The sequence below is a fragment of the Balaenoptera borealis genome (genome assembly GCF_965194805.1).
Source record: "Balaenoptera borealis genome assembly, chromosome: 18".
In the NCBI taxonomy this organism is placed as follows: Eukaryota; Metazoa; Chordata; class Mammalia; order Artiodactyla; family Balaenopteridae; genus Balaenoptera; species Balaenoptera borealis.
The window spans coordinates 73,597,846-73,669,934 of record NC_138877.1 but is presented as its reverse complement, the minus strand read 5'-3'; the positions used below and the strand labels follow the sequence as shown (position 1 = coordinate 73,669,934).

Sequence of the window (72,089 nt, the reverse complement as noted above, 5' to 3'; positions counted from 1 at the left end):
TTGGCTATTGTAAATAGTGCTTAATTCATAGATTTTTTTAAACCCTGAAATAGAAAGCTTTTAGACATGAAGTCACTGCAGATAGATATAGGAAATTTCCATTAATATTAGGGAATCAAGACAGGTAATGCATGCCTTTTTTTTTTTTAATTATTGCAAAGTCTGAGAATATGGTTCTTACTAAAGAGAATTAGAACTTTATTCAAGGACAAACTGAATAAAAATTGTGTATATTTTGACACAAAGTTAAGGTGGGGCATAGGAGAAATTATCTTAGTTTGTGTGGGTTTTTTAGTTTAAAAAGGGAAGTTAAATTAGAGATAAACTGGAAAGATTTAATCATTTGTCAGAGAAAAGTGTTTAAAAGAAAGAAAAGACTAAGAAGTAAATCCATGCAGCAAATTATATGTTAAATAGTAGAGATTTTTCAACAAAGATAATGAAAAACTACTCTTTTATTATAAAGAGAGCAAACACAAATAGGTAAACAAAACAAGTATTAGGTAAAGCACAAAGCGCCAATCAGCAGGCTCAACACAAACAATTGTCTAATGCCCTGAACTGTGCAGGTGGGCCCAGTGATAAGGGCTTTCCCAGGTAAACCCAGCTGCCTAGAGTAGGCCAGACCCTTTGTGGGCCCAGCTGCTGGCTTCCGACAGGCCAGCAAAAGTGATTCCAGTCTCTTTGGACAAAGTCAGAACACCCACGATTTAACTGCTGGAACATGAGCCAGGAAATCCGAATCCAGTAAAAAAGAGAATAAGAAACTTAATTCCACTGGGCATTAGATGAAGCTTCTGGAAGATAATGTGTATAAGACATCACTTCCATACCTGGGCTTTGACAACAAGGCATTTTGTTATGTGAATGGACCAGATTTGATCCACGGCTGAGAGCTGAAATAGGCATAACTCAAAAGAAGACAGTGTAATTGATAAATTATTATTTTAAAAGTTCAATATCGCTATTAAAGAAAAGCAAAATAAAATATCCATTCGCTCATTCATTCATTCATTCCTTAAATACATATTTTTGAAAGTCTTCTATTTGCAGGCACTGGGAATAAATAAAGAGACAAAAATCCCTGCCTTCATAAAGCCCATATTTTTGCGGGGGTAATGAAAATTTTACAAAATGAATCGTATGTCATTCGATGTTAGTGTGAAGTGCAAGAGAAAAAAAGGGAGGGATCATCATGGATGGAAGGACGGCAGGAGTAGCAGGTCTAAGACACAAAGAGAAGGCGAAGGCGACATAGGAGCCAAGCCCTGTGATCGTATTTTATTGTATAACGTTGGTGGAAAATGCAACAAACACTGGGCTTTGTGCCTGACTGTCTGTGTATCAGTCCATCCCCTACTGGGTACTGTGTTGTAGTTTCCTTATTTGCAAATTAGGGGTAGTGGTGATGCCAGCCCTTGGACGGGTGTGAGGATTAGGTGAAATAATAAAGAAAAACGATTCTCGATGACTCGTGCAGCAAGCACACAAGGTTAGCTTCCATCCTATCTGTTAGTCAGTTACTGCAGGAACATCTTTTTGAAGGCAATGTTCAATGCTGATGAGGATAGGACAGTGTATCTTGCTAAGGATAGGGCACAGCTGATACAATTAGGGGGGAATGTGTTTTAGTTAGCATGCTTTCAGGTTCATGCAACTTAAACATACAGACCTTTATAAGAACACCTGACAGGGACTCTGGAGTTAGGGCAGGTGTGAGGGCTGGTTTAGTTGGAGGATCAATGATGCGCCACAGTGTGGGTTTCTCCATTGCTTCTTTTTGCAATGGTGTTTTCTTCTCTGGAGGCTTGTAGCATGACAGTGACCCTGTATCCAGGTGTGACACTGTCTGGAATGAGGCTCTTCAGTACAATAGCCACTAGGCACATGCGACTATTTCCATTTAATTTAATCAAATTAAATACAATTTAAAGTTCACTGCATATATTGCTGATAGGATAACAGAATTATGATTATTTTTCAAAGTTTTCTCTGTCTTCTGTTTTTCTTTTTCTGTCCTCCTACTTTTTTCTGTTTTATTAAAATTTTTTCTGATTTATGCTATTTTTGCAGAGAAATAATCATTAAGAAATACACACCCACACACACATATGTACATATGTATTAGATACAGCTAGCTAGCTAGGTATATATATATATATATATATATATATATATATATACACATACATATACATATACACACACACACACACACACACACCCTATTGAAATATGTCTTCTTGGCTTATATAATATAGAAAAACTATTCTTAATATGAGGAGAAAAAATTGTGTATTTAATATGATTGCAACTGAAAAAAATAGAGGCATAGAATAAAATTGGAATGGAATATATAGAAATTTTGACAGACAGTGATATATTGTTAGGAAAATTAGAGGTGAAAATTTTTTTCCCTTTCTAGGTTTTATCAATTATATATAATTTTTATCCTGGAAGTTTAAAAAAAGTATTTAAAGGAAACAAATGAGGGAGAAACAAATGTATATTTCAGGAATACGGTGGTTTACAAATCTGGGCTCATATGCAACTATTTTACAATAGGCTCATGTCAGTTCTTTTAGCATGAAAAGAAAAGCAAGGAAGGGTATTACTCCCTTCAATGTTGAACACACCTTGTTAATTATTTTACATGTTATAAAAATATTGGATAGACCATTTTATAATTAAAGACAATACGTTATAAAACAATTATTCTTACTTGCAGTTTTGCATTTTAGCGAGGTACAGATTTACATATAGATCTAAGTTTTTCAAACCGATGTCAGTCAAAGTCTGTAGCTAGCTAGGAAGTGCCTTTGACCTGCAGAAGTGGCCAGTCAAGGCACTGGAGAGAGAAAGAGGGTCTTTGAGACTCTGACCACTCCCTTTACTCAGAGAAGCTGCACTTTGATTTGCTGTCTTTTACAGTGAATTGCTGTGTAAATTTTTAATTAGAAGAAAATCATGTCTCAATAATGCAAGAAATCACTGCTTTAAATAGTGGAAATGTTGTCCAATGATCCCATTTCTGTCCCGCAGGAGAGCAGTTGAGAGAAATATTAGAAGGAACTCTCCGTTTCCCTACATTCAGAGCTGTACACTACCTTTTCTGTTTGCGTACAACCTAAGCCTTCCACCTCTAGTTACTGGATGTACTAAGTACTACCACAGGGCAATCTGCCCCTTAGAACCCAGTGCTGAAGATGCCAGGAACGACTGCACCTGTTCTGGCTCTTTTCAATGACCACGTACAGTGTGGGTGTTCCCTATTGCAGGCATGTGGGATATACAAAGGAAGAATAAAGCATGACTCTTGCAATGAAATAGCTACCCTTGAATCAGAGTAAGGGTGGAAGATACAGGGTGATATAAAATTAGTTGGGATGTTTTAAATGCATGCAGTAGAAATCAAAATCTAAACAATAAAGAACTTTATAAATATCTAACAAAGCATCAGAATTAAGGTAGCTGTCAGGCTGGCTTATTTCGAGGATCAATGATGCACCGGGATGTGTTTTTTTTTCCATTGCTGCTTTTTGCCATCCGTAGTGTGGTCTTTATTTGCAGGCTTGTAGTGTGTCAGTGACCTTATATCCAGGCATGACACTGTCCAGAGCTAAGTTCTTCAATATGGTAGCCACAAGCCATAGGCAACTATTTAAATTGATCAAAATTAAATAAAATTCAAAGTTCAGTTCCTCAGGGGCCATATTTCAAAGCTCAAGAGCCACATGTGGCTAGTCGCCATCATGTTGGACAGATATGGAACGTCTACATCTTTTCAGGGAGTTCTATTGGATAGCACGGAATTTAGCAAAAATGACAATGATTCTCCTGTGGTTCTTTCTTAAGAGGCAGGACATTTTCCTGTAAGCATGCAAGTAATCTTACCCACATGGCTTCTTTGACCAGAATTGATTCCCAAATTTATTTGGATCAAAACCCTGACAAGGCGATGGGATGACTGCTGGACCCGTCAACGAACCGCACACGGAGGACTGAGACAGCATCCCTCCATTCCTGAGTTTGTTTTTCAGGGAAAAGGCTCCAGAAATAGGCAGTGATGGTCTCCTGGGATAAATTCTAGACACATTGCAGCTGACGGGAGGAAAAATTGGCCCAGAGGACGTGCACTGGACCTGCGTGTCTGGGTCGCTGTGGCCTTGGACCTCAGCAGATGTGGCTCTCGGCACAGAGCGTCTCGGGGCCTTTAGCCGCCGGAAAAGCAGAGCTTCGCAGCCTGCGCCTGCGCAGTTCACTCGCCCGTTCTGGCCGCGGCAGACCTCGCCCCTCCCCGGCTCCCCTGCCACCTGGCCAGCCCCTGAGAAGCACCCCTGCACTGGGACCCTGGGGTGCTCTGGGGCGGGTGTCCAAGAAGATTGGGGCTTGCAAGACTCCTTACGGACAAGTCTGGAATGAGGGGCATCTAGCACCCGGGACACCTGGACGATCCTCATGACAAGACTCCCCTGCTGGCCTCCTCGAACTCCCGAGGTCCCACGAGATCCCGCGAGATCCCACGAGGTTTGGCTGTCTTTGTAAAGTCGGCGCCCCAGCGCCTCAGGCCTGGTCCAGGCAGCCCCAGGGCCTCTCCTGTCGGCGGGCGCATCGCCGCACACCCGCTCCTGCCGCTCTTCAGGACCCCCCACTTGCTCGCTCCGCACACACGCAAAGCCACGTAGCGCACCGCCGCTGCGGCGCCCTGTTTGCTTTCCCGGGAAACCCCACGCTCCACCCGTCCGGCCCGGGTCCTGGCCGCGGCCTTGAGCATCCCTCGCGCTGCTGGGAAGAGTGTGGCCGAGTGAACACGGATGCAGGGAGAAGATGGGGCCCTGGTCCCGATGGACTCTGTTAAGAATATGAGGCGCTGGGGGCCAAGCCGAAGCGGCTGAACAACGTTGACTCTTGGTGCTGACTGAACTCCAAGGAAGGCAGATCCCAGAAGTCGAGGACTGTCAGGTGAGGTTTTAATCAAGAAGGTTGATTTGAGCAGAATTTGAAGTTAGAAAAATAAGGCTTAGATCTCTCGAGAGTGAGTGGAAGGATATTTCCAGCACGCTTTCTACTTTTTAAGATCTATATTTAGTTCTTTGTCGTACGTCTACTCTAGTTTTCTAATTAGAATGAAAATTATGACTCAATTTGAAGACAAGACATAAATGAATTCTTAACTGGGGACACTGGCCTTTTCGAATGGCTGTTCTGTGGGAGAGGAGCTGGGCGGGACCCTGGAGTGTCTGCAGGGAAGGTCGTAGACGTATTTTACATCGGAGTCTGTTTGAAAACACTGATGGTAATGATAAACATTGGACTCGTCCTTTTGAGGTATGCTTTTCAATCTAAGTTTCCTATCAAAATCTCACTATAGAGCTTTTTCTTTATTTATTTTTATCTTTTAAATTATTTTTTATTTTTTAAACTTCTTATTTTATATTGGAGTACAGTTGATTAACAATGTTTTGATACTTTCAAGTGTACAGCACAGTGAGTCAGTTATACATATACCTATATCTATTCTTTTTCAAATTCTTTTCCCATTTAGGTTGTTACATAGTATACTGTCTCCCAGAGTAATGGAAATAAAAACAAAAATAAACAAATAGAGCTTTTTAAAAATAAACATTTTTAGATGACTATAAAACAAATTATGAATATTATTATCAGGTTTTACAAAGAGTTCTATTGCTATGTCACTATGTCCAAATAGGCCTGTTGCTTAAGAAAAAAAAAAAATCTTCCTTTGCTTCCCATCGCTTTTTTTCAGAGTCAAGGTAAAGTTCCTTGGAATTGCATCAAGGCCCTCCAGGATCCACCCCATCTACCTCTTCAGTCTTGTTTCTAGCTCCTCCTCTTTCTTTTCTCTGCAGTGAAACTGTAACACATGCAGCTTCTGGAATGGAAGCGCCCCCATTCTTCTTTGCCTAACTCATTGCTGTACCTTTTTAAGACCTAACCCTGGCTTAGTGTCCTCTGGGAAGTTGTGGCGTTGCTATCCTTGTTATTCAATATCTAGTTCTCCTGTAAGCTCTCTTTCTCAAAGAAGAACTTTCCTTTGTTATGTTGTTGAATTCAGGCACCACAAGACCATGTGCCTTTGACCAAGGACTTGTGGGTGGGAGTGATGTATGTCACTTCCCAGCACGAGCTTAAAGAACCAGTGTGTGTGTCTGAGATGCTGGTCCTTGTTTCCAGCGCCAAGGTTGCAGGCAGAGTTCCAGACAGCAGCTGCTCCATCAGCTTTTCCTATCTGATGACCACATGGAACAGAGCCCCCAGGCCCCATTGATGAACATTAGTATGAACAAGAAATGAGCTGTGTTAAATCACTGCCATTTGGGGCTGCTTTGTTACCTCAGTATAACCTAGTCCGTCTTGACCGGTAGAAAAGCATTCCCAGACTCTCCTGGTCTAGGTTTGGTTTCATATTGAGTATCAAATTTTAGCTAGATGGTAAATATTTTGGACTTTGTGGGCCATGCTGTCTCTGTTGCAGCTACTTAACCCCCTGTAGCACAAAAGCAGCCATAGATAAAATGTAAAGGAATGAGTGGGATTGTGTGCTGATAAAACTTTATTTATATGAACAGGCGCTGGGTTGGATTTGGTCCTCAGGCTGTAGTTTGTTGACTGCTGTTTGAATTCATGAGTCTGAAATCAGTAGCAAGAGTCCTTTGGTTTGTATCTTAAGGATCAATTAAATTTTTCTTCTCATGTCTCTATCTCATTTTACATACTAATCTGAATTTGGGGCTATGATTTTTAGTAAGAAAGTCAGGATAGATTTGAACTCAAGAGTATAAGCATTTGTGAAATCATACTTGGGGTTTGGAGAGAGCATTTGAAAAATTAATTCCTAATGAGTAATGAAATAAATGGCATGTATAAGCATGATTTGAAAAGATAAACAGTCTATTAATTATTTTACCTACAACTTCTAAATAACTGATATTAGGAAGAGCCATATGAAATCGCTCTTCTGTAGAGAAATATTGGCAATATCAGATGACATAACCTATTACTAATAATTACACACTGGGATTTTTTAAATTATAGTTTCTGTATGCAAGAACCTAGAGCAACACCAGTTTCTGAGGAGATAGGTAACTTGGTTCATGACTAACCCACACTGGTGTGTACATGATTTTCCTGCGTCCGTGAACTTTAGTGCCAATGTCCTAAAATCTCTAAGAGAAATTAAGCTAGTTCTATTAAAAAAAAAAAAAAAAAACAAGTACACTTTATGTGCTCAGCTCTCTCTTTCTGGTTTGTTTTCACAAGAATGTGTATTTGTGAAGGAACTGTCTGTAAGTACCATGCAGGTGAAAGCTTTCATCCTTTAGGGAGAGTGATGAAAGAAGCGTCTCGAGAGGTTACCAGTGCTACGGCAGGAGGGGGAAACAGGGTGCATTCATACATTCTCTGCACATTTTTCAGCCAAAGGGACTATTTCCTTTTTGGTGATTTCTAAAAATAGAAGTTAAAAAAAAATGGTGAGGCATCTCTGCCATCACAGAAAATTGCAAATCAGGACATAATATAATACAATATAGCTCATATTTTCTGTGGGGCAGAATGTTTATACCATGTTGCTTTCCCAGGGTATTTATAGATTTCCTGAGAATGACTAATTGTTCTCCAAAATTATATTTTTAGTTGCCTTCTCTCCATCCACAGCTCTAGGAAACGTTAGCCTGAAAAAATTGAGGCCTGTTGGTGGACTTCCATCTGTTGTTACTGGTTTCATTACAAAAAACGAGTGTATCTCTAGAAGAAATTTTTTTAGAAAGAAGTCATTTCAGCTCCATGTCAATTGATAGCTTTACAAGGTCCCCGTCATAGTTTATTTTATGTGAGATATACCCTTTCAGAAAAAAAAAATCTCTTGATCTTACAGAAACTGTGCTAGGATATTATATGTATGAGAAGACTCTAAGAAAACAAACCTATGGACCGAAGCTAATGAATTATCTATGGGTTCAAGTTCAGATTTCCTAGGTTTACTTAAGAAGATGAATATATTCAGAGAAATAAATGCCATTACTATTTCTTTGTCTGTTAACAAATGACATTAGCAATAGATTTTATTTTATAAGACATGCACATTGCTTTACCTAGGGTAGCTCAGGAAATATTAATAGTCAGAAATAATGTAAATTCCAGTAATGTATTTATGAAATATATTGATGCTGTCAGTCTTTATTTATTATACTGTGCCATGAAGTCTAGACAGAATAATAGTGCATTCTTTGTAGAGGCATGCGTTTCAAAAATCATTGAATTTGCTGTAATTCCAGGCCCTGGGTCTCATTCATGAATTTTTTACAGTTGGTTTTACATTCCATCTATAGAGAAAAATAATAGTTAGCAGCACTTTTTTCCCAATTCAACTAGAACTTTGCCTTTGGTATGAACAAGTAACCTTTAATTTGACCATTGAGCTATGTCTTCTTCCCTCTTGCCTATTCCACACAATCCAATTTCTCATGCAAATGTCAACAATTTCAAATATTTCCCTCCTAAGAAGATTTCATAATGATACAGCTTGTGTCATTATACAAACATCCATTTTAAAAATTCTAATTCGTTACAGATCCTCTTTTAGCCCCTGAATAAAAGCAGTACCTCTAACCCTGAAGTTTTATTGTTCATTAACTTAAATTTGACCTGCTTTTCTTTTTCAACCTAAAAGCCATAGCTAAATAACCTAAATGTAAGGAAGAACAGAGCTCACTCTTGACAAATCTAAAAGGACCAAATGACAGAGAATGAGGAATCTATTAAATCTTCAAAGATCTAGTTTTCTGCAGCCCGACCTCCTTTGCTCCAGGCGACTCTGCACATTCAGCATCAATCATGCATCCCTCCTCTTAGGCCTGCTTCCTCTCCTGTACCTCCTGAAATGCAGCGTGACGTTTGCTATCGCCATCCCTGGAACTCATTCAATACACACTAGCCCGCAACAGAAGAATCTGTCTTTAAATTATGGACTCTCCAATAGTTTAAACATGTTTATTTCCCCTTCACCTTGCTCTTGGTCGTGTCCACAGGAAATTGATTTTTTACCTGACAGCCATCCATTTATTAAAAAACAGGTGCTTTGAACAAACTTCTTTATCTTCTTTGCTGATGGTCTTGTTTTCTTTGTGCTCTATTTCTGCCCTGATAGTTTTCTGCATGATAAGAAGGTTACCTGCCAAAAGGCAATAGAATAGAATAGACTTGAGTTCCGAGTCCTGGCAGCTACTCTATTTTAGATGATTTTCTTTATCATGCTAACTTTCCCAAAGAAAAGACACAGTAGATATCCATTAAGTGGAATTATTTTGAAGTGTGCTTGTTCACGTGTACAATCAGGACTTCAGCCCTCCATCTCTGGGCAGAGGAAATAACTCTCCATAAAGAAAAGCCCCGTGTTTTGCTGGTAATGTGTGCTCTTGAGGCCGCCTGGCTGCTTTGAATCCTGTCTCCATAATTTACTAGTTTTGGGCTTTGCGCAGGATATTTAATTTCTCTGTCCTCACTTCTCGGCCGCAAAACAGAGATGTAAGTATTACCTTCTTTGTAGTGTTGTGAGGATTAAATAAGTTATTATGTGTGAAAGTCTTAGTTCGGTGCCTGTCATGTAGAAAACACTCCATTAATGACGGCCATTCTCATCTTTGCATCAGCACTCCAAGAATCATTTAATATTTATTCAGTCTTGGATGTTTTGCCCATATGACTGATGCGATGGCATTTTCATTGTATTAACCATTATTTAAGATGGCGCTGAGGGCACGCAACTGTCCAGTGATGTTATTATAGGCGCTGAGTGACACCCAAGAAAAGTCTGAGCAGCGTTGTTCAATAATGTGGAAGAACCTTTGCAGTCAGTTTAAACACCGGGAACTAAACAACCCTGCTCCTTCTGGGGCTGTTTTCCTGGCAAGGCATGTTGTATAGTGCAACAGGTTCACCCACGTGCGGGGGCTCTGACCCTTATCTATACAGTTAAATATAAATGTGAACAGGAGAATATAAAATAACGTAAAGCTATTTTAATTGTGTGTGTGTGTGTGTGTGTGTGTGTGTGTGTGTGATGACAGTATTATGACAAGAAATGAAAAGTTTCTTTTATTCCGTTAGGCCTTCACTTACAGAAATGGGAAAATAAACATTCATAGATCTCATTGAATGTTAGAAAGCATTTAATATTAGAAAGATTTACAGAAGCAAAGGAAGTCATCTTATAAAAAGTACGGGCATCATGTTTTGAGACATGAGCATCTAGAAAGGAACATACTTCAGTGCTGATGCTGGAGCAAGGGAGCTGTGGGGGATGGTCTTTGCCCCTCCCCTGCCTCCCTCCGCCGCCTTCCCACCCGCTTTCACGCAGCCCTGTACCCTCTACACACCGAGAACCTCTTAAATCCTTCCCCACCGAGTCCTCTCTAGGGTGCGCCTCCACCATCTTGAGCGTGGATGACTGCTGCAGTCTCCCCGCTGGTGTGCACATGTATGCTTCTCGCCTACGGCTGGACCAGAGACATCTTTTAAAGCCTGTAGTTGGAGCATGACCCTCCCAAGGTCTTAAGCCCATTGCACACCCAGCAAAGCCCCCAGTCCTCAGCTTGGCTGTGGGTCCCTACATGACCCAGCCCTGCCTCCTCGCCAGCCTCCCCCGGTCCCTCCTCCTCACTCCGTTCTCTAAGCCACATTGGTTTTCTTTAAGCGGGATATGGCCCGCTCTCCACAACATTGACTAGTTAACTCCTTCCTGCCTTAAATCTCGACCTGATCCCCGCTCACTGCTGCTGGCCTTTCCTCCATCCATTCGCCCTCCCCACACACACGCCTGCTGCTGGGCGCCAGACCAAGCCGTGCTTCTTCTTGAAATGTTCATCTCACTTAGGACTGCTGGTTCCCATTCTCCCCGTTAGAGTGTGAGCCCAGAGCTCAGAGCAGGCAGCGCACTTGTCTTACTGCAGAGCCAGCCCCAGATTCAGCAGAGGATCGGACTCGTAATTTTTAACGCTCATTGAATGAATAAACACCAAGAAATTTAGAGAAAGCCTAAGTAATTTCCTAGTACCCAATTACTATATTATGAAATGGCATGTGGAACTAGTTTCAGTTAGGGCCTGGATAATGCCAGACCTACTCAGTTAAGTGAAAGTTTGAAACATCTTCAATTAGATTCCTTGACCATTGGAGGAGAATAGAATGGAATTGTGGAAAACATTGTCACCACGGCTGGAATGCTGGGTTCAAATCCTGTCTGCGCCACTTGGATGTGTCCTTGGGTTAACTGTTGACTTCTCTGTATTGCCTCCGTTTCTTCATCTGTCACATAGTTTGAGGAATAAAGTAGTAAAAGTGTGTAAACCACTTAGAACAGTGCTTCATAGTAAGCATAGTAAGCCTAATACTCAGAGACACCATCATCTACAAGGAAACTGGCTCCTTTTGTCCTTCCTTAAACTGGCTGTTTCTCTAACTTTCCCTTTTACAAACTAAAATATTAAGTTGTATAGAACTCTAAAGTTGTACAAGGTGAAAAAAAAAAAAAAGCCCCGTGTCCTTTCCTCTGTGTAAGTAGCAGATTGGTCTGAACATTTTGGATGTTGGGGTCTGTGTCCACGCAGCTCAGATGCCCTCCAGCCAAGTCAGCTGGACCGAAGGAATTTATATTGGTTTCATGAGCCAGGGTGTCTACACACCATGGGTTTTTCCTTCTCCCTCCTCTCGACTCACTGAGCAGGGTAGAGACAGGCTCTCAGGCACTTCCCAACTGACACGGCAGATTTCCCATCAGGGCAGCAGTCGGTAACCAGTCAAAGAGAGAAACCAAACCTTCTGTTAGGGTGCTTGATAAGCTGCCAGTAGCTGAGAAGTCTTTGCTTTTGCCCAAACAAGAATGTCTGTGTACACCTATCTTCATACATTTTGGTGACAAATTTCTATTCTACCATATTAAGAGCTCCAAATAATTTTTCTTGGGTAGTTGACAGGAGCTTGACAAAAAATCACATTGAATTTCGGGTTCCGGGTTTTCTAAAGAACATGCCTTCATCAAGACCTTCAATATGTTTCAAAAATTAATCAAATGGAATTATTAATTTTTCCTCTTTTACCCACCACAGACTACTTTACAGAGGAGTTAATCCACTGGTATGCTACCAAAGGGAAGACATATTTTCCCAGGTAAATTTGCTCTTGAGAAATAATCAGGCTGCTTTGGATGAATTTTGAAGTCTCTATATTTCAAAGAAATAGCATTTAAAGTACAAAATTATAATTGGCTATTTCTGTCAAACTGAAAAAAGACCCTATCCCTTTCGGTAATTAATTTTAGATATGTAGTGATTCTAAAATTTTTCATCTTTTAAATTAGCTCATATTAGCACATTTTGGTCAATGAGTTTATTTTTCTTTTTGTTCTCAAAGATGCATTAAGAGAAAAAAAGCTTTTAAACAGACTTAATTAACAGCCAGAAATGACGTGATTTATTTTCATGAATTGTACATATGGCTGTAGTTCTTCCCGTGCCATATTTTGAATACATTAAAAATATTTTTTACATTATGATGTTTTATAAAATTATCCCCAACAGCTCTGGGGAAAATAGCTATTATATCCTTAGGAAGATAAAATGATTCTCATTCCTCTGGGAGTTTAACTTTGAAGAGCTTTATAAGCTGTAGGGTATGGGGGCTAAAACCATTTTTCTTTATTTTCTTTTGTGTTTCTTACTAGGCACCATAAAAATGCAGAGAAGAGCAGACATAGGCAGTAATAAAAGTAAAAATGTTGTTTATCTTCCCTGTACTTCAAATGTATACTGACCCATTTTGTCTTAAATAAGCTGGGGAAAACCATTTTTTATATACACATATATATAAAACTATTATATATATTCAATATATATAGTATAGATATTTAACATATTTTTAATATTCATACATATAATATTTATATACTTAATTTACATATGTGATTTTTGTTAAGCTTCTGTCAACTTTCCAAGAAAAATTATTTTGAGCTCTTAATCTGGTGGTATAGAAATTTATCACAGAGGTGTATGAGAAAATAGGTGTGCATAGACATTTTTGTTAGGCAAAATGTATAAACATACATATATATGCAAGCATATTAGATCTAGTAATATATATGTACCTTTAGGATTGCTATATTGGAGGCTAATAAAAGTCTTGCTATTTCCCTGGATTACTGCTACACACATTTTAAAACCAAACAAAGTAGATTTACTAGTGATGACATTTTAAAACAGGAACATTTGGATGATTGGGAAAGTGAACTGATTCTGTGACTCAGCTATTACCATGGCAACTCCAGGGTTCAGAAGGCATCTCTTGGAGTAATCATTGGGATGATTTAGTCCTCCTTTTCTTAGGGAATGTTAAATGGAACCTATTAATAAACTGAAAAATGGGGAGACTTAGATACAATGTTCTGATAAGGTTCAGTATCCCCAAGAGCAGATATCATTAATGGTGTATCCAGCCTTAATCTCCCACGAATAGATGGACTTGTTTCAGGCAGAGTGGAGGCTTGTTTCCCCCTCGTTTCTGGAATGGTGTAATGTTAGCCTTGCCAAAAGTGAAGGAGGATTATTGGTTCCTTTAACCAATTTTACAACTCATTTCTTGTTCATAACTTTTACTAATAAAAGTAAGTATATTCCCCTACCCACCCACCCAAAATATTCCCGTATTAGAAGGTGCAAGCGATAAGCACAAATGTCTCCTTTGGAAGAAGAGGGTAGAGAGACAAACACACACACACACACACACACACACACACACACACACACACACAAACAAAACCAAGATGCTTTGGCAATGCTTCTCTGTCATTTTAGTGAACAAGGACCATAATGACAAATGTTTTGTCTTTATTTATAAATTTGGACACTTTGCTTAAGGAGAATAAAATAAGCTCTTAATCTTTCCCCCTATTTTTTTTTATTGAAGTATAGTTGATTTACAATATTATATTAGTTTCAGGTGTACAGCATGGTGATTCAGTATTTTCATAGATTATACTGCATTAAAAATTAAAACAAAATAATGGCTTTAATTTCCTGTTCTGTACAATATATCCTTGGTGCTTATCTATTGTAGACATACTAGTTTGTATTTCTTAATCACATAACCCTATCTTGCCCTTCCCCACCTTCTCTCACTCCACTGGTAACCACAAGTTGCTGTTCTATATCTGGGAGTCTATTTCTGTTTTGTATATACATTTGTTTGTTTTATTTCTTAGATTCCACGTATAAGTGATCTCTTTCTGTGTTTGTCTTTCTCTGTCTGATTTATTTCCCTTAGCCTAGTGCTCTCTAGGTCCATCCATGTTGTTGTAAATGGCAGAATTTCATTCTTCCGTATGGCAGAATGTACAGACTCGTACTTAGTAGGTCATGGGAACCTGCAGGAGTACCTTTTGACTGCTTCTATTTTCTAACTGAAATAACAATCAGGGAAATCAACGCAGAGTGAGAATGGAGAAGGAGGTTTCAGAAGTTTGAGGAGAGAAGAAAAGGTATGAAGTAGAAATGTGAGAGAGAAAGAGAGTGAAAGCACTAGGAAGACACAGTGTAGTTATGGTTTTCAGGCAGTATTAAGGACTCCTTTAGGGTTAGTGATGGTGAACTTAAGGAGAGACCTATCAACATGAATGTTTGTTTCTCTCCAGTTGTGGTTAGTTCCATAAGTGGTTGTACATGTATAATAATGGGGGAGGCAGAGAGTGAATAAAATCCAGTCCAAAATGTGGTTTTACAAGTACAATGAGTCCCCTACATACGAATGAGTTCCATTCCGAGAGCGCATTCATAAATGCAATTTGTTTGTAAGTCCGACAGAGTTAGCCTAGGTACCCAACTAACACAATCGACCATATAGTACTGTACTGTAATAGGTTTATAATACTTTTCACACTAATAATATAAAACAAACACAAAAAATAAAACATCTTTAATCTTACAGTACAGTACCTTGAAAAGTACAGTGGTACAGTCCAACAGCAGGCATACAGGGGCTGGCATCGAGTGAACAGGCAAGAAGAGTTACTGACTGGAGGAGGGAGAGAAGGTGGGAGATGGTAGAGCTGAAGGATCGTCAGCAATAGGAGACGGAGGGCAAACTGCAATTTCACTCATGCCTGACATTGATGGCACAGGTCTGGTTCCTTGCTGGATTCAATTCTGTCTGCCCTCTTGAAAAAACGATCCAGTGATGTTTGGGTAGTAGCTCTTTTTTTCTCATCATAGAGGACACGGTAGCATGTATAAGAATGAGCGACATCTACCATCTTTTCACATCGCTCCACTCTCTCAATTATTTTCACTTTTGTTTCCATCATTATTGTTTGGTGCTTCTTAGCAGTACCAGCTACATCACTGCTGCTTTTACGCTTGCTTCCGGACATCCTGGGCTTGAAATAAAGATACTGTACTACTGTACTCTATACAGTACTGCACAGTAAAGTACACAAAAGCACAACCACTTGTGGAGGATGCACGCACGTGACAATGTACGCCAGACACACACGAGCTAACTTACGTGACTGGACATGCGAATGCACGTTTGCATCTTTGAAAGTTCGCAGCTTGAAGGTTCATATGTAAGGGACTTACTTGTAACTGCAATGGAGTGAGAGGAGGATAGAGGTTGAGGATACATGGAAGGGAGTGATTATATCCATGGGCCATGGAAATTATTTGAAGAAAAGGAAGAGTGAGGTAGAGAGGGAGAGAGTATAAATATAGAAGAATTAATGAGGTCAAAGGGAACCAGTAGGTGGTGTCTGAAGAGAAGGATCTCTGATCCTTGGTCATGACCAGGTCTATGAAATGGCCGTGGGAGGAATGATGAATTGCATGAGGACAAACTCATTGGAGGAAAGGATTCTCAAGAACTGAGTGGCCAGGTTATTGGAAGGGTCATCTGTACAAGTATTAAAAGCACTAAGAATAATGGCAGGAGGAGAGGGACCAGATAGTAAATGACAACAACAAGATGTAGGAGAAAGAGTCTAGCACCATATTCCAGGCTGGACTTTTAGGGAGGGGAAATTGTCTGTCTGGGAGTGAGGGTGAGAAGCTAGGAGTCCTGTACCTCACCCCAGGCTCAAGTGTGTGCCCGTGGGAGGAGGACAGGGGACACGGAGAGGGCTGCGGAGAGTGCGGGCTCTGGGCTTCTCTCCTCACCAAGTGCTTCATTCCCTCTGTGATCCTTAGTTCCAAGTCATGGAGGATAAACAGTGAAAGGCATTGTGCATTTTTTTTTTTTAGGATAAAATACATCATATTACAATCCTGCAGTTTCTACCCAATTAGTATTTGGCCAATACGATACTACCTGGCTCAAAAGTAATTCTGTGAAAGGCTGTGTGTGAAACAATGGTTCTGCCCCCTTTCCTGCTCCCTTTGTGCTCCTGGTGGGTCTTCTGTGCAGCATGTTTGCCTGGGCTAACCTTTGAACAGCAGCTAGGTCTAGGCAAGGCTGTGACCCCATTGCTTTCCAAAATGCGGAAACTGTTGAGCATGAAGAAATCACATTTAATTTGACTTCTTTCTTCAGTAGTGAACCACACTAAGCCAGAACCCAAATAAACGTTTAATTGGAATTGTTTTCTCATAGAATTCTCTTAGCAGAAAGAGGTAATTATGACTTCACCCAACACACACACACACACACACACACACACACACACACACACACACACACACACCTTATACCGCACACACACACACACACACACACACACTCATATAAAATATTTAAATAATTAAAAAAAACAAAGAAAAATAGGGGCTTTAATTATATACCTTTGAGTCTACTGTGTGGTAGAATGAATCTTGAATTCTGGAATGGAAGTTCAGAAACTTAATCTTCAAAGAAAAATTAAAGTATAATCACTAAATTTTAGTTCTTTTATCAGGAAAGTGTACAAATTGAAACAAGTAAGTAAAGAAGGAAACAAACAAAAAAATTGAGCTTTATTAGACCATAGTCTCCCCCAACATTCTGTTTCTTTAACATTACTGTGATTTTTTTCTTTTTTTTTTTAATAAATTTATTTATTTTTGGCTGCGTTGAGTCTTCGTTGCTGCTCTAGTTGCGGTGAGCGGGGGCTACTCTTCGTTGCGGTGCTCAGGCTTCTCATTGCGGTGGCTTCTCTTGTTGCGGAGCACGGGCTCTAGGCACACGGGCTTCAGTAGTTGTGGCACGTGGGCTCAGTAGTTGTGGCACACGGGCTTAGTTGCTCTGCGGCATGTGGGATCTTCCCAGACCAGGGCTCGAACCTGTGTCCCCTGCATTGGCAGGAGGATTCTTAACCACTGCGCCACCAGGGAAGCCCCAGCATTACTGTGTTTTGATTCAGGGTGTTGCATAGAAAACACAGAAGTTAAACTGCGACAAAATTTAATGAAGGCTATTGCACTGAAGGCTGTCTCCCTTTCTTCTCATATATTTGAAATTCTTTGCAGAATTACAGCTTGTATCAGGAAACAGAATACCTGTCCTGGTCTAGACATGTAGGAAAAATGTGAATATTTACTCAGTAGTCCTTGACTGACAAAAGAAGTACCTAAGTGGAAGGTCAAGCATTTGTGTACATGGTGAAGATGGAAACTTAGATCGGATGATATAGAAGTTAAGCAGTTTGCAGCTCCGACCCTAACGTAGTATATGCTTCCCTACACGCAGGCTGCATTGAACGTGAACTAGGCACTCCTCCAGCAGGAAGTGATCAAGAAAATATGCCTGGTCACTTTGTGCTTATCTATCATGTGTCCTTTGCTCCTCTTAATTGTAGCTCAGGTGAACAAACCTCAAACCCAGATAAGTCTTTTGTTGTTTCCCTGGTCTCACTTGCAAAGCAAATTAAATACACGTGCATACCCTTTGCATATACTAGTAGATTTTGAACATTTTGCTGGCAACTGTCTGATGACTGTTTCGGGTATCCTCAAAGAGTATGACAGTGGCGATTCTCCCCTCATGGCTCTGAACAAAGACATTCTGTCTATGGAATGAGGTTGGAGAATAAATGTCAAGATGCTTTCTCTTTTATGGCAGACAGAAATTGGATCTTAGTTTTCTTCTTTACACCTTATTCTCTATCTAATAAAATTAGTGATATAAACACATTGAAACACTGGATGCGATTCATTTATGTACTTTGTTATGACCCGACCTCACAGGATTTCATTAATACTCCCACGCAGTTGTCATTGGGCAGTCTTCCTTGGCAGATATGTAATAACAGTCTTTTACCATATTTGATTCGTAAGCATGGAATTTTTGTCCTGTATTTATGCTGTTGACTTCTGTGTTAGACAATAAGCAATAATAACGAGGATTGCTCCTTTCAGTTAGCTCTTATAATCATTCATTGGAACTATGGTAATAGTTATAAATTATAAGGACCACATAGCATTTCCTGGTGTAAAACAACAAAGTCACTTAACTGTTTTAACATAGATGTGAACCCTTTCAGCCTACTCAGTTTCATTGAAATGTTAATAATGGCCTTTTCTCATAATAGCTTTTCTTACATCATTCCTTTTGTCTTTCATCCAAACAAACCAAGGTCCAGACATCATGGTATTTTCAGACAACTCTGAAAGAATTTCCCAGGAAAATTGCATGCAGTAAAATTCTGCTTGTGATAGAAAGTATTTAAAGTCTCAGAGAAAATCTCACAGTGCTTAATTCTAGTATAAGCACGAAAAAATCTTGATATTTTATTATCAGTTAAAACAACTCATATCAACAGAAAAGAATCTCATTTCCCACCTCTGTCGCTTAATTTATCATAAAGGAGCAAAAAGAAGTCAAACTACTGAAGCTAATCCCCTGCAGGAAGACATTGTTTTATTGGGTGATTTTCCAAAGAATCCTTGGAAATATGCGATCCTAAAAATCTATGACCTAAGTCTATTAAACAGAATGGGCATTCCTGAAGTTAATTCCAAATTTGCTAATAAATAGATGCATATTTGTCAATAATTGCAAATTCCCAGATCATTAAATATGTTTAATATCCTTAAAGGAGAACAAATAAACAGTGTTTCTCCATTAACTGCTTATATGTTTTTGCTTATGTGAATATTTTAGAGGACAAAAGAAAGATTGTGCAGAGAAAATTTTTTTTGATGAAATTTTTCCCCATCACTGCCAACAGACTGATCTCTTTTTTATGTTCATTTATTTGGCAAAACGCTGATTTAACCGTTGCCAATTTTTTGTTCATGAAGAGCTACAAGATAAAGCTATTCTTTAGTTTTCTCATTTGCAGATGGCATCTCCTGGGTCCTTAGCAAGGCACTGCAATGAATTTCAAAGGCACCTGCCATTATTAGTGTACTGTGGTCCTTAAAATGAAGCAGCCTTCAAAGTTGTAAATATTTTTATCCAAATGTGATGCAGATTCATTATCTAATTGAAACAGTGGTGAAATATTTAACTACAAAAGAAAATACCATGGTTGCAGACATGGTGTTATCTATATAATAGTCTATTTAATCAGTGATGGAAGAAAAATACAACCTGTATAAGAAAGAGCTTTTCAAAGGATAATGGTATAAGGAGGATTAACAGGAAGTGGATTTACTCTCTTACTTCAGAAAACTAAGAGAGTGGACAAAATGCATAAAACAATGCTTTGCAAGACACTTTGCTTCAGGGAAAAAAGGACAGTGATCCCTAAGAGATCAACAATAAATAATACGAGTGCTACAATCCAGGTCATGGCATATGCAGAGGGAACCCAGTTAGAATCCCGTGGAATTCTTGAGTTGGGGAGAAGAAGATGAAGGTAGGTTGACTTTTCAGGACAGTGTTCTAGAGAGATGAGAAAGTAGACTGTAATAAATTAACATTGTGTATTAAAAACACTAAGGTAACCTATTAAGATCATATAAAGTGTCTTATCTATTAATAATTAATAAAAGAAATAGACAGAAAATCAGTGAGGACATAGAAGACCTGAACAATCAAATTAACCTAATTGACACACATGGAACATTCCTCTGGACACCTGCAGAGTTCATATTATTCTCAAATTCACATGTAATGTTTACAAAGATAGACCATATTCAGGACAATAATACAAGTATTAATACATTTAACATACTTCACTTCATGTAAGATATATTCTCTGATGAATATAAAACTAAACTAGAAATAAATAACAGGAAGATCTCTGGAAATGTCCCAATTATTTGGAAAGTAAATAACATACTTCTAAATAATCCATGTGTCAAATGAGAAACCAAAATGAAAATTAGAAAATATTTTGAACAAAATAAAAATGCAGCATATCAGAGTAAGTGGGATGCTACTAAAGCAGTACTTCAGGTGGAACATGTAGCACCTGACCTCCATATTGGGGAAAAAAAAGGCTTCAAATCAGTGATTTGACTCTCCAACTTAAGAAACTAGAAAAAAGATACACAAATTAATCACAAAGTAAATAGAAGAAAGTAATAATCAAATAGTAATCAATACAATAGAAAGTAAAACACAATAGAGAAGACCAATGAGCTAAAGCTGGTTCTTTGAGAAGATCAATAAAATTGATAACTCTCAGGACAGAATGATCTGGAAAAATGTGGTAGAACCAAATTACCAAGTAACGGGAGAGGTGACATCACTATAGATACCATAGATATTAAGAGATAAAAAAGAAAGTTACGAACAACTGCATGCCAAGAAACTTAGAAAACAGTGGACAGATTCCTTGAAAAACACAAACTACCAATATTCACTCAAAAAAAGTGCTTTATAGTGTAGTTAAAAACCTTTCCACAAAGAAAAATTTCAGCCTCAGTGGCTTCACAAGTGATTTCTACCACGTATTTAAAGAATAAATTCTGTTCAAACGTTTATGTTCATTCTGTCCAAACTTTTCCAGAAAGTTTAAAAGGTGGAAACACCCCCCAACATGTTCTATGAGATCAGCTTCATTCTGATATCATAACCAAAGATATTTCCAGAAAAGAAAACAAGAATCATATTACTTAAAGGGAAAGATGCAAATTTCTAAACAAAATTTTAGCAAATCAAACCCAACAATATTCAAAACAGGTAATATACAGTGAAGAAGAGGCATTTATCCTAGAATTAAAGTTCAGTTCAGTTTAATATTTGAAAATTAACTAATGCAGTTTTGCATATTAATAAATATGAATATATTCCTGATAAATACTCTTATCAAAGTTAGAATAGAATTGTCTTGATCTGATAAATGTCATCAAAAACAAGCAAAAAAAACAAACCTACAGTTAACGTAAAGCTCAGTGGTGAGAGACTGAACTTTTTCTTACTAAGATGAACAAAACAAGGATTCCTCTCTCACAACTTCTACTCAGTATTTTTACTGGAGTTCCTAGTCCGTGAAATCAGGAAAGAAAAAAAATCGAGATTAGAAAATTATGACTCTTTATTTATCAAAATTCCAGGCTATTTTTTGGTAGAAGTTGATAAATATTCTAAAATAAATATGGAAATGCAAAGGATCTAAAATAGTCAAAATAACTTGGATAAAGAAGAAAAAAGATGGAGAGCTAACACTATCTGATTGTAAGACTTGTTACAAAGCTGTAGTAATGAAGATGCTGATGTATTGGCATAAAGACAAATAGATCAAGGGACCAGAATGGATGTTCCAGAAATAGACCCTTACACATACTGACAACTGATTTTTTACAAAGCTTCATAAATAATTGAGTGGAGAAAGGATTGCCTTTTAAACAAACAATGTTGAAATAATTGGGTATCCACATGTTAAAAAAAAATGATCTCTGATCAGTACCTTGCCCCATAAAAAATATTAACTCAAAATTTGTCATAAACTTCAACGTGAAACCAAAAACTATAAAACTTCTGGAAAAAAGGCTTTGTAATTTTGGGTTATATGCAGATGGCTTAGAAATTACACCAAAAGAATGCTCAAAAAAATAAATTGGTAAATTGGAATTCATCAAAATTAAAATTTCTGCTCTTCAAAAGATACTAGACAGAAGAAAAGAAACCAAAGTTTAGGAGAAAATATTTACCAATTTATTTATCTAATAAAGAACTTATATCCAAAATAAATAAAGAACTCTAAAAAATGAAAAAAAAACCCCAACCCAATTAAAAATTGGCAAATGATTTGAACATACACTTTACCAAAGAATATATATGGGCAGCAATAAGCACATTAAAAGATACTCAAAATGGTAGCTGCAGTGGGATACAGCTCTACACCTATTTGAATAGGTAAATTTTAAGACACTGGCCATGGAAGTTTTGATTCAGGATGTGGAGGAAAATAGAACTCTCATACACTGCTGGTATGAGTATAAAGTCATGCAGTTATTTTAGGGGCTAGGTTGCCAGTTGCTTAAAATTCTAGGTATTTCCCTGTAGGAAAATATATGTACATACATGCAAAGACTTGTACAGAATTGTTCACAGCAGTTCTTTTTGTAATAGCCCAAGTTTGGAATCATCACAAGTGTTCATCAACAGATGAATAGATACACAAACTATGGTATATCCATGCAACGAAGTACTACTAAGTAATAAAAATGCATAAACTGTTGATACAGGCAACAATGTGGATGAATCTCAAAATAATCCTTCTGAATGAAAGAAGCCAGACCAAAAACTAATGTGCTCTTTGATTCTATTTCTATAAAGTCTTAGGAAATGCAAACTAATATTAGAGAAAGAAACATATCAATGGTCGTCTTGAGATAAAGGAGTCAGGATCAAAAAGGTATAGGAAGGAAGGTTTAAATGGGGCATGAGGAAACTTTTAGGGGTTATGAAATGTTCATTATCTTGATGGGAATGATAATTTTAAGGGATATAAAATGTCAAAATTTATTAAACGGTGCACTTTAAACATGTGAAATTTATTGTATATCAGTTATTCCTTAATAAAGCAGTTAACTAATTTTAAGTACTTTGATGACAATTTTTGGGCTTCATAAACAATTACCAGAATTATGGCTTAAAATCTAATTTTAGCATGTGATGGGATAAAAAGAGAAAATGGTAATTGCTGCAAAGTGTGTGCCAGTGGAAAATTTGTAATTCATTTTTACATAACCACACTTAAGGTTTACCCATAAAATATTTGGTTTAAGAGTACTAACAAAATGCTCTTTTAAAGACCTTTAATCATTCATTCACTTACGCACACACCAAATTATGTGCTTGCTGTCTGAAAGGATGTATGTGAAGACATTATATATCATGTTTGAAAAAAAAATCAGACAAAATTTTGTCTTCATGCCCTCATCTAGAAAAGGGGCCACAAGATAAGGACACTTAACTACATTATTTCAGTAATTAAGTTGAATGATTTTTGTAAAATACGTCACACGGAGCTTGATACACAGCACGTACTCAGTTATAGTAGCACATCATTAATAAAGGAGAGAGAGTGATAAGTCATATGAAAAGGATGAATAAGATATCATGGGAATTTAAAGAGGTAAAAAGTAACAGATTTTTAGCTCTCCCTTCACATATCTCCCTGTCTGTCTTTCTGTCTGTCTCTTTCTCTCCCCTCTCTGGACAGCCCCCTCCCTAGCCCCCATGTGTAGGGGGATTGTGTTGGGGTAAGTGTGAGTGTCCCATCTGGTCCGTGACTGGGGTAACTTTGAGAGCTGATGGAAGGCCGCCCTGCAGCATAAGGCTACAAGTCATATGAAGATGAAGCTGGATAAATGGATGAGAAGAGGAAAAAACCGTTTAGGTCTGAATTCCATATTTTTCCTTAAATATTATTGATTTCGCCTCCGTCTTCAATGTAACCTTTGTTAATAAAGGCAGAGAATGAATTGAAAATGAATAAATTGGCAGTCTTATAGAATACACCAGAAAATGGAGATTTGGAACTTAATTATAGATGACGAGAGAGCCACCTGCTCTTAAAAAAAAAGGAAAACAAAACCAAAAACCAAATAGGTCACTTGAAAAGTTCCCCAGACCAGGTTTTCTCCTAGCCTCCACACCTTTCTTTTCTCAGTGTACTCCCTCCTCTCACCTTGCCAACCCCAATTCATGATACAGGCCATCACCTATAAACTAAGTTACATGGAGAAATTCACATTACTCAGGGAGTTTGGCTCAGGAGTTTGGATAGGGTTTAAAGTTGTATTTTTTTGCTAGTAAATATTTCTAGGCCTGCTACTGTGTACAAAGCACTCTTCTGGGCCCCAGATGGGAAATGAAAAATACTATAAAACAGGCCCCCGGGCTTCCCTGGTGGCGCAGTGGTTGAGAATCTGCCTGCCAATGCAGGGGACACGGGTTCAAGCCCTGGGCTGGGAAGATCCCACATGCTGCGGAGCAACTAGGCCCGTGAGCCACAACTACTGAGCCTGCGCGTCTGGAGCCTGTGCTCCGCAACAAGAGAGGCCGCAATAGTGAGAGGCCCGCGCACCGCGATGAAGAGTGGCCCCCACTTGCTGCAACTAGAGAAAGCCCTCGCACAGAAACGAAGACCCAACACAGCCAAAAATAAATAAATAAATAAATAAAAGACTGATGGAGATTAAGTTTAGTACATACAGCATAATTTACCTAGATTAAATGTCAATAATTGAAGAATATTATTAAAAAAAAAAACAAAACAAAAACAGGCCCCCGACAAAGACTGCATTACCCCAGTATGGTAGAGGGAGATAACAGAACTACATTCTTAAAGGGGTAACATTCAGGGGAGGAAGAAAGAGATGCTGAGTAGAGAAGAGGCTTAGCTCAAGGCTCGGCAGCTCATGACTGCCGAAATTCCTCTTGCGTCTCTCTAGATGCCCTTTCTAAATTTCACATGTTTCAAGTATACAGATAGAGGCACTGTGAGGTACTTGAGAGATGGTGCTTCATGCTTATTATTTTTTTAGAACGCTCTTTGAAAAGGTTCAGTGTTTGAAAATGTTAACAAGTGTTAAACAATGATTGCATATGTTTAATGAATCTCTGCATTGTTCAGTGATGTGAGTAGGCCCTGCGTCCAGTGGACAGAAGATCCCATCTACGTTGTGGGACATGGATGTAGGTCCCGAGAGATGGCCTAGTTGAAGGGCCATGTGAACACGCTTCCTCCCACTTCCTTACTTTTTACTTCTGAGATGAAAACAAGGTGCCCAGACTGTATTTCCTCTCCCATTGGCTCATTCCATCACTGTCTTTTCAATTGAAGTTTCCTGTGTTTTTAAAATCATATCATTGGTCTTCAATTTTATAATGCTCTCTTTGGCCAAATACACACAGCCAAAGGATACTGAGTGGTAAAGCAAAGGCGAGCACTGATACATTCCGTTCAAGTTCATCCACATGTTGACCAGAGCGATAGTTCATAGACTTTAGTGCTGTCATGTCACTTGCCCATTTAAAGCACCCTGTCACACTCCGTCGCAAAGCCTAACTCCTTAGCACGGCTGGGTACATCCTTACCTCCTGACCTTTCTGGCCTTTCCCATAGCCTTCACTGTGGCACCAGTGGCACCCATACTGCATTCCTAACACTTCCAGAAAGGTACCAGGCTCACCCTGCCTTTGCTCAGGCAGATGCCTCACTGCAGCGTGCTTTCACCTCCTTTGTCCCTCTGGCTCACCCCGCATGCCTTCGGGACACGCCCCCTTCTAGTGTCAGCAAATCCTGAGCGCTCCTCCCCGCCGCGATGAGCGCAGTGCTCCTTTGTGCTCCCTTTTCACAGTGTACTGACAGAGTAACGCCTTATATCGGCATCTGTGCCTGGCACACAGCACGCGCTCAGTGTTTACTGGATTGAAGTAAAGTACAGTTGGCCCTTGAACATGGCAGGGGCTAGGCGGGCTGACCCTCCGTGCAGTCAGAGATCCACATATAACTTAGAGTAGGCCCTTTGTAAATGCAGTTCCTCCCGATCTGCAGTTCTGCATCTGCAGATTCAACCAACCTGGGATCCTGTAGTACTGTAGTATTTACTACTGAAAAAAAATCTGCATATAAGTGGACCCAAGCAGTTAAAATCTGTGTTGTTCAAGAATCAAGTGTAAATACTGTCTTAGATAATCAAGTACGAAGCATAGTTTTTAAAATCTAAATAATTCAGTATGATCATCTGTATCAGAAATTGTGGTTAAAAAAAAAATCCTCTCTGAAAAGGCTGATAAAATAGGTAACCTCCAGTATGCAGTTTAAGTAGACACCATAAAATAGAAAGGCAATCTGTGTATGTTCAAAAATTCTTCCGGCTTATCAGAGAGGCATGATTTCTTTTGAAGACCCCAGTGGGAAAGGATGTATATCCAGATGCTCAGAGAATACCCTCTCAAGTCCAGGGCAATTCATCCTCTATAAAAAAGGGATCGTACAACCGTGATGTTGAGGTGGGTACCAGCATCACGTTGCCTCAGTGCTAACTTGTGCCCTTAGTCAAGTTGTCTAGGCTTTCCCTCCAATTTTTAAAATTGTGGTAAAATATACATAATGTAAAAGTTACATCTTAATAAGTTTTAAATGTACAGCTCAGTGGTTTTAAGTACATTCCTTTTGTTGTTCAACCATCACTACCATCCATCTCCAGAACTCTTTTCATCTTGCAAAAATAATACTCTGTACCCATTAAACAATGACCCCTCATTTCCCTTCCTCCTTGGCCCCTGGAAACCACCGTTCTACTCCTTGTCTCTATGACTTTGATGACTCTGAGTACCTCATGTAAGAGGAGTCATACAGTGTTTGTCTTTTTTTTTTTTTTTTAATTCAAGTATAATTTACAGTGTTGTGTTAGTTTCAAGTGTATGGCAAAGTGATTCCATTATACATATATATTCCTCTTCAGATTCTTTTACATATGGGTTATTACAAGATACCGAGTATAGTTCCCTGTGCTAAACAGTAGGTCCTTGTTGTTTAGTATTTGTCTTGTTTTGACTAGCTTATTTTACTTAGCAAAATATCCTCAAGGTTCAGCCAAGTTGCAGCATATTTCAGAATTTCCTTCCTTTTTAAGGCTGAATAATATTCCATTGTATGCATATATCACATTTTGCTTATCCATTTATCCATCAATGGACACTTGGGTGGCTTCCACATTTTAGCCGTTATGAATAATGCTGCTGTGAACACGGATGTGCAAACAATCTAGCCTTTTCAAACCACAGATTCCACACTGTAAAGTGAGAGGAATAATAATACATAAAACATTAAATGAAATGATCTATGTAGAGAAATTAGCACAGCTCTGGCACATCATATAATGTTTAAGTAAAATGTTAACTCTTTATCGAAGTGTTTGCTCTACACTATTTAGCAATGTATACCTTTCCTAGAGCCCCAGGAACTGAATACTAAATGTCAGATAGACAAATCCAGTATCAACAGTGTGTAGTGAGAGCCAACTGTGAGGTCACACCTATGTGTTCACTCAACTGAAATATGTTTGTTTTTTTTAACCTTAATTTTTAGAGTTGTGTCTTTGTATTGTATCCTGTGGAGCCATAATAGGCCAAATGGTGAAGCGGTCTGGAGAATTATGACTTTACACATCTGATCATTTGAGTGCTTGACATCATCTATCTTTCCACTTATCTGTCCCTACAATAATAAAATGTGGGATTAAAGTGGCTCTTATCTGTAGTGGGAGAGTGGATATATTTTATACATCAGTTCTTTAAAGGGGAAACTCTTTCAGAGCTTCAGAAAATATCACTGAAGAGTTAGATGAGTGTTTGGGAAGAATATTTCTGAGTATTACCTGTTAAGATCACAGTTTTACCGCTTTAGAGGAATTATAATTTTCATTGCAGGATCTATTAAAACCACTTTCACCTGACAGTAATTTTTCTTGTAGTTACAGGTGATTATTAGAATGAAGGGAAGAAAGGAAGACATGAAGGGGACATGGGACTGTTTACCAAGAGTATCTTCACAGACAGAGGGAGACAAGAAGTGCTGAGAACCTTAGTGTCTACGGAGCATAAATCATTTCCGAGGTGTAAGAATCCGGCTGCGGCCTCCCAGAAGCCTGCTTGTTCACATGTGAGTACTCAACGTGATTTCACTTCATACTCGTATTTCTTTATTAGATAATTTTATTTCACATCTAATCTTAGATTTTATTCACACTCCGGGATATATAGCTGTTTTTTATATTATCATTTATGTCATCGACGATGGAGAGAGATTCCTTTTTATTTTTATATTATGTTTAAAAAACTGTAGCTACAATTATCGAGCACTTCTAAATGCCAGATAGCACAGGCCACTTAATTTTATATGTCACTATTAAGTGTCCTCATGACAAACATTTGAATCCGTTTATATGTGGAAGAGAGATTTGAAATTATGCAAATTATGCAACTTTTCCAAAGTTCCTCTAATATCTATAAAAGAGGTAAAATTAATTGCAGATCTATCTTCAAAGCCTATGCTTTTCCCCACCACACAACACTGAACGTTCATGGGCGTGGAAGTTCCCTATACCTCTTAAGTAAACATCTAAACTTCACTTTTAAAGAACTTACATTCTAGATCCGTCATAGACCAAATGATCAAACATAGTCAGAGGTGTTTGTATGTTTGTTTTGGTCTCAAAAGAATCTTGAAACTTTCCTAGAGCCTTGAGTGTCTAATGGTAAGATCTGGAAGCTGCATGAATGGCGGTATCATTAAGTGAGCAAGGAAGGAAGAGTAGGAACAAGATTGACACCAAATAACTTGTTTGGCTTCTGAGGCATAAAGAGGAAGGGAGCCTCCTCCAGACATTCAGGTAGCTGGTCCTTCATACCTACTTAACGGAGTTTTGTGTCTTCATGTCATGAACTGAGTTACATTTTGAAGAAATGCTATATCGGCAGCAAGTATTTCTAATACTAGGAGATTGTCACAGTTTCTGAAATTTTGTCAAGTATCATTTTAACCAACAAAATCATCCTCTTTCCATGCATTTGTCTAAAATGAAATTTATTGCACAAAATAAATATAGCACAGCTTCATTTGTAGTCATTAATGTTTGATAGGCAGTTACTGTAATCCATTAATAACCTAAAATCTCATTTAGCCACTTGTTTCAGCTCTCTCATTTGTGAATATTTTTAAAAAGCACTTCCAGAAACAATAAACTTAATACCTTTCCCCTGTCTTTATGGAAGTACTGATACTGAAATAGATAAAGCTAGATGGCAGCTTGTGGCTGGAAGCACCATGTAGGTACAGTGTGCAACCTGGATAAACAGCCTCTCAACTTCTAGAATTAGCTGTAAAAATCTGTTGTTGGCTCCACTTATGTTACGCCAAAAATCCTTAATTTTCTTAGCAGGTTGTATGTGTTTGATGGACTGATTTTTGGAAGGGGCCCTAGAATTTCGATTGACAGTGTTTTCTGAGTAACTCAGTATGGACTAGAGAAACCGTAGTAAACTGCACACGGAAACTGGGAAGGCAGTGTCTGATGTACATTGTCTGCATGCGACCTACTGTAACGAGGAGATGGAAGTCATAAAATTAGCTTTTATCTTATGGTTTAAAACTTGGTTATGAAAAGTGTTGCCGATGACAAAGGAAATATTACCTCGTGCTGGTGGCTGGGAGACTTACGGGCACCTGAGTGACCCACAGCTGAACAGCTGGCAACGGAAACCTGTGTTGTCAACGTCAGGCATAGTCCATCTTCCCGATTCGCCAGAGAAAGTACAGCCACACTTTGCTTGCAGCGTCTGGTGTCAGAAGGACCACGCTCTTGGCTCCCATCCCTTTAGGACCACGGAGAGAAAGCCAAGGTGTACACTCAGCGTGCCCACCCCGTCAGCTGCGGGACAGAAGGAGATGGAGAATGCGGTCCATTACGAATCATTGCTTTCAAGTGTTCAGAGGCCAAAATCGGACAAAGTGTTTTTTAAATATAATTATATAAAGCAGAAGAAGGAAAATAAGTCAAAATTATGCCTCCCCATACTTCAGTTTTGAACGTGTGGAGATCGGAAAGAAAATCCATTTCCTTCATCTCTTAAGCTTAGGCTTGAGACATGTAAGAGATAATCTCTATTAGTAAATTATCCTCAAGACTCATTTACTCAAAAAAGGAAAGCAACTCAAGATACGCTGTAAGCAAACAGCTCATAAGTGCTGCTATAAATAAGATTAAAAGAGGATAAAGATGGAAGGGGGTAGGGAATATCAAAGAAAAATAAAATAGAACTTTCCAGAGCTTACGAGTACAAACAGTCACATCAAAAAGAGTTCACCGAAGACCTAGCATGTTGAATGTAAAGACTTATACTTAAAAACAACTCTTGAAATCACAGAAAATAACCACAAAGAAAAATATGGTCAACTACAAAAAATAGGAGTCAGATTTCCATCAAAAGTTCTTCCTAGAAGAGAAGGACGCTTTCCCTCTCTGGCATTCTTCCCACAAATCCATAACCCAAGTCTATTCATGAGAAAACATCAGCCAAGGCAAAAATGAGGTATGTTTTACCAAATACCTGACCAGTACTCTTTGAAATGTGAAGGCCAAGGAAGAAGAAGGACTGAAGAACTGTCTCAGATTGGAGGAGTCTATGAAGACATGAAGACTGAATGCATGTGGTGCAGTGGGTGGACTCCTGGAACACAGTAAAGAGCGCCAGGGGGACAACTAGCCAAATCCAGATAAAGTCCGTGTTTCAGTTAGTAGCGTTGTACCAGCAATCTTAGTTGTGACAAATGAAACACTGTTACGTAAGGTGATAACATTAGGACAAATTGAAGAAAGGGCATAGAAGAGCATCAGGACTCTGACGGGGGCAGCACCACGCAGGAGGGGTACTGAGCCTAGACTGCAGGGATCAAGAAAAGCTTTCCACGGGAAGTCTTGTCCACGCTGAAACCTGGAGGCTGCCTAGTCTGGGAGAAGGGCATGGCAGTAGAGAGGATTGCAATCAAAAGAAACAAAAAGTTGAGAAGGCCCACAAGTAAAAGAAAACATTCTGTGTTCAAGGTCCTGAAAGTAATGAAGATTAATAGGAGTAAAAAACAGCTAGGCATGGGGAAGCGTTGGTAAGAAATGTGATTTGAGAAGAAAGGCCTGTGTCATGGAGTAACATATATTTCTTAAGTTTTGGACCTATTCTAAGATTGATAACAAAGTGGTTAAGCAGGAGATCCGCAGTTACGATGCCACTCCTACAAAGATGACTTTGAATGCAGTGTGGGGAATGGTTGGAATTGAGAAAGAATGAAGGCAGAGAGGAGAGGAATTACTGTAACAAGAAGTCGTTTGGCCTAGATTAGAATAGGGCCAGTAAGAAAGGAGAGAAGTGAATGGATATGAAGGGCGTTTAGAGGGAAGCATAGGTAAGACTTAGTGATTGTGTGAACTTGGGGAACCAGGAAGATGCAAGAGTAAAAAAGAGTATCCATTTCTGACTTGAGTCACTTTGTAGGTAGAGGAGCCAGTCTCTTCTCTCAGCACAGGTGGTGTTGGGAAGTGGAGGGCAGAAAAGCTGATGACCCCAGTGGTCCAGTTGTCGATATCTAAGAGATGCAGGATGAGATATAGGGCAGGGAGTTGGGTATGTGATTTCAAGCTCAGAGTGGAGACTTGGGTCAGAGACATTTTGGGGTAGCATCTGATAATGATTAGTGATTGAGGTCATGGCAGTCAGTGTTACCTCAGTGTTCTTTTGAGGGTCGTATCAATCCACAGCTATCTGATGTCTTTTTTTAATGGGATAAAACAAATAGTAATTCAGAAGTTTCTATAGAGAAAGGTCAACTACTCATCCCTTCCCTTTCATTCACAAATCAAACAATAAATACCTACTAAGGTATTTGGGAAAACATAGATGAAAAAATTCAAGGTGCCTACATATACAAACTAGTTAAGAATTCCCCAAAATGGGAATGTAATGTGTTCTATCAGAATGTGGAGAAACACACATAAGGCAAATCTAGGCAAAAATATTCAATTTGGTTGTCATTTCATATTGAGACAGAATTTGCAAAGTATAAACTATATTCTGTTACAAATTTAGATGCTTTTGGAGTGGGTCTTCTCTATAGCTACACCTATACTGAGGTTGTATTTAACCTACTGTTCTACAGCATTTGGCTTACAAAAGTGTTCAGATTGCCAGCAGGAAACACCATAAGCCTGAGGAGAATCTGGCTCAGTAGTTGCTCTGCTGCCTGAAATGTGCTGGTTGGGGTCTGTGTGCGGTGATGTGAACCGGGGAGCCTGGGGCGGGGTCTGGGCAGGAGCGGTCTTCTGTGATGCACATTTGCTTATCCGTCTTTGGATGAAATAAGCTTTGAGCAGTACTCTTTAAGTTTGAAAGTCTTATCTTTTGGGACCTAAGGATATATTTATTTGACCATATCAAATCTAATCTTCTAGAATGTTATTAACCTGAGGTTATTGCCGGGATCATATGATATCCATTGAATAAGAATATCTCTGATATTATATGCTAAGTGAAATAGCTAGAAAATTGTCTTTACTTTGACTCACTACCAATTAATTCCAAACCACCTTTATTCAAGGGGTTTAGGCATGAAAAGGGCCAGTAAAGCAATGAGCAGGATGAAAATGTAAGAGCAAGTTAAGTCCACCTGGCTTTGAGAGTTAGGTAATGCCAGGTATTAACGCGATGAGAGCAGAATGAAGTCAGCCCAGGAGGCAGCATGTGAAGGAGAGCCTGGCAGGAGAGGAAGGAGCTGCTTGAGTAGGCAGGTCGGAGGATTCAGGAAAGGTGTGTGGGAGAGGTTGAGGGAAATGGAGGGCTGGCGTCAGTGGATGTGGGAATGAGACTGGGAAGATGAAGAATGGACTGATTTGTGAATAGAGTGAATTTCAAGTTATACTGTGGTAGGAGAAAAAGTTAAAAGCATTAAAACATGTTGGTGGCTCCTGAATTACATTCATGCTTAGTAATCCGATGTAAGAAATAATGGGAGATGCTCTAGGTTTTGCGTCTGTTTCAGGGAAAGGGCTAGGGAGATAATGAAATAAAAATGCTAAACAGATACAGATGAAGGGGCTGGTTTTCTTCTTCAGAGGAAGCAACAGTGAAACTGCTAAGAGAGATAAGATTTGAGTCGTTATAACCTAAATTAAGTCTGTGGTGATAAACCGTTTTCATACAGAAGGATACGAAATTTTTTCCCAGCCAAGAAAACTTTTTAATAAAATAACATGCATAAAAACATATAATAAAGTTACTACTGTGTTTATTTTCAATGTGACAGTTTTTAACTACGCAGAATCAGAACAACCTCAGCTGAGGGCAGGCTCGATCAGGTAAGAGAGGATTTAATTTGGAGCAGTGGGACCTGGGAGGCATTGCCAAGTATTGAGGAAGACTGGTGGGCTTTGGAAGCCAAAGTGGTTTTGGCACAAGAATTGTGTGATAATGTAAATGCGGAATTGCGGAATGATGGTAATCAGTTATGAAGTGATAGCCATAAGAGTGGAGAGAAATGCTTCAGCAAAAAATCATTTTTTAAAGAAAAAACATGAAAAAGTTGCGATGAGATTATGGGGAAAAAAAAAGGTTGGTAAAGAATGATGACTCCAAAATGTACTGCAAGAACAGTGACACCATACCAGGGACAGAAATGAATTATTTTAAAGGGAAGCCAGTTTTTGAAGAAAAATGATGAGTTCAGAGTTTAAACACATTGAGTTTGAGGTGACAGTCAGTTAATCAAGGGGATTTTTATTTGGACAGATAGACTGATGGGGGAGGAATACCAGAAATAAAAGTAAAGTCATGGGTACATTTACTGAGTGAATTAGCACATAGAGTAAAATACGGGGGTCTCATATTTGGGAGTAGAAAGACTAATGAAATCAGCAAGAGAAACTTAGAAAGAGTGAGACAAGGTGAACTGAAAAACTTGAGATCCACGGAAGCCAAGGTAGATGAGATTTGTAGGAGGCAAACATCATTCAGCAATTGGAACTTTCGCAGAGGTCCAAGGATGGTGCTGGCCAAGAGGAGGTCCATGGCCTGGTGCTCAGGTGGACATAGTCATCTAAGAGCAACTGAAGGAGATAATGAATTGGGGCAACAGAAACCAAGATAGCTGGGGGCTAAAAAAACAAGCAGCAGCTAAGGCTTATACTTCTGAGAAGGAGTTTTTGGAAAAGCTTTCTCTACATTTCTATTTTAGGCCAGAAATCTTTGAGGACGTGCTAGAAAGAAAAATGGATTTCTTTAGAAAGATGATTAAATGAGGTGGTTGAAATTTTTGGCAAAGAAAGGTTTAGCTTTAGAAGACCAAAAAAAGTTAACAGCAATATTTAGACCCAAAATAGTGTGGCATGAAATGTTTGTTAAATTCCTGCTGAATTTGAAGAGAGACTCCAAATTACAGTTTTGTTCTTTTGTTTGTGTTTGCAATAGGTTGTGTTCACAATATTCTTAAAGCTAAAATGTATGTCACTGGAATAATATTGATTATTTTATTATTGAATATTTAACACAGAATTGATGAGATGATCATCACCGATGGCACCACTAGGAAAAGTGGTGCTACAAAACAAAATTAAACTGGGCAGATTTGAAGATCTACTTGCCTTTATTGAATGATTCATGAATTGGGCAGCATCCCATTAGCAAATAGAAAGTAGCTCCAGACATCTGTACAAAATGGAAGACTTTTATAGGCAGAAGGAGGTGAGGCAAGGAAGTTACTCTTGCAAAGAGTGGGTTGTTTTAGGCAAGGTCACCTTCCTTTGGGGAAGGCAGGGGTCTGTCAGGCAGATTATCTTGCTAGTGCTGACCAGGTAATTCCAGATTAACTGGTTGAAGGTTACATTCCTGGAAGAGGCTGAAACTGCAATCAGTTTAGGTACTGTCTTGGTTTGCTGACATGGGTCTTAGCACAAGTGACTCCATTTTGGACTTATTTTCTTTTTTTAACAATGGTATAGTTCCAATTTAAACTCAAACTTTTCAAAGTAGGATGAAGTGAGTACCTTCTATGAGGTAGACATAGAGTGGTGTTGCAGATATCAACAAATAAAAATGAGAAAAAAGTTGTTTTTAGGTTACGCAGTTTATTACTGAAACAGGCATACCACCTAGGTATTGCAGATTTGGTTCCAGACCACGTCAATAAAGTGAATATTGCAATAAAGCCAGTCACACAAATGTTTTGATTTCCCAGGGCACATAAATGTTATGTTTTCACTATACTGTAATCTATTAAGTGTTCCATAGCATTATGTCTAGTGTCTATTACATACCTTAATTAAAAAATTCTTTATTGCTAAAATATGCTAATGATCATCTGAGCCTTCAGCAAGTCACAGTAGTAATGTCGAAGATCACTTATCACAGATCACCATAAAAAATATAATGATACTGAAAATGTGTGAAATATTTCAGGAATCACCAAAATAGGACACAGAACTACAAAGTGAGCAAATGCCATTGGAAAAATGACACCAATAGACTTGCTTGAAGCAGAGTAGCCACAAACCTTCAATTTGTAAAAAATGCTGTAATATCTGTGAAGTGCAATTAAGCAAGGTGCAATAAAACAAGGTATGCCTGTATTTCTTATGTACATTCAAGGAAGGCTAGAGAATTATATTCCCCACCATATCATAAAGTGATCCCAGTTCAAACCCTGTATATAGCAGAAGCTGCCCAAGAACCACTATCAAAAAAGTGCAGGGAGTATATCCAGTGTCCCACTGGACTCTTTGCCTTCCCTCTCCTGTCTCCCTCTACTTCCTCTCTCTGCCCATCATCTTCTCCAACCTCCCCCAGTTCTGAGGGCTCGGCTCCCTTGAGGTTTGCCTCAGAGGCGTCTGTTCATAAGATCACGCCCTGTTTCTCAGAGCAACAGAGGGGAGCCACTTGGAGAAAGGACAGTGAACCTCAGGTCTTTTCCTTGCTTTATTTGTGCCTCCTGCTTGCTAATCCCCAGCCAGTGGGCACGGTGGGGACACATAAGGAGTCCCTCAGAACTCAGGAGCGCAGGTGTACTCCAGGCCAGAGAGAGAACTGTCACCATACCAGCCGTTAGGCATGACATCCCTGTCCTCGGTCCTTCCAAACTCTTGTCTGAAGTTACAAATGGCTCCTCGCAGTGCTCTCGTCAGCTCTGTGGATTTTATTCATGCCCTAGGCAGAGCTGTGTGAATGGCTATTTTGGAGAAAACGAAAAAAGACTTAGAAAATCCAGAAAGGGAAATTCCACTGTACTTTGATTTTTCCTTTGGAAAAGACAAAGGAGTTACCTTTGCCCAGGCAGGGTGGCTCCTGGGAAGTCAGACTTCATCCATATAATAACCCACTGTATTGATCACCAGTATGCACAGGTTATCATGCTTTTACTCAAGAACTATGCTAATACATGTTTTTCCATTGGAGTGACTTTTAAACCCCACAGCATTCCTTATTATATATTTGTTAAGGAAACTCCAGTGTGATTTAAAGGGCCACCATGAATCACTGGGGAAAAGGAATTGCTTCCAAGACATGTGGATATCTTTTGAAATAACATTTCTTCCATAGAATTCAGTGCTTCTCTGCTGTCTTGAAAAGATGATTTCTCCTCAGATGGGTGAAGTAGTTATATGTATATTGTATACAAAGTAAATAAATTCAACAAAGTAGGTGTAAGGAATCTAACAACTTAAAACATTACTTCTTTATTCTGTTTGCTCACAGAGAGAGTGTTCCCATGGTTATATGATAAGAAAACACTTTATTGAGTGTATTCTATGTACTGGATAATTTGTAGAACCCTGCAATTATTGTCCAGATTTTATTAAACACAGTCTTTATCCTATTCAGTGCCAAATCCTAAGGTTTTTTTTCACGCCACTCTTGTGCTGTCTGAGATCTGATCCCCATTAGTGTGTCGTATATACAGATGTATGTAAACATGTGTGCATACATACACTGACACACGTCTTTTGCATTTGTAATTTTTTTTTTTACCCAGTCGCTTCATAAAAGATTAAAATGAAAGATTAGACCCCATTCAGAATTTCACAATGCCACAATAATAAATCAGTCCTCATCATTTGAAGAACATTTCAGAACTATGAGGTGGGACAAAAGCTGATTTGAGATTCATACCGTTGTATACCTACTCTTAAAAAAAAAAAACAGAAGCAATTTACACATCTGCAAATCTTAGGAAATGGCTGAGAGAATTTGCATTTGCATGATTTGGGCACATGAAGCCATTTTAGCACACAGATTCCTTCCTTTCATCTCTAAAGGGTGTCGAAAGGATACAAACATATTTTTTGCAGATGATGGGGATTATTGACTGGCATAAATAGCAACTCACACTAATGCTTCAGGAATTTTTTTTTTAATTGAGTGAAGATGGCATATGGAAAATATATGTAGGAAAAACCATATTTTATGAGAGCTTAAGATATGGAGTGGGATATACTATTTTTTTGTGTGTACTGTAAATGACATTATTGTTTTAGTTTGATCTTTGTTGCCCATGTAATGTGTATAGCCTTGGAGGAGACATTTATTCTGAAAGCTGATAAAATAAATAATTAATAAGTAAGAAAACTTGGAAATTGTTCACTAGACTTTCACAGTCTACATTAAGTGAGATGAACTAAAAGGTAAATACGGGTTTTTACTTACTAAGGGAAACTGTTAGAAATTTGTTTCATTTTTACAGTGCTATGCAGTGTATTCTAAAATAATCCCAATCCGATTTTCTGTTAAAGGACTACATTAGTCAAGGCATTGTAAATAGTTTCCCTGAGAGTGAAATTTTTGCACCATAATTCAAACAATCCAAGAACTGTAAGCAATCAGCTGAAGTGCAAAGTCCATGAGCTAAAAAGATCTTGGTGTTCATTGTGTTCAGTCACTCTTTTACACGTGGAAAGTGAGGGCCAGAGCATCCCAGTGGGTAATGAAAGCTTATACATCATGATTGTGACAAAGCCGTGACTAAATCAGGTAGTTGAAATTCTTTTGATCCACCATTTACTGGTCTTTCCACTGCATATGATATACTATCTCTTTAAGAAGATAAAGTAAAGCTTTGAACCATTGGCAATCTGTAATATAGGCATATCTCATTTTATTGCGCTTCACAGATATTGCATTTTTTTACAAATTAAAGGTTTGTGCAACCCTGCGTCTAGGAATTCTATCAGGGCTATTTTCCAATAGCATTTGCTCACTTTGTGGTACTGTGTCACGTTTTGCTAATTCTTGCACTATTTCGGACATTTTCATTATTATTATATTTGCTATGGCGATATTTGATCAGTGATCTTTGATGTTATTATGACAACTTGCTGAAGGCTCAGATGATGGTTAGCATGTTTTAGCAATAAACTATTTTCGAATTAAGGTATGTTCTCTGCTTTTTTAGACATAATGCTATTGTACACTTAATAGTTACAGTATAGTGTAAAAATAACTTTTATATGCACTGGGAAGCCAAAAAATTCATGTGACTCACTTTATTACTGTATTTGCTTTATTGTGATGGTCTAGAACCAAACCTGCAGTATCTCGGAGGTATGTTGTGCCCAGGTTCTTGGTCTTGAGGGCTACTTACCCCAGGGAGCATCTCAGACATAGAGACTGATCTTGGATGCAGCAAGTGGGATTGAATGGTAAATGGTATAAATATTGATAGTTCAGCTTATACAAATGCAAGAAGGTCTGTTGTGATCAAAAAAGTTTGTCATTTTAGCATGTTGAGTCTAGTTTAATTGGCTCTGTGAATGGCAGGAAATTTAGAAATGCTAAATCTGTTACTTGTTTTTTGCCTATTGGTTAACTATAGTAAATCAAATTGTTGGACTGAAAAGTCTCATGAAGGTAAGGGACAGGTTCAGATGGTTTTAGTTTCCTACCCCAGGACTTGCACATTGCCTAGTGCATAATGAACTTTATCATCCTCTCCCTCTCTCTCTCTTTCTCTCATACATATAGTTGGCTCTCCATATCTGCGGATATGGAGGGCTGACTGCACTATGCCATTATATAGGGTTTTATATAAGGGACTTGAGCATCTGTGGATTTTGGTATTCACAGGGGTCCTGGAACCAATCTCCCTTGGATACCAAGGGACTACTGTATACACACACACACACATATATATACACATATATATATATACATATACACAATGAATAAATAGTTAAATGTATGTGTAAGTGACTAAATGGAAAACGTATTTAGTTGTGCCTTAGGGCTATAGTGAAACCCAAGGAATTGCACAGATTTGTCAAAAAGCCCTGTAATTGAGTTAAATTCTTGAAGTAAAATTCCAGATCTCCTACAACCCAATCATTTCACTCTAAGGTATTTATACAGCAGAAATGTGTAAATATGTGCACCATAAGACACGCACAGAATGTTCATGCAGCATTACTTGGAATAGCCCAAAGTTGGGAACAGTCCAAATGTTCATTAACAAGAGAATGGATTAGTTGTAATATATCTATAGATGGATATTCTATAAGGCAATAAAAATGAATGAATTATTGTTGTACCCAACAATATGGATGAAACTCAGAACTTCTTGAGTGGGTCAAACCAGAAACAAAAGATTGCACTCTATATTACATTTATTTAAACTCAACTACAAGCTTAACTATACTATGATGGTAGAAGTCAGATAGGAGTTTTCCTTTAGGGATTAGTGTCACCAGGAGAAGGTCTGGGGGAAATTTATAGAGTGATAGTGATACATTGTTTTCTGATTTGGGTGTCGTTACACTGATGGGTTTACTTTGAAAAATTCATCAGATTTCATCATCCATTCAAATTCATCATCCATTTCGTGGTTGTGTGACCTGATACAAGCTACTTTTCTTCTCTGTGCCTCAATTTCCTCATCTGGAAAATGAGACAATAATGCTGCCCATGACAAAATTTGTTGTCGTAATCATTTCTAAGTGTAGAGCTCAGTAATGTTAACTGTATTCACGTTGTACAACAGATATCCAGAACTTTTTCAACTCTTAAAACTGAGACACAGCACCCATTGAACCACTGATTCCCATTTCCCCTTTCCCTCAGATCCAGGAAAATACCATTATGCTTTCTGTTTCCTTGAGTTCACTTACTTTAGATTCCTCCTAGAAGTGAAATCAAGATTTTTGTTTTATTTTTTAACTAAGACCAAGATTCCCCCATTTCACATCAACCCATATTGTTAATTTCTGTGATTTTTTTTAGCATTTTCAAGTATTGGTTTACAAAAATGTTAGATAAATCTAAGGGTTCTTGTGCTGTGCTGGATTTCTGATGGAAATCTGGATAATTGGCTGACATCTCATGTCAAGGAGGACTTCATGTTTTTCCCCACCTGTCCTTTTGGTGTCTCTTTCAGAAACCCAGTGCTGGGTAGATGTATCACAGGCTTGACTCGTTTCTGGTGTGGGGAGGATTAAACCAGAAGAAAGAATCCAATGGACACCCCCCTAGTGCCTTTACTCCCCCAGAGTCTCTTTACTGCTTTTCCTGATCTCTCAACTGAGAACAATGGCATTTAAACAATTTCAGCAGCAGAAGCTCCTTTTACCTGACGCAAAAGTTGTATGCATAATCACATTATCACACAATTTAAAACATATCAAAACAATATCTTATTAGTATTTTTATAAATTCAAATTTATAAAATTTACTTATTTCAAAGTCAGTCAATATAAATAGCAATTAATTTCAGTGCATTTTAATGGGCTGTAATTTGGTTTATAACTCATTTTGGGAGTACATGGTCTATTTAATTATACTTTTAAGAGTATGGCTTATACATAAAAAATTTTAAATAAAAATTTGAAGACACCTTAAGAGCAGTTGTGAAAAGAGTACTTGTGAACCTTTAGAAATAACAGACACATTTTAAGGGCAGAGAAGGAGTTTATTTATGTAAAGAAAAGGGCAGTACAGCTAAAGAAGTAGGAAAGAGCTTAGTGGGTACAGGGAACTGTATGCAACTGTTGGGTCATTGGTGAACCTAGGTTTCTCAATTGAAAACCTGGCTGGATAGTCGCCTGTATATAGGTTGTGGTTGAAATCACAGGAACGGATAAATCGTCCAGGGGGTATGTGTTACAGCTTCATGTCCTCCGTTTGCCCCTCAGAGCTGCCCTTGTTACTGTGCTCTGGACCCCAGAACACTGACCCAAGTGAACTGTGTTAGTGGGCTCTGCTGCCCTCTGGTTTTTGCTGAATTGATCAATGGGAGACATTGAGAGAAAACTGGGAGATAGAAAGACAGTGAAAACATATGTGTTTCCTGAGCTCCTTCCCTGCTGGGTCAGTGAGTCACAGAAGGTTGAGTGTGATTCTCTGTCAGAGACCACAGCTCCCGCAGGTGGACCTCTTCATATGGCTCCCTCTGGGGAGCGCTGAGACCTCTCATCCCTTGATTTCCTTCAGGCCTCGGGATGATGAAGTCTCCCAACTGTTACCAGCCCTACAGTTCTGAACTACCCTCTGTTGATTTCCCAGAACCTACCTATCCCTTTGTAGATAGTGCCTTTATTAAACTCTCCTCATTAATTAAAAAGCCATGGCAGTGTGCCATCTGTTTATGCCATGCCCCTGGCTGATGAGGTAGCACAAGGAAAGCTGTGGCCTGAGGATGGAATGTAGGGGAAGGGTGACCTTCAAAGGATGAGTGAAAGAACAGCTCAGGAAAGAGATGGAGAGGGAGGCAAGAGTAGGGAGGGAGACCAGGGACGCTTATGGGGATAGTCAGAGGGGCCAGAGAGTTTAAATGTAAGGAAAGGAAAATGTCCGTCATATTGAAAGGTCATGAAATGTTTCTTCCTCGGAAGTTTTGTGCTCTGCTGACAGCAAAAACCAGATGACAGGGGACCAGGGCATGAATGCAGCTGAAGAAGTGAAGACTAGTTATTTGACAGTTTGATGACAGGAGGAAGAAAGTGTATGGAATCTATTAAAGAGAAGACTTAGAGTTAATCAATTTATTGATATTGTTGAATACTTTCAGTGAAGACTAACTATGCTCCATCTCCCATTTTCATGACAGAATACTAAAATAACATCATTAAGAGTCTTTGTAGGTGTGTGTGCAATGTACATAATTTGTGCTCTTAAGGTTTAGACTTATGTTAGTCATTCAAGGAAGAACACCAAAGTGTTAAGTCTTGATTTAGAAAGTGAGCAAAGGCATAAAAAGATAAAACACGGAAGATGTACAAATAAAATCCAGTCTATCCTACCTATTTGGAAGTGATTCCTGGATTAAGTCAGAGTGTCAGAGAGCTGAATATCTAGACATCGTTTCGTGCCCTTCCTCTCCCCTTTCCCAGAAATGTTTCGCCAAGTTGGACTTTGCAGTGATATTGCTTTATCTGGAAGGGTATTTAAGAAATCAACACAAGATATTGTTAAAGACAATAGTCATTATATCACAGAGTGTCTTCTTTAGTGGAGTGAATCTGAAAATTGTTTCCGTTAGTACTTATAGCAGCCTCTTTCATTTCACATCAGCAGGCTTGCTTTTTACCCAGGGACTGTGCTTTTGGTAACTGCGTGTATTTTCCAGTTCCCCTCTACTGCCGGAAGTTGAGAGTTCACCTTGAAACTTCTTGTTGGGAAAAGCAATGACTTCACAGGCAAATTTCATGGATTAACTTTGCTACTGGTTTCTTACTTTTTAAACTTTATTTCACTTGCCTCTTTTGTCTGATTTTTTAAGACGTATTTTATTTTACTTCTTTATCCATAAAGCAAACTAAGCTTTTTTCTATTTTTAGGAAAAGACTGAATTTAAAGGCATAAATAAATAAAAATAAGAATAATGAAAAGGCAAGAAGACTGTAAAGTAGTAGATGCTCCTTGTTTGGCTCTGTGTTTTGATATGTGTGCTGTTGCTACCCCACCTGTTTCCCTGTGATTACTTTCCAATCAGTCACAACTTCAGTCACACCTCAGGCCGCATTTGTATATCACCAAGTGAAGCAGAGAACTGACAATTTCCTTGACTTAACTGCATCAATTGAAACAGTCAATCTTGATAATTCAGCCTGCTAATTTAACTTTGTCTATGTTGATGAAATTAACTGACCTATTGCCAAATTCCTTCCCTTCTTTCTTTCTTTGCTTTAGAGAATTCCAAAAGAAAGAAAGAAGGAAAGAAAAAAGGAGGAAAGGAAGGAGAGGAAAAATGGCTCTTCTGTTCAGCTGACAGATACCATTTAAGATCTGGGCGAAAAAGGAGTATAGAGTCATCTGAAGCTTTATAGTTTTTTTATTATGAACTATGGACATAGGCTACTTAACTGAATGGCCACCATGATATGGCACAAGTGGATAAGACTATAGACTATGGGAACTTGTGTGTGTGTGTGTGTGTGTGTGTGTGTGTGTGTGTGTAGGATCCATTGGTTTTTCACACATATTTGCTCTTAACTAAAGAACATAAATAAAGTCATATAACATGGATACCATTAATCCAGTTTGAAGGGAGATAACACTAATGTTAAGGTAGGCATGAGGGGTTTTCTGAGTTGGACAGGGACCCAGCAGCCTGGCAGAGTCATAGAGTGTAGTCATCAGCTATAGGCATATATTCCACTGACAGGAAAGACACTGCCAGTGAAAGATTTTGAAATGGGAAAAACAAAACAAAAAAACTCCAAAACAGCTTCCTATCTATTTCAGGGTAACCCTTCAGGTTATCTGTTTTAACTGTTTTTGAACTAGGTAGAAATTCGTAAAGTGTGAATAACCGACAGTTGATAAAGTGACACCTGTCCATGGAAATGCAAATGAATTCTGTCTCAGGAATTGACAGGTCATTCCTGGATGTCTCCCCTCCCTGCGCCCCACGCACACCTCCACGGACAAGCCAGTTTTGCATCTATTTGTAAATTCATCTCAGCATTTCTGACTTCCCTGTGTAGGGGAGGAAAAATAATATTTCCTCTTCCCTTTTAGGTTTTTGACTGAGATACCCCTGAAATAAAGGCAGATTAACAAGAGAAAAACAAATAGACATTTAGCAACATATATACCTCCTATATACATGGGAGAGACCCCGGAAAACTACCATCTCCAGCTGAAGATAAGGGAAGAATGCTGGGGGTTGGGGGGCATTTTTGGGGGGTTACCAGGGAGGGCACAGTAAACAGGGTATGGCTTCTATGCAGAGCTAAGTCATTGCCTTCTTCATTGAGAAGAGGTTTTATCCATTTAGTCATCCTTCTCTTCCTGGTACAGAGAGGGAGACACCCTTAAAAATGGAGAGTTCCCTTATACATGAAAATGTCTCTTACAAAAGGGCAACTTCTACTCCGTTTTCAGAGTTTCTCCTGTCTCTACAGCCTCTTGAATATGATCAATATGCCAAAGAGACGTATGTTAGGGCAGCAAATTCTGCTTCCTTTCATGTGTGTGTGTGTGTGTGTGTGTGTGTGTGTGTGTGTGTTATGTTGAATTCCACTTTGAACCTATTGTACCATCTTACTAGTTCCCTAATTAAATGGAAGGTTAAATAAAATATAAAATATTTGATGGGGTCTTTTGATATGTGTATGAGTTTCATATTATCTTTTTTTTTTTTATTTAAAATTTTAAAAAAAATTTTTATTTATTATTTATTTATTATGTTTATTTTTGGCTGTGTTGGGTCTTCGTTTCTGTGTGAGGGCTTTCTCCAGTTGCGGCGAGTGGGGGCCACTCTTCATCGCGGTGCGCGGGCCTCTCACTATCGCGGCCTCTCTTGTTGCGGAGCAGAGGCTCCAGACGCTCAGGCTCAGTAGTTGTGGCTCACGGACCCAGTTGCTCCGCGGCATGTGGGATCTTCCCAGACCAGGGCTCGAACCTGTGTCCCCTGCATTGGCAGGCAGATTCTCAACCACTGCGCCACCAGGGAAGCCCTCATATTATCTTTTTTTAAAAATTATTTTTTAACATCGATACACTTTCTTTTCAATAATGGCCCTCTTTGTACTTCTTAAATATTATGTTTAAGGGGATTTAATAACATTACAGCAGAGATTTATTTTAACTGTTATTTTATATGTATCTATGTTTTTTAGTTAAGAGCAACTTATTGTGAAGAATCAATAGCCCCAATTATATGTACAGTAGTACCTCCTTAACCAGTGGGGGTTATGTTCCAAGACTTCACATGGATACCTGAAACCATAGATAGTACCTGTCGACTTAAAGAAAAACACACAACATAAGAGTAGTGAGTTTAGGTTTTATTCAAGGTCTTGCTGAAGACTATAGCCCGGGAGTAGTTTCCTCAGAGCTGAGTGGCTGCTCCTGGTCTGTCGTCCTCAGCAAGACTCACAACTCACAACTCTTGTGTGTTGTCAGTATACCGAACCCTATAAGTACTATGTTTTTTCCTATACTAATGGGAAGGTAGCATATACAGTGTGGATACACTGAAAAAAGGGATAATTCATGTCCTGGGCAAAATGGAGAGGAGCAGAAAGCATGGTGCAAGATTTCATCACACTACTCAGAAGGGTGCACAATTTAAAACTTATGAATTGTTTATTTCTGGAATTCTCCATTTAAAGTACTTGGACTGCAGTTGATATCAGGTAACTGAAACCACAGAAAGAGAAACTGTGAGTGAGGAGGAGGGGTACTTTGTGTGTGTGTGTGTGTGTGTGTATCTATATGTTACAGATACATATATATACACATATGTACCTGTTATGAAATAATGCCTTAAAAATTCAGCATTCAATGACAATAGATGGCCTTTTCATCACTCATATTCTATGAACCAGTGGCATTAAGGAAACTTTAAAAACTGAAGATAAGTGGTGACTTACAGTGCTGAAGAGAGCTTCCTTAAGACAGAAAAAACCTGGACAGGAGAGTGTGGCTAGATGAAAACAGAACTTCAGTGAAGCAATTAATTTTTACTTTACTAGTGTCAGTATGCAAATACTAAGCTTTCTTGGGTAATTGTTGGAAATTTCCTTGAGGAATGGCTGTCTTATTTTAATCAAATTATATACAGTACATTTTAAACTAAAATATATTTATATTTATGCTTGAGGTTATTAGACATAATTGTATAAGAATTTATGTACTGCATCCCCATAGTCCATATACAACCATACTAAAAAGGATGCAGAAACATGTATTATTTATTCCATTGTTTGAGTGCCTGACTAAGGAATTCCACATACCCATCAGCAAGTCAGATAAGGGTTTAACAACAATCCTATTGTTGGTGTCTAGTTTTTATTTGTTTTTATATTAACAGATAATTTCTATAATGTTGATCCAATCAGTTTCAGGGTCTACATGACAAGGCTTTGTGTGGCCTGCAAAGTAAAGTTACTGTTGTTTTAATTGAATTAGTTGCTTTCCATGAATTAAAAATAACAGATGATTTTACATAAAAACCTGGATTTCCAGCCTCTCTTTAAAGATTGTAAAATTTCCCAACACTAGTCCACATCCGCCCATGGTGATGCTGTGTACAGAGGCTGTCTTTCTAAGACTGGGCATGTCCCTCTGCTTCCCTGCTCCCTGTGGCCTCCTGGACTCTGAGATTGACCATATAGCATTTCCAATTATCACCTACTTACGCTTTTATTTTTCCTAAAGTTAGGTAAAAGAGTGAAATATTTCTTTATCCATGTCACTGTCAAAAGTGAAAAAAATGAAAAATAAAACAAGACTCTTGGACATAGAAAAGATGCACTATGCAAAGTTTTATGAACTAATAAAGAAATTTCAATAGAATTGTTCTTGAATCTAGTAAAATTAATGATGCTACAGTGAAACGCTTTAAGACATGTTGGCAATGATGAATCTATGACTCTCCCCCTTTGTTGATATGGACCCTGCCTGTCCCCTGAGGCCGCTGAGTTTGCAATTCCTGGTGGAGGACAATACTCCTGGTCTCTGTGCTGAGACTTCTTCTATTAGTTTAATTTCATTTGCATTTTTAATGAATCATTAGTTTATTTTCATCAGGTTAAAATCTTATTTTTAAAAATTAAAAATATGTTTTATTATTAGTCTTCTTGGGCTGCCAGAACACAATATCACAGACAGGGTGACTTAACATAAGTTGATTTTCTCACGGTTATGGAAGTTAGAAGTCCTACGTCAAGGTGCCCCAGATTCAGCTCCTGGGAGGATTTTTTTCCTGCCTTGTGGACAGCCACCTTCTTCTGTGTGCACCTTGACCTTTACTTATTTATTTTTTGTGTGTGCTCAAGGGAGAGAGAGAGCAAGCGCTCAGCGTCTTTTCTTACAAGGGCACTAACCCCCTTATGGGGGCCCCACCCTCATGACTTCATCTTACCTTAATTAGCCCCCAAAGGCTCCATCTCCAAACACCACCATGCTGTGCAGTAATGTGGGGGCTAGGCTTCAGCATATGAACTGTGGGTGGACACAGACGTTCAGTCCATATACATTAAAAGTTAATGCATTCAGAATGTGTGTATAAAGTCTTGTTTTTCTTATCTAGAGTGGATTATTATTTCCTTATATTTTAGTATATTTATTTAAATTAAACAGACTTGGATTGCTTCTGTCTTGCTTGCCTTCGCCACAGAGATTCCAGCTTCTGTACAGAATCAGGGCAGAATATGTAAATACCAAACTACCACAACAAGATTTTTATTTAGTATAATAAATGATAAGTGGTTAGAACCTGCTCCACTTTGTTCTTTTCTTTAGCATCAAATTAATTAAACGTATTTCAGTAAATTCTGCTGCTGTTCTCTAAGAAATGGAAATAGTTTAAACTGTGCTGTACCTTCAAAAATTATTTTTTCTTGATTTGATTTATTGAATTCAAAGTTAAATGATTAACCAGACTTTTTTTACATGCTTAAAGTTCCAGATAACTTTTCATAGAATCAGAGTACAAATACAGGGATTATTTTAGTATAAGTGCCCAAGAAATTTCTAAGTAGCCACTATGACATTTTTCACGCTCTTTCAACCAAAGTCACCTTGAATACCTCCCAGAACAGGACCTCAGTAACTCTCAGGCAGTTCATTTCACTAATGCATATTTGTGGTTGTTAGAAAATTACTTTGATATCCATTTGAATCAATTGATCCAGGTTCTGCCCACTAAAACAACCCAAATCCAGTATATTCCGCCTCTATGTAGTAGCCCTTTACATCTTTAAAAGCAATTATTATGGTTCCTTGAGTTCCTGTTTCTCCCTGTTCTTCCCTCGGGCTGCCTGCCTTTCCATACTCTCTCCTGGGGCTTCCTCTGACTTTGGTCCACCACCTTTTACAGAAGCCTGTGCACTGTTGGGTAGATTCTTCCCACTGAGGTTTGCTCAGGCCAGCCTACACTGGAGCTAAGACTTCTTCTGATGTGGACTTTGCCATTGTCTCCTGTCATAAAAAGGAGATTCCATTATTGGTCTTTCAAGGTATATTTCTAGGTGCTGAGCCAGAGCTCCCTGATTCTTTATTTTAAATTGGTTTTCGAAGTTAAATTGAGAACTTTCAAATTTTATACTTTTTAGAGTCAAAAAGAACCGTGAAATCATCTGGAGATTAGGATTAATGTTCCAGTTTCACTGCAAAATACTTATGTGACTTTGGACAGGTTACTTAACTTCCTGAAGCCTCTCTTTTCTCTTCTGTAATCTGGGAATAGTAATGTTATCTCCCCCTAACTTACAGCATTTTTGTGGGAATCAAGTAAAGAATACCTATAAAAGTTTGTTGAAAAGGATACAAAACGCAAGATCTCCCTGGTTTATGCATGTATTCCTTGAACCTATATGTCCATTCCACTACTGCGGTATCCTCGTCTCCATGAAAACCAGACTTCCCAAAAAAGCTGTTGGGTGGTTTCTTCTAACACCAACCAATTCTCTGACACCAACTGGGTGTCTGAGAATTCAGTTCAGTTCTGACACGAACAATCCAGAGTTAGAGAAGACCTCACAGTACAAGGGCTCAGGCCCACAAGACTGCCCCCACTTTAGATGCTGGGTGCAAAAGCGGTGCCCAGGCTACCCACACTTCTGCCCGGCCAACTACAAATTTGGGGTTTCCATGATTTCCCTTCAGGTTTGATTTTGCTAGAGCGACTCATAGAACTCAGGAAAATACTACACTTAGCAATTTTCAGTTTATTTTAAAGGATGCGAGTCAGGAACAGCCAAATGGAAGAGATGCAAAGGACAGTGTATTGGAGGGAGGAGTGACTGAGAGCTTCCGTGCCTTCTAGGACTGAGGCAGGAGATAGCTGGGCCCCCCAGGGTGAGCAGCTGGAGTTCATTCCCTGTGGACCAGTCCTCCAAGATGAAAATAGCAGGACAGTTGAGAGAAGAGACTGAGCCCTGCCCAGATAAGAGATAAAAGACCACATATTTCTCATTCTCGAAGTCAAGGAGACCTTCCCGACTAGACTAAAAAGCTCCTTGGTGGTCACAAGGGGAGTGATACCAAGCTACCCATAGGCCTCTTCACTGGAATCCATCTTGGCTGAGAGATGCACACATGGGAGGACCATGGGGGGACCCTGAGCTATACCAAATACGGATTCAGAACCAGGCAAAGCAAAATGATTGGCCAGAGAAAACCCGGAAGCAATGCCCCATAAAAGTAATTCAAACTACCACGAGGGCACGACTCTCTCTGAGCCTGCCTGTATGTCCACACGTACTGTACTCTTTTTCCTCCTAAGAAACTCTTTACTTGTTTCACTACTCTCGGTCTCTGGGGGGATTCTTTTCTGCAAAGCTGTAGGGCCAGGGCTTTGTCGCTGACCACTGGTCTAGTGGCCAGGATTCGGCGCTCTCCCTGCCACGGCCCGACCTCAGTCTCCGTCAGGAGCTAAACCCTGCTTCAGGCCGTTGCCGGCCGAGGCCGCCTGGGACCAGTGGTGCGCCACCTTCCTGACGTGTCAGTGCGTTCACTGACCCAGAAGCGCTCCGAATCGCTTCGGTCAAGAGAGTCTTTATAACTCAGTATTCCTTTATAATCCAGTAACATCCAGGGAGGGGAGAGAGGCTTGAAATTGGGTTATAAAAACCCTTGAATAAAGAGTTCTAGCCCCCATCCCCCCCATCACCTCATTAGCATAAACCCAGGTGTGCTAGAAAGGGGCTTATAATGAATAACAAAAGGCACTCCTATCTTTCAGGAAATCGCAAGAATTTTAGGAGCTCTGAGCTGGGAACTGGGGACAAAGACCGAATATAGTTTTTATTACACCACAGCTGTCAGTACCTGTTTCCAGCATTTTCTTTTACTCACTCAGCTGACACATAATCTCCCTCTGCCCCTTCACTCCACTAAAACAGCTCTGTATTTTTCTCTCCTCATCCTACGTAACCTCTCAGGAGCATTAGGAGCAGTTACGCCTCCATCTTTCTTGAAAGCACTCCCTCTCTTTGGAGACATTAATATCACAATTTCCTTGTTTTCCTTCTACAGTTCTGACTATTCCTGATTTGTCTCCTTGGAGACGTATTAATGGGGGAAGAAATAAGATGTTACAACTGGTTCCAATGAGAATTTGACGTACAGAGATATATATCCCCCAGGGGACACGGTGCTGTTGTACTACCATGAACACTAATTATTTGCACGCCTATGGAAAGAAACATTTGCATTACTATTAATTTTTTACAACTTGAGTTCTTTCTATACAGAATTGTAAAACAGCCAAAGATGTGCACTCTTAAAGAATCAGACAATCACCCAGAGGTTCTGCTGGACTAACTCTCAGCATTTCACTGAAAGGGCACCCAGTAATCCTGCTGCCCATTTCCTGACAATTTCCCTAACTGGGATGAAATTAATCTCCAAAGATAATTCTTGATAACAAAAAGACAAGTCTCATTATATTTGACCTGATTATTTACATAGGAGCAACAGAATTTAAATTAGCCGTATGGGCATCCTTGAGTTTGCTTTGTAGATATAAATCAGTGAATTACTAAGCTACTAGTGAGGCCAGGAAATAGTTATATCTGGGAGTTTTCACTAAGAATCTTGGATTGGGCTTTTAAAAGCCTCTATTATTTGCTATTCCAAAGCCAGAAAACCAGCCTTAAGATACTCTTTTTACCAGACTTCACTTGTACAGTATTTTCTATACATTTGGGTGAATACCTCAAATTGGCTAAGGTATGTGATGGGCCAGCAAGTGATCCTTGTTATCACCTGAGGCAATGACACTGTAAGCCAGGTACCTGGATGACTTTTTCAGGGAAGGCTTTGGGCTTGGGCTCCACACATAATGTCGGCCTTGTTACTTAATAGCGGGCTTGTCAGGCCTGATTAAATGAGAATCATTTTCAAATATGGCTCTCCAAGTCAAGTCTTGGTTGCACAAAGTGTCCATTTATATCCTATGAAGAGGAAGCCACATTCTTAGAGAGTCTATGCAAATATCTACACAGCACTTCCTAAATCATTAGGAGACTTAATAAAGTTTCTGACTTCTGGGGAGTCAGTGAGAATCAGACCTTTGAAAAATGTTTCACCTTCAAAAGCAGAGTTATGAAATTAAGGGTCAACTTTGCTTCAAAAGAGTCGTTATATATCTTTTAGAACATTAAAAAATATTAACACTATTCCAAAATCTTCCGTTTCTCTTACCAGTTCACACCCATGCAATTAATTCATGTTCTGCAGGTCTTGCTTTCATGAAGGACGTTTACTTCCAGATTATCAAGTGGCCTGCAAAGCCTGACTCCGTTTATGGATACTCTCTCAGAATTGTTAGGTAATGTCATTTCAAAAGTCTGTATACAGGAGGCCATTCTGGAGGTTATCAGTAGTTAAAAATCCTCGCTGCAGACCTTTCCACCAGGCTTTCAGACTGTTTTTCTTTATAAAGAAAACTCTGGTGTGAGGCTTATATCAATCTTACAGTAAGCATCAGTGTAAAAAGAAGGTACCTATAGCTGGTAAAGAGTGAATGGCTGTGGGTATTTTATTGTAATAGCCGATCATCTCAGAATGGAGCAGAGAGGAATTCTCTATTGGGGTATACTACACAACCATTTCATCAGGGTTTGCTAATATAGCCTCTGAGCTAAGAATGTATCCTGGATAGCCAGAACTTTGACAGATCTCCAGGGCCTTCCCATAAGTTGTATAATTTCTGAAATATTTACATTAATAATTACTGTGAACTGAATTATGTCCCTCCCCCATTCATATGTTGAAGGCCTAATCCTCAATGTGACTGTATTTGGCAATGGGGCCTTTAAGGAGGATATTAAGGTAAAATGAGATAATAAGGATGGGGCCGTAATGCAGCACGGCTGCTGTCCTTATCAGGAGAGAGAGGCGCCAGGGAAGCACACCCAGACCCACAGAACAGCCACGTGAGGGCACAGCGACCAGGCGGCCACCTGCAAGCTAAGGAGAGAATTCTCACCAGAAACCAAACCTCCCAACACTGTGATCTTGGACTTCCAGCTTTCAGAACTGTAAGAAAATAAAGTTTTGCTGTTTAAGCCTCCCAACCTCTGGTATTTTGTTACAGCAGCCCAAATAAACTAATACAGCAATATTTTCCTGTTCAAACTGTGTCTAGCAAAGGCCAAGCATCTCTACTGATTTAACGGCCCTTCCCATGCGCTTACTACACTGTTAAGACATATGGAGCACATCAAACAAACCTATTACTTCTAGTATCTTTTTTTTTTAATAAGGTGAAAGAACAAACCTTTGTTTTTCTTACGGACCCTTTAGGAAATATCAAAAATAGTTTTAAACGTAAAAGATTTACAAAATTTTATTTTTTCTTAATTTAGGATACAATCTTAGAAAGGCAAAATCTAAAGAATTATCAGAGCAGATTTGAGCATTTGTTGAGGATAAAATCATGGGTACCTGAGAAAGAGCACTTAGTTAAATAATTGATCAAAATGACAATAAAAGATTTTATGTAAACAGAGAGAGTAATCCAATTATAAATAATCTTAGCTATTTCATAAACTGGAAGACATTTTTAAATAATAAAGAATATACTAAAGTCAATACAGAAAATTATTCAGGTAAGATGCAGATTCTCTAGTATATTGGCAGTTTACACAAAAGATAAAAAATGACTGTGCATATTGTAGGTGAGTCACGAATCAACAAACCAAGGGAATAAGTGCATCAAAACTAAGTGAAATCTGCCAAAATTTAAAGCATTTGAGTTTCATGTCAGGCTCAGGTATTATAAACAAAGACATATAAAATTCACTTTCCAAGTTTTGTCCTTAACTCCGCTCTTTCCTATTCTGGAAATATCAGTCACTTTACTTGAAAACAAACTGCTCATTTTTCTTGGAAGACATACTCACCTGTATTTCTGTGACTCTGTTAATCCTAGTATAGTCTTAATCACCCATATGATTATAATTATTTGATAGAAAAAACTGAGTTTGGGTGTGAATAATTGAGAACTGATGTCATGCACTGTTATTTAGCACATTAGCAAAATATGCGCACCTTTCTACAGCCTCACGCATCCCTGACACCTGTCTCTAAATGACAAAATTGAATATGCTCTTTAACATGATGCTAACTTAGAGCCTACTGTATAGCATATAAAAATAACAAGCAAAAGTACAGAAGCTTAAATTTATATTTTGTAGTTAAGTCTTCACTGTTGTATCCTAAAGAGAAATTATTTTGATTTCTATGGATTCCCAATAGTCCCAATATTAAAGTCAGTTTAATATTAGCCAAGATGTTACAGCAACCTAAAGAATATGGAAATTAAACGTCAAACTGACACTCTATACATAATTACTGTTGATATAAAAAGTATATCACAAAATGATTTAATTTAATTAAATGCAGTTTTTTTCATATCTTTAAGCATGTGGAATTAATGTTTTTATTTTCAGTAGAAGAATCTAAATTTAGAAACTGACATTTAACTCTTATCATCATGAGAAAACAAGCCAAAATAAAGTAAATCGTAGGGTTGAATTGTAGTTAACATTGATAGGTCAGAGAAAGGATATAGATTGTTTTTCAAAAATACAATATTATTAAATTAGTCTAATTTGTCAAAGATTTATTCAATTATATTAACTTGGAATCTTAAAATGTTTCTGAAGTAGAAGTTTTTTTTTAAAAGATTTTTTTTTAATCTGGTCTGATGTAAAATATTAGAAGTTCTTTCCTAATTTTCTTTGAATTTTGAGAATATTGAATGTATTGGATGCTCTTTTATATGCATAAAATAATTGGAACAGACATTTTCTAATGTAAAGAGAAAGGGAAATATTTCTTCATAGGCATAAGAAGAGCGCAAGGCCTTTATTAATCGCAGACACAGGGTAGAAAGCTTCCATTCAACCACTTCAGCTACAAAGGTACCAAAGTTCATCAGTCCAGATGTCAAAGAGTGTTCTGTTTCCCAATGTGTATAAAGTCAGTAAGTAGTTGCTTTGAGCTCACAAATGGAAAAATAAGCAATAGGGCTAAATAGTGAGATCATCGGTCATCTTTCACTTAAAAGAGAATAGGTCTAGAGAGAGAATCAAATTGTCAGATAATAAAACCAAATTCCTAATTGTTTCCTCCAGTGAGGAGTATATTACCAACCACATAGTAGCCAGGGACAAGACAAAACACAAAGTCTGTAGGACTACAATGTGAGAGAAACAGTGGGCAAAATTAAATTTCTGTTGCCATTTGTGATTCTCTGTTTGAGGCAGGAAGAATTATGCCTGGCTTAAGCCACCCCTGAGGTGTGCTTGTCCGGCAGCGCAGTTTAACTGGATTTGTTAAGTTGATCAACTCAGAGTTTTGATAGATGACCTGCCTCTAAACCTGTTAATACATAATTTTCAAAAAGATAAAATCATGATTCTAAGAAAAATATAGAATAAACACCTGTTTAAATTTTATTTAACTCATCAGTGAATGAGGGAACCAGTAAGATGTTAAAATCAGTTCTAACCACAGATGTAGAGGACAAACGTATGGACACCAAGGGGGGAAAACCGCGGTGGGGTGGGGATGGTGGTGTGCTGAATTGGGCAATTGGGATTGACATGTATACACTGATGTGTATAAAATTGATGACTGATAAGAACCTGCAGTACAAACAAACAAACAAACAAAAAAAACAACTAATACTAAACTTCCTTTGGGTTATCTGTATGGAAATACATTAATATAAATGTTTCAGACATTACATGAAATTTCTAAAAATCTTACATGTTCTGGCATAATGTTATAAGTCATAATTCTAGTTATTACTTTAAAATGTATATCTCAGAAGTTGAAAAAAAAAATCAGTTCTAACAAATTTTTATTTTCAACCCAGCACTCTCCACTGCCCAGACCCTGTCAACAGTTGCTTATTTGACATTCCATCTTAACTGCCTCTCAAATTCTGTCAATATGTCCAAGAGGGAATTCATGAATTTTCTTTCCAAACATCTTTCACTCCTCTTCTAGTATTTCCTGCTTCTGGTAATGGTTCCACCTTCTGTAGAATTATTTACGTCAGAAATCGAAGACTAATACTGAATGCCTTCTCTCCCTACATATTCGCCTGTAATCATAATCACTTTATTACCAAGCTCTGTTGGTTTCACTTTCTAAATATCCCTCACCTCTGTCTCCTTCACCTTAATCACCTTCACCAATATTCTTATACCACCATCACCATTTCCCTAGACCAGATCCCATAGATGGTGGCATTGGCCTTGCTTCTGCCCATTGCTTCCACTACCTTAGGCATCCTCTTAGCCACCAAATTATTTCACATGTATCAGTCAGAGTGATATTTGCCAAATGCAAATCTGATCATTTATTGCACTACTGAAAGCCTATAATGATTTCCCATTGTTCTTAGGATAAAGATCCAAGCTCTGCGCCTGGCCTACAGGGCTCTGTTATTCTGCTGCTGTTCACCCTTCTCTCCTCGTCAGTGTTACTGTGAACCAGGTTCCCCTTCACTTTCTGGTTCAGGCTACACTAATTACACGTCTTTCAGCTTCTTCCCACCGTGGTATCTTAGATTGCTATTTTCTTTCCCTCCATGTTTTTTTCTAACTCTCCCATTTTGCTTGGTTCATACCTGTAGTCATCAAAGTTCATCTCATTTACTACTTTTTCACGGCTCTTTTTCTTGACTTAAAAACACTTAAAAACCACTGTAATCTTACATTGATGTTTGTGATTATTTGAGTGTTTTCTCTCCCATTGCACTGTAAGTTTCAGGAGGGCAGGGCCATGTTTATTTCTATTTATCATTATGTTCCTAGAGCATAGTGTGTAGTTGGCACGTGCTTTGGGTGGTGAATATATATTTACTAAGGGAATGAATGAATACATTGCTATTATGTAATCTATTTCCAAGACAGATTCTATCTTCTACTCTACTAAATAAATTTATTACTTCCAAATTTGATGTACACCTGTTATGATGTGTTCTGATTCCAATAAAAATGTATTAAACAATGTGAGGCTTCCTGTATCACATCACAAGAAGGCCACAGGTAGAGAAGATGCAGCTGTTCAGCCTCTGAATCAGAGTAGATGGGGGTCACAAATGAAAGTCCATCTCTCAATCACTCACCAGTTGTGTGAGCATAGTTCTATATTTAGATTACTGTGAATATCTTTTCAACTTAGTCTTAGTAAGAACATGGGGATGATAATATCACCTTTCACACAAAGGTTCTTTGAGAATTACTGAATGAATTCATTCAAGTAATTATTTGAGTAGTATTCAAGCACTTCAGTAGTACCTATTGTTCCAAGTTCCTTTAGTATCTTGGATTTTATTCATTTGGAGTGTTAACCATTTAAAAGACATCACTGACTTTTCCTGTTGCCTTACTTATCTCATCAGTTAGGACTAGGTTCACCTGCTGGAAACAGGAGATACTACTGCTATTTATCTTGTGCTGCAAGAAGTTCAGGGATAGGCAGTCAGAGTCAATGACAGCGAGAAACCAGACCCTCGTGACTTCCTGCAGTAGCTGTGGCGCCCTGAGCAGGAAAACTGAGACAGGCAGGAAGTAGCCGTGGTAGACATTGGCTTACACAAAGAGGAGGGGAAATCAAGTTTTTAGCTTTCTCAGACTCTCCAGTAGAGGCAGACAAGGCAGCAGGAAAGGAAAGAGGAGTTGGGTGCATCAAGTCAGAGTGCTTGCCACATATATCCTGGTGCAGGAATTTGCTTTTTCCTGGAGGTGAGGGCCACGCTGGCCATTCAGTGGTGTGTGTCACCAGCTCCTCATCTCTGGGAGGTGTGGGAACTTCACTTTGCCTCAGTTGTTATTCATATACCATTGCAAATGGCCATCTTGAAGATTTTGTGAAATGCGCATCATTCCCTTTCTGTACAGGGTCAGACCTTCCAAGTGATCGAGGCACACACTTAAGGACAGACACCGACCAGTTCAGAGCTGATACGAAGTAAGCATTTTCAAGAAAAAGAAATACTTCTCATTCTTGGGCTCAGGCAACTCTTTACTTATTTTTTGAATTCCGAAACAGCAATTTGAAAAGAGAAAAATATTTTCTTTTCTGAAGGCTGCCAAGAATAAAAGCTATTCTTATTTGTTAAAAAAAGGAGAGGTAATAAGTTAAAATAAGAATACTCTGATCTTATCCTCAAGCCCAGCTGCCTCTAGGAAAACATTTCAAGTGAAGGGAAGTTCAGTTATTTTTGCAGTCATTGCCTTTTTGTAGGTTCTAGTTGTCTTTCAAGTTTTATCTCTAACAATTTACTGTTGCAAGGGAACTTTTGAAATCTATTACTGAACACTTAGGAGTCTCTTAGGTCATTTGGCATTCTTACAAGGGAATTGCTTTGTGGATTTAAACCATTCTGGGGTGCAGGTTCTTTCATTCTATCAGTTAGACACATAAGGTTGCATGAAGATCACCATACACTATTTTCAGAGGAAAATGCAGACCATGGTAATTTAGTAACTACAATGTTGTATGGACTGAAAGCTTCCACTTTCCTCACTTTTCCTACCTCAACACTTTGCTTTCTGAAGCTGTGATACTCCGCTCAAAAAAATCACTATTTTTAGGTAATAAGCCAATATTATTGAAGGCTTATTGAAGGACAGACTCTATAATCTGAATAACTGGGACAACAAAATCCAAAATATTTATCATGAAGCAGAATTGTTGCGTTTGACTCCATACGCTGCTGCTAATAACCCAGAATCGTTTGGTCAATGCAGATACTCCTTTAGGGCTCAATATTTCTTATAAACTCAGATTAAATGTCTTTGACTATCCCCATAAGAGTAGGAGAATGAGAAGAGATTACTAAAAATAATCCCATTCTTTTGTCTCTTTTCTGAATAATTTTCCCCTTTCACACTTATACCACTTTCTGAATTTTTATCTATAGTCTGATTTTAATAAAAATAAATGCTTAAGTTTGGAGTAGACGATAGGGCATCATATCACAGGTGCATACTATCAACAAGGCTTCACACCACCTGTGTTAACAGTGGTTCCCTGGTTGACGTACTGTTTGTCATGTGTCCCCACCATTACTGCTTTCCTTGTTTCCATTCTGTATGCTTTCGGAAGGAAGTCACTAAAACTTAAGGAGTGGAGAGTTTTGCTTCATATCCTTGGGAACAAAATATCAACATAAATTATTCGGAATTCATCTGAATGAGATATCTAGCTATTCTCCCCAGTTTGTTTACTTACTTAATCATTTACTTATATTAATATGGTTCATGAATATTTATTTTAATCTTTGGGTTAAAAGTCCAGTCCTACTTTATTTTTGCTCAGATTGTTCTGGCTTTGACCCTTTGGCGCTATTTGGCCTTTTCAGTTGGCCACTGTGTCTCTTTGACATTGTCATGGATTTGGGGGATGCACTTCCTTACTGCCTGACATTTTAAGGTGTTCCAGGCTCATGTTGTATATTACCTAAGCCAGCCCTAGGGTTAGCCATTTCTCCAAGGTTGTGACAAATGCATAGTGTCATAAATCTGCCATTACAGTACCATACAGTGTCATACAAAATAGTCTCACTGCCCCCTCCCCCAAATAACCCTGTACTTCACTTGTTCAACTCTCTCCTCTTCCTAGAACCCCTGGCAACCGCTGACCTGTTACTGTCTCTATAGTGTTGTTCTTCCCATAATGTCATAAAAATAGAATCGTATAGTATGTAGCCTTTTCAGACTGTCTTCTTTCACTCAGTGTATTAATTTCAGATTCACCCATATCTTTGCGTGTGTTAATAGCTCATTCCTTTTTTTTTTTTTTTTTGTCACTGACAGTATCCATGTATGGATGTACCACTGTTTATTTTTCCATTTACCTATTGAAAGACATCTCGATTCGTTCACATTTTGAGTGATTATGAATAAAGCTGTATATGCATTTGTTTGCTGGTTTTTGTGGGGACATGATTTTTCAAATAAGTTGGTTAAATACCTCATAGCATGATTGCTGTATTATATGTTAAGGCTATCTTTTGCTTTGTAAGCAACAGCCAACCTGTTTTCCAAAGCAGGTGTGCCATTTTGAATTCTCATTGGCAACACATGAGAGTTCTTACTCCATATTCTTGCCAGAGATTAATATTTTCAGGTTTTGTGGGGGTTTTTGTTTTAGACATTTAATAGATATGTAGTAGTATCTCTTTTAGTTTGCATTTCCTAATGATAAATGATGTTGGATATTTTTTGTATGCTTATTTTAAGTCTGTATGTCTTCTGTGGTGAGATGTGTGTCCAGATCTTATGCCCATGTTTTAGTTGTGTTGTTTGTTTTCTTTTTGGTTAAGTTTGAATTGCTTATCTCTATGTAATGTAAAATTCACAGAGGAAGAGAATTAGCAAATATAAATAATAGTTATTACAGTTCTAAAGACAATTGTGAACGTGCCCAACAAAAAGTGATGTCAATAATTTGGAGGCAAGTTTTTATTTAGACAGTATGGACATTCCCATTTTACTTTTTTTCCCCAATGAAGCCCAGTATGAAGTCTTTGGAAACCAGGAAAAACACTTCCTGTCAACCCCTGAGCTATTCTTATTCTTGCTTTTAGAGTGGAATCTAAAAGCAGCTGGGGCCAGTGGAGGAGATATTTGAGAAAAACAGGAGTCAGTTGTTGGCCACATTGGACAGAGGACACAGGCACACACATACACATACTGAAGTGATTAGCACCTGAGCCGAGCTCACATAAGGGGGACAAGGAACAGCATGGAGACAGTGGGGCAGCGGCAAACCACTGCTTACTCTGCCATTGGTATTTCTCTTCCGTTTGGCCCGAAATGTCAATACAAGAAGCATTACTAAAACACATGTATTTCCACATAGAATCTGTCCTAAGTCACACATGCTATGGTACAGTAAGGATGACTGACTTTAAGATGAGAACACATGGAGCCAGTCTTTAAAGCCTGCATGCCATGTACTGTTCTCCCCTTGAAGTTTCATGAAGGCTGTCCTGGGCATTTTTCTGCCTTTGCGTCCATTTTAGCAGTTGGAAAGAAGGAGCATCAAAACATGTACTCATGGGGCAAGAATGACTCTGGGGGTGGAAATGGGGGACCATGTTAAAATAAAGCAATATAATTTAATGATTTAATAACCATAGTGAAATTTGCTTTACATCTCGTAATTTTCATGTGTACATGATTTACCATAGTGTATTCATAGCTATGCCATTCAATCCTAATCATTTTGTTTTTAGACCAACATAGAAATCGTAAAGACAAACGCAAATAATGTAAAATCTAATAATCCTATAGCAATAGACTTACTAACTAGAGCTACTGTAACTTAGTTACCCTTTTAAAGTGATCAGACTATTGCCATTATAAATCCATTATAAATTATATATTGACAAAGTTTTTCTTCTTTATGCACTGTATCTAAAGTATATTTGAAGACATTGCCAAGACTTATTCCATGACTATTTCATGGATTCTATTGCGTAAGAGAATTCTTTCCCTCTTCTCCCTGTTAACCATGAAATGGTATGTCAAGCTGGCGGCTTGTGCTCTGAAGCAGTGGTAGAGAACATCTGCAAAATGGCAAATGCCTCCTGTTACTGAGAGCAGTGATTACAAAGTTACTTTTGTATCTGGGTTATTTGTGTTCAGAGCAAAATAAAGGACGGACATATAGTTTGTCAAAAGAAGGTGGGATCGGAGGAGCTGGTAATAAGTTTAAATCCAGCTTTTGCTTTTAGTGGCTGTATCAGTTATCTGTTGCTGCATAACAAATCATCTTGAACGTTCGAGTTTCTTAAAACAGCCAGTATTCGTCATCTCTCATCCATTCAGTGGGTCAGGAGTTTGGGGATGGCTTAGTTCGGTGATTCTGGCCTGGAGTCCTTCAGGTTGCCGTCGAGCTGTGAGCCAGCGCTGCAGGCATCTGAAGCCTTGACTGGATGAGACCATCGGCTTCCCCAGTACCCCATTTGCAAGGTCTCTGGCAGGAGGAATCTCTTCCTCACTGGCAGCTTGAATGTCTGCATACCTGGCAGCTGGCTTCTCCCAGAGTGAGTGATCCAAGTAAGAGGGATCAAGAAAGAAACTACACATCATCACTTCTACATATTCCATCCATTGGAAGCCGGTCACCAAGGCGAGCTGACGCCCCAGGGCAGGAGAAGTAAGCTCCATCATTTGAGATGAGGAGCGACAAAGAATGTGTGGGCATATTTGAAACCACTGTAGGAGCCGTATGATCTTGAGCAATATCACCTCTCGGAATATCAGTTTCCTTCACAAATGAAAATGATGCCATCCCCCTAGGAGAAGTTTTGAGGTTGTTAAATAAGATGGTGCGTGTGGTGTGTCTGTAAGATGCTGACTGCCGTATGAATGTGACATGTGAGCAGATGACAGTATCAGTGCCTGTCAGCGCTGTCCGTCGCGGACCTGACATGTGCTGAGGACCAGGGTAATGACCCCCGAGGTGCGCAGAGAGCAGCATTGTGTGTAGAGAACAATCAATTTATAAGGGAAACTTCTAATTTCCAAAGAATGGGGGACAGTAAAAAAAAAATTATAATTATTTCTCATTTCGTCAGCGGCTTGACGCTGTTGTTTTCTTCCCCACGTGACACGATGCTGGAGACAGGCAGGCGGGGCCAGGCGGGAGCAACGTCGGCTGGACCGAGGGCCCTTGGGGACCCACCCTGTCTCTCCCTGCACAGTCGTCCTTGTCGGGTCCTTGTGACCTTGCCTCTGCTCCTCTTGGGGCAGGGGGCCTGCATTCCAAGCGGACAGAGGAGGCCCTGTGCTTTTTTTTTCGAACTTTTATTTTGAAAGAACTTTAGACTTACGGAAAAGTTGTAAAAATAGTAGATACTTCCCGTATACCCCCTTCCCAGCTACACTTGCTGTTAACGTCATCCTTAACAGTGGTCAATGTACTGAAATCAGGAAATTAGTGTTTGCTGTAAACCAATTGCTACTAGTTACATTGGAACTAATTAACAGCTATTACCATTAACTCAAAGTTCGGTTATTTATTCATAATATGGTAATACTAGTAATATAAAGGAATGTAACATAGAATATAAAATATAGTAATATAGGATCTTAACTGTAATACTCTTCGTGTTTTTAGTTAATAATACTACTAAGTTACAGACCTTTTTAAAATTTTACCAGTTTTACCACTAATGTCCTTTGCCTGACTCCGCTTTCCACAGTGCATTTATTCATCACGTTTCCTCTGTTTTCTCCAATCTATGCCAGTCCCTAATTTTTTCCTTGTTTTTTGTGACCTGGAAAATTTTGAAGAGTACAATTTTGAAGTCTACAATTATTTTGTAGAATGCCCCTCAATTTGGGTTTGCCTGATGTTTTCACATGATTAGATTGAAGTTATGTATTTTTGCAAAAATACTGCAGAGGTGACACTGTGCTTTTGTTGTCATGTGGCATCAGGGGTACATGAGATGTAAACCTGGATTATTTGGTTTTGATGGTGTCTGCCAGCTTCACATATTATGTACCTCGTGATACCATGTGATGAGAAAAGCACAATTATTTTTGACTTAGTAATTTATAAGTGTCTTCTGGAGAGATATTTTAAGGCCATGGAAACATCTGTTTTTCATCATACATTTTGCCCACTACTTTTAGCATCAATAGATAGCTTTTGCCTGCAACAAGTATTTCTGCAGTATTGGTTTAATTTGATGACTTCTCTAGGTACAGATAAGTGAATCAATGAGAAACCACAGAAATTACAGAAATGAAATTCATAGCTTAATACTGAAATGTGAATGCCTACTTGGCAAAAAAAAAAAAAAAAAAGTTGGGGGAATTTGGTTTCACCAAGGGAAGCAAAGAAAAAGTGAATAGTTTGAATTTCTGATCCTAGGACAGTATTCTTGAATCTTCTTCTGAGTATGAAAACAATAAAATATATTTACAACAGTAAGAAGTAGATAAACTTGCAAAATCGAAAGATACCAAAACAATGTAGCTAAATTCTCAGGTCCAGGTCCAGGTCCAGCAGATCCACCAAAAATGATACAGTTGGTAAAGGCATGTACTTTTCAACCTGGGCAGAAAGGTGGAGAGGAGGAGTGGGTATTGTGACGGCTAGGCTACAACAAGGAGCAGAGGAGGCTGTGATTCTTTATTCCTTCTGCATCACCCTCGCATTGTTTAAAAAAAGTCAGATAATTGGGGCTTTCCTTTCTTATTGGCCAGTGAATTGAAGTGGAGAAAAGGGGTGTGCAAATGAAGACTGTGTGATGGCTGTCAGAGTTGGTAATACACTCTGGACACCAAGGTGGAGTTTTTAGATTGGCTGTCTGTGCAGAAATGGGTCAGCGTTTGAGAAACAACCCGGCAGCGTCAACAAAGAGTGGTTAAACACACTGATCTGGAAGTCAGAAGGGTGTGTGTTGTAGAGGGCCGGTGGTGTTAATTCTACATGGATTAACCACGGTTATTTCCTGGAACAGAAAAGATGTGACACAGTGTGTGAGCCCAGAGTCCTTTCTTGCATAAACTCTAGAGCAGGCATTTATCGTTTTCTTTGAGCTCTCTCACCAGTGAGCCTAAATGAATAGCTTCTGAGTGGATCACAGAATCCAGTTCTGCCCTTAGGTCTCAGGAGAGGGGGATGTACCCTGGACCCCATGTTGCAGAGGGCCCGCTCTGACCCTCCCGTGGACAATCATTTCATCCTCTGCCACAGAGCAAGGAGGCTGAGTATCCTGTGGGCCAGGGGGCCATACCCACAGTCAGCCTGTGCCCACTTCAACACGTGCTCCCAGAGTTTCCTGCTCACAGGGTCTAGAGCTCATTTGCAAGAGCAAGGAGCCCTCTTGTGTGGATTCCTCATCTTGAGGTCAGACCACACGGTCACCAGTCGGTGCCTCTGAGGGGATAACGATGGGACCGAGTTGCATACGCGTGATCACAGAACCCCCAAGGTGAGGGAGAAGCCAGGGTAGGAAGAGCAGAGAATCAGCTTCGTGTGCACGGAAGTGGGTAGCACAGGAAGGAGGCTGCCCTGTCTATACCACCACATTCCAGATGGGAGAGAGAATTCGACCACCCCTAAACCCAAATTATACCAAAAGTTCCATTTATCAAGATAAAAGATGAGGATATAACTCACTTACTTATTGTTTCCTTGTTTTTCTAATACTCTATGTTTTGAACAGTAAGATATACATTAAATATATATAAAATGTACATAAAATTGAACATTTCATAATTTTTAAGTGTACTATTCAGTAGCATTAGGTACTTTCACAGTCACCACTATCTATTTCCAGAACTTTTCCATCTTCCTGAAGAAGAATTCTTATAGCCTTGAACACTAACTCCCAGCTCTCTGCTACCCCTTGGTAAACTATTTCTTATGACCTTAGGAATTTTCCTATTCGAGGTACCTCACATAAGTGGAATCATAAAATATTTTTCCCTTTGTGTCTGGCTCCTTTCACCTTTCACAGTGTGTCCCAGGTTCATGCACGTTGTAGCGTGTATCAGAGCTCCATTCTTTTTTGGCTGAGTGACATTCCACTGTACGGCTCTACCACATTGTCGTCTATCCATTCATCTGTTGATGGACACTTGGGTTGTTTCTCCATTTTGGCTGTTGTGATTAATGCTGCTATGAACATTGTTGTACAAGTATCTGTTTGAGTCTTTGTTTTTAATTATTTTGGGGTATATACTTAGGAGTGGAATTGCTGGATCATATGGCAGTTTTATGTTGAACATTTTGAGGAACTGCAAAACTTGTTTCCTTGGTTTTAACTTATGTTCTTTGCACATATGGTGTGTGGACCTCCATGGTAGCCCTGGGCCCTACAGATATTAAGGGTAGGGCCTTATGGGTCTATAGATACAGTCTGTTCATCCTTATAAACGTTGTTCTCTTACTTCTTTCTCCTATGCTTCTTACATCACAAAAATGAGAAATCTGGGTTTCCGTCAGTGTTCAAGCTTGGAAACTTTTGTGTCATATGAAAAAAAAAAAAAATCCAAGTCAAGCTGTTTTGTGATATTTTAGATCTGGCTTAAACTAGGAAGTAATAGGAATATAAAAAGAAAACTTGATCTTCCGAGATTTTCTGCACTACAGTACCTTGGATAAAAGTTAAGCCTTTAAAAATCTTGAGGTTCATCTATCAATGCCACTGATTTAAAAAAAAATATTCTACTGCTGGCTTCTTTCAAAAGTAAAGAACTCATTTCCCTTCCAAGGCTTTATAGAAATTATTTGTCTTAAATAATATAGCTTAAAAAATGTGACTTTTAACACTGAAGGATGTCAGAAAGAAATGTGAAGAAGGAAGAAAAGCAGAAATTAAAGGAAAAATGAGCGCTACACTCGCAGGGAGACCCAACTCATACCGTTTGGGTCCAGCCAGAGCTTTTCAAATCTTTTGAAGCTCTTGCAGTATTCTGATCCCTAACAACCCATATTCTTGAAAAATTAACCAGGAGACTAGCATGAGCGAAAAGTCTTTCTGTTTGACTTGAGAGCAGAGACCAGGCTTGCTGCCCTCAGGGAAGGCTTTTAATCAGACTATCTCTTCATCCTAGCTTTTGACCTTTCCTAACATTCAATTGTTTTTTCACACTGGTCCTGAAAGAGCCTTTGGCTCTAAGAAAAGAAGGATGGGTGTCTTCATCTTGCTTAGCATGGTTTATGTCAAGATTTTGCCCTTGTAAAAGCCCCCATGTGTGCTGGTGACAGACAGCAATGGTGATTTGGAAGTAGTTTCTGCTCTTGTTAAACTTTTATTTCAGGCTAACTGGAGACACATCCTATCACTGCCATGAAGATGTCTACTCACGTATTTCTCTAATAAGTTTCCTTCCTCATTTCTAGTGATGACACTGTGCATTTTCCACCCCCCACGTAATCTTTCTGTCCTCCTCATATGTCTGAGAATATCAAGTGGTATTTTCCTAGGACTGTACTGACTTAGCAGCAAATTAGCCTGTTTTTCACATACTGAAAGCCATAGTGATGAGCCTTAAAAAACTCTGCATAACATCCACAGGTAAGCATTAGAACCCGGAAGCCTTCCTACCCCTCTTACTCCTGGGAGCCTCACCTTGCTCTTTTCCTGTGGTCACGTAGCAGCATTGATATGTACGTGTGATCAATCCATTAGTAAATCTTTTATTCTCACCTGACTTTAAGGATCTTGAATGTAGGGCAGTAATCAGTTTAAACGTTTTAAGCCATCTTGCTTCTGTTGTTATTCTTCCCCTTGGCATTTAATGTATATTGTTGGTGACTCCATAAGAGAAGTTGTGGGCAGTGGAAAGAAGGCGGGATACAGAGGTTCAAATTATAGCCACTGACAAACTCTAAGAACTAGGGCAGTTGTGTATTAGATCTATCTTTCCAGTGCATCTATTTTAGAAATAACCAGTGAAACAAAAACAAATATCAGTAATTGTTCCAAGATATGGAATGTAAAGTGTGATGCCTAAGAAACTGACAGAACTGAGAAATGAAGAAATTTCAGAGAATCACATGCCTAAAAGCAGAAATTATATGTTACAGAGCAGACACGACATCAGTTAGTTTGAAAAACTCTGCAACCGAAGGGAACGAAGGGACCATTTATTGTTTTCTAATATAGCACACATTTTAGGAAATGGTTCTGTTCTCAAACTTAAACTTTATATTTCCCATATGTTTTTATGTATCAAGTTTATCAATTCAGTGATATTTGTATAAACATTTATTGACCTCCTACTGTGTTCCAGGAACTTGTTATTGATGTAGCTCATATTCATATAAAACAAGTTAACAAGGAGATCTAATACACACACACATCCTCCGCTGTTACTCATTGTATAGAACTAAGTAGAATCTTCAAGTCTGATATGGCTAACAAATAATCTAAATTTCTAACACAAAACGACCTTTCAGAGAAAGCATCGTTGAGATGTAGAATAATTTACAGATCATTTGGGGCATTCTGAAAATTATGACTTCATTCTAATGGAAGAAGCTGTTGGCCTTGGATAATTTTCAAACAGGTTGTCTCCTTTTCCCCATTGTGAGCTGCCATGTTTTATGCAACAAATGCATTATGAATTGCAGCCCTGCTCCTTGCAGAAAAGCGAATTTATAAAAGGCATACATTTTATATCCTATTCACCTTTCTCACCTAGATCACACTGCTGCTGTTTTCTCTCACCTTTTCTGGACCCACACCTGGTCTTCCACCACTTTTTTCTTCGTCTCACAAAACTTTCCACCTCCTAACCGGCCACTGAAGCTTAGAGTCTGGCTTTGCACCTGAATGACCTTTTCTTCCGATTTTGAACACATTACTTAACAATTTTAAAAGTCGACTGTCTTTGCCATACACTCTGTATTTCTTCAGTTTCTTTTTAAAAATAATCTTTAATAAAATAGTTATAGTCAACATTGTGAGTATTCATTATACTGATCTTTTTCTTACATAGTCCTTGAACTAAATCATGGGTGGTTAGCTTTGAAAATGAAGTATAATACGACATTTTCGACACTATTCCTGGTACTATGCCAGATATAAGTATAATCCACGAGCAGAGTGCAAGTTCTAGATCATGTGATTTTATGAATTTGACTGTCATCATGGTATTTATACTTAATAAATGTTATAATAAATGTTTATACTTAATAAAGAAATAAATGTCAGTCCTCTTTCTGAAATACACATGTGTGCACAGACACATTCTATACATGGCAGCATAGGATGAAGATAAAGCAAATAGAGAAGTTACAGGTATTGCAGTGACTAAGTATACAAAATATATTATTGACCTGATTTGTTAATCAACTCGTGGTTAATAAGATGGTTGAAAAGACCAATTATGAGGGCTACAGCCAATTCAGCGGAAGTATGTGGTCATGCTTAGACCCTCATCAGGGGAAAATGGATAGCAAAGAATTGCAGATGTGTTAGAACCCAAGCTCGTTCAATTATTTAAGTCACTGAGGCAAAGTCGATGTGGTGTCTGAGATGTCTGTGGATGGTCTTACTTCTCTTTTCCTTGGGAAGGTTGGTCTGGCCTCATAGTAGAGGAAATCAAGTAGGTTTTCTGAGATTTACTTTTGGACAAGATAGAGTTTTCTAGGAAGATGCAAATTAATCTTTAGAATTTGAGTTAAAGGAATCTAAAAATGCTTATATATACTGTGATTTTACCACTTTGCCACTGTGGGGTGCATGCCATGGGATTTTGTAAGTAGTTCTAAAAATCGTGTCTTGTTGGACAGTAGCCAAAGCAACCACATGCACAGTGAATCACGCTCACATGGTAGCTTTTCTATATATAAACATGGATATAAAAATGGTTTTATATCCATGTTTATATCTCTATCTTTAGCTAAAAGAGAAGATCCACACATTGATAAAGATATATAAAAGCACTAATGTTTGGTGGTTTCTATTATGATACTATGAGTTAAACAAAACACATGCAAAACAAAATATTTTTGTTAAGTTACTAAGCATGCATGGGGAGAACATTTTGGTGCTTAGAAGGATCTCTGAGAATAGAAACAATTATTTTTTTGTTAGGGACCGTGTATTTAGGTACAGATCATTACCATTGTTTTGTTTAATATTTATTCAGTGAATGGTACGTGCTAACTCTGTGGGCAATTAAAATTCATAATTATATGAGATACTCCTGCTTCACTTAAATTTTTATTATAAACGTGGTAAGCATTGCATATATTTCATGTAATTTGCAGGCTCAGGGAACATCTGTTATAAAAAGTTTTTCCTGCAGAAAACATTTATCAATGTCCTACCTGATCTCTAGTTATCCTTGGTTATTAAGTGTTGTAGTAATCATAAAATTTAAACCATTTTAATTTACATTTTTGCTGTTCTAAGTTTGAGGAAATTATGTTTTAGAATGCTTATAATTATTTCACTATATACTTTACAGAAATAGTAAATAGCATGGTGTGTGATTTCAGAATGAGACACTAGAATTTCTTCAATACCTGGAAGGTAATAGACTCTGCTACTTTGGGTGTATTGTTTCATATGTCAGTTAATTAACAAGTAGCATGGACATGCCTATCATTTGATAATCCGGTTATTGTAGACCACGTGCCTCCTTGATGCCACCTCCTTTATTAGTCAGGATGTGCTGTTATACTGTAGTCACGTGACCTCACATCTTAACAACTTAAAATGGAAGTTTATTTCTCACTTAGTTTACATCTTCATCACCAGTTGGCTTAAGCATTGCCTGACGTCACCTTCACTCCAGGACGCAAGCCAGCTGAACGTCTTCTCTTTAGAAAACTACTGATGATCAAAGAGAAAAGGAGCACGGTGGATACATTTGTGCTGTCTCTCGAAAGCCCTCCTTGGAGGGGATACATTACTTCCGCTCACATTCCATGGACAAAACGAGTGACGTGCTAAGCCTGATGATAATGGTGTCAGAGCAGGGAGAATGGTAATAGTGTGAACAATACTACCATCTACCAGCGTATCATAGAATGATATTAGAGTCATTGATTCTCATTATTCCTTATATTTATTTTGTTTACATATTTTTTTCAGAATCTAATATAAACTAAAAAACAGAAAACAAAGAACGAACATTCCAGACAAATTGTTTTCTCATGTCCAAAATCAATGTCCTAAATTCCACTCACTTTAATCAGAGTATTAAAAAAATCAGAGAGCAGAGGTTTTAATGGACTAGTAATTTTTGCCTAATTATTTGCTATAATTGTTTTATTTATTTATTTTATTATAACTTTTAAAAACATTTATTTATTTTATTCATTTATTTTTGGCTGCGTTGGGTCTTTTTTGCTGCACACAGGCTTTCTCTAGTTGCGGCGAGCGGGGGCTACTCTTGGTTGTGGTGCGCGGGCTTCTCATTGTGGTGGCTTCTCTTGTTGTGGAGCACGGGCTTCAGGAGTTGTGGCTCACAGGCTCTAGAGCTCAGGCTCAGTAGTTGTGGCGCACCGGCTTAGTTGCTCCATGGCATGTGGGATCTTCCCAGACCAGGGCTCGAACCTGTGTCTCCTGCATTGGCAGGCGGATTCTTAACCACTGTGCCACCAGGGAAGCCCTATAATTGTTTTATATTGATCATATTATCTAGAAGGAGAAAGCCTCCTCAGACCTTGTAAAACACACGCACATGCACACGCACACGCACACACAGCAGCAACATTAGAGAAGTTGCTGTGACTTATACGTTTTGCTTAGCAAGTTATGTTCCGATATGTGGGTAGGGGAAAACCAGTGAACTGCCATAATTATGCTGGTAGCTTCTTTGACAGTTTCTTATTATATTCTGGCCATAGCCGTTTCAGAGCAATTATCTCATCAAATATCTGTGTAGTGGTGCCTCTCCTAGAAGAGAAAAATAATCTATCCCACTGATTATAGTTCACTAAAATGTCCTTAAAAATTAGTGATTTTGGACTTTTCTGGGAGAAGGATTTTGTTGGAAGTGGTTGAACTCCCTAATACTCTTTAAGATGTTAGAAAACAGTTTTAACCTACCACGATAACAGAATTTAGCGGAGAGTCATCCTACTATTGAAAGCCCAAGATATTTTTGTGGTATAGTTATGAATATTGGAGTTATTAAGTAATATTAGTTCAAGTATTTGTCCTCTAGCAGTCTCATTTTAGTATGCCTAACATTTTTTTGTGGAATCATATTTAAATATACAGTTTTAATCAGAGGATTTAAAGAGGATTTAACTTGATATATATTTAATGGTTCTAGTTTTACAGCTATAACATAAGAGGTTTACTCCATCATTTCCAGAGTCATCAGTTTCTTTATCAGGCTTTGAGAATTTATTTTTCCTTTTTTTAGGCTTTCTAAAATATCTGATAACAAAACACAAAGGGTTATCATTATATGTGTGATGTGGTTTACTCTACGTAATGTATCACATACAATATCTTCTTCCAGCTGAAGATAATTATTTTTTTTAAAGCAACTAAGGAAAAAGAAATAGGGTTGCATTGACATAAATAGACAGTAGTGAATTCAGAATGCATAGTAGATGTTCAAATTAAAGCACATGTTTCCATGCTCAATTACCTAATTTGTAATTGCAACTATTCATTGCACTTGATTCTTCTCTTCAACTTCTTTCTTTCCCTCCCCCAACTTCTCCCTCTCAGTTTTTGTGTGACAGCTTAATAATAAACTCAGAATGCTTAGCTATTTCCTCCCCAAGTCACCCCACCTTTCAAGGCCCAGGTTCAAGAATACATGCTATAAAGATACTTTCAATAGGAAACTAAAATCTTTGTAACCTCATATTTCTCCTTGAAGGTTTTAGATGTGAATGACTGTGTCAGCCTTAAGCAGAACATAATTTTTGTGCTCAGAGACAGGTGAGAAATGAATAATGTGTGTGTTTGTGCATGTGTGTGAGAGAGAGATGGAGAGAGAGAGACAGAGAGAGACAGAGGGAGACAGAGACAGAGAGACAGACAGAGAGACAGAGAGAGGGGGAGAGGGAGAGATTTACAGAGACAGGGAGAGCACCCTACTGCTAGCATTGATGAGATGCTGTGTAGAGAGGAGGTATAAAGAGTAAGAAAAATATAGGGAGAGTGGTCCTGGAGAAATAATAAATCCTTGCTCAGAAATGATTATTGAAAGCTAATACCATTTAGTACTTAAAATCTCAATGATCACATTAAA

General features: G+C 38.6%; 1 long non-coding RNA gene across 1 annotated transcript; it reads left to right on the top strand.

The window, feature by feature from the left end:
* Positions 1–27,549: 27,549 nt before the first annotated feature.
* On the top strand, positions 27,550–55,049 carry LOC309615820. Its single transcript, XR_014237078.1, has 2 exons — positions 27,550–44,523; positions 44,863–55,049. It is a non-coding gene; the product is annotated as an uncharacterized lncRNA (long non-coding RNA).
* The last annotated feature ends 17,040 nt before the right edge of the window (positions 55,050–72,089 follow it).